The 60,948-nt window shown below is 37.7% G+C and overlaps 1 protein-coding gene across 2 annotated transcripts; it reads right to left on the bottom strand.

Annotated features, from left to right (window-relative positions):
- Positions 1-480: 480 nt before the first annotated feature.
- On the bottom strand, positions 481-40,754 carry klf7a (Kruppel like factor 7a; the record flags this gene model as incomplete). 2 transcript variants are annotated; one of them, XM_084105048.1, is made up of 4 exons in its annotated part: positions 40,420-40,536; positions 15,911-16,523; positions 10,037-10,160; positions 481-6,104 (listed from the first exon to the last, which is right to left on the bottom strand). In XM_084105048.1, the coding sequence occupies exons 1-4, from the start codon at positions 40,519-40,521 to the stop codon at positions 6,053-6,055; spliced, it is 891 nt and encodes a 296-aa protein (XP_083961174.1). In that variant the 5' UTR covers positions 40,522-40,536. The 2 variants fall into 2 exon arrangements, with proteins under 2 accessions (XP_083961174.1, XP_083961173.1); XM_084105047.1 differs by lacking the exon at positions 481-6,104 and having other exon boundaries at positions 10,033-10,160; positions 40,420-40,754.
- Positions 40,755-60,948: the final 20,194 nt, after the last annotated feature.

The raw sequence follows: 60,948 nt of genomic DNA, 5'->3' as shown, positions 1-60,948 counted from the left end.
TTTTGCTAAACAAGTTAATCACCATGTAATTCTCAGTAAACTCAGTAACTTGAGTCAGTGATGCCATTGTATTGTTTAAAAGTGAATATTTATCATTAATTGTGTACATTAATCTCCTCAGAGTCATGTGTGTCTACATGTGGATTTCCATGCAAGCTTCCAAGTTGTAAATCCAACATTACGGCCTTGTAGGTATAGGTATACTTTGGAACCAATCCTAGTTTCTACTGGATAAAGTAAAATTCTGGACCTGAAAATATGCAGCCAGCAGGATTTGATTTGATTCTTAGTGGATTGTTAGTTTTAGTATTTTTGGTTTAAATTAGGATAGAAATTCCATCAGCAATACTTTACATTCCTTTATGAAATAGACTGGGTGTTTTATAGAACCAAGACCTTCTAACTTCAACTTTGGGACATTTAGAAAAGGCAAACAAAAAACAAAAAAAAAAAAAAAGGAAAAAAAAGCAGACTACAATATCAATAAGATTCTACCATTTATTACACATAATGACATTCTTAAATAAAAATGCTTCACTTAACAGTTCTTGCATAGATATATTACAATACCAATTTAAAAAAGAATTATGAAACAAACCAGTAACAAAAATAAACTCTTTTCCTTTTTCCTTAATAAAGAACATTGTCATACTAACATCATATAATACAAATAATATATGCAAACACTTTTTACAGCAAATAAAACAAAAGATAAAAATAAAAAACGGCATAAATAGAAGCAAAGAGGAAAGCATGAAATGCCTGCAAAAAGCAGAGGGATCGGAACGGATTTAATTTACAGCAGGAAGTGTGGAAAAAAAGCCTTTAACCGGAAAACTACACTACGAGTGCAACAAACATTGGGAAATCACTCTATCAGCTTCATACCATCCATTTGGAAGCTTTTAGCACAGCGTTTTGAGCAATAGAAGGGCACAAAAAACAAAAAGACAATGAGCGAATGGAGATCAGCTGCTAACATGAATGTACAGACAATCCAAAAACAATGTACAGACCTCTAAAACAGACTAATCATAGTTTCACGAAATATGAAATGCATTCAAACTCCTAATTTAGTGTTCCCTGCATGTGTAGTAGTGTCTCGTGCCAGAACTTTAGGATGTAAATTTTACATTGTAGCATGTAAAAATGTACCTGTAAGTGTGCATTACAAATAATTGCATTATCCCACAGCAAAAAGGTCAGTAAGTTGTCTGTGCGATTTAAAAGCTGTTTAAGTGGGTAACAAGGTTTACACACACTTGAGAAAAGACGGTGCACATGAAACAAGCCCCAAAAAGCAGACAACAAGCTTCTCTGTGGGGCTTCTCGGGGCCATTAAGACAAACTCATTAGTTAGTTTTTGCCAAGGTAACATCCCTAATTGGTCCTGCTGGAGGGTGTTAAGGAAGGATTTTAAGGGAAAGGTGCACTTAAAGTGAACAAATGGTCAGAAGTCCACAAGGAAAACTACTAGTAAACATCATATGTCAATAACTTGACAAGCTCAATGCGAAGTTTAGCACAAGACTTGTGACAGAACACTGTTTGTATCCATTAGCAGGTATTAAGGTACACTGTGAATCCTCACAAAACCTGAAAAGAAACGCCCAGGTCACATTACACCCTCAAATTAAGATTGTTTAACATTGTGACATTTTCATGATAATTAAACACATTTTATATCCAACTTCCCATGAACAAAATGATACTGTACTGTAACATGACGAATAACGAATATTATTTAGGGAAAATAAATTGGAAAAAAGTTAAGATTAAGAAAGAAGTGTCTTATGCTCACCAAGACTGCATTTATTTGAACAAAAATACTTAAAATAGTAATATTGTGAAATATTACAATTTAAAGTTGTCAAATTATAAAATTTTTCATATTAGAATGATTTCTGAAGGTCACGTGACACTGAGGACTGGAGTAATGATTGCCATTACAGGAATAAATTACATTTAAAATATATTAAAATATGTTATTTTTTTGTTGATTGAGATATCGTTTTTTTAAATAATAATAAAATATATATGATTAAAAATGTATGAATTCATAAAAATTATGAATTATGATAGTTTAAAAAAATCAAAACTTTTGTCCGGTAATGTCACAATGGAGTGATTTCGTATCACAAATATGATTTCTTATTTATTTGGGTTTTTGAGGTGAAATATGATCCAAGCATGTTCTTGACAGGTTTTGCGATATTCACTTTCTCATATGCGTTTATCCTTCTCGCCAAAATCTCCCTTTGAAAATCGAAACAATGCTTTACTTCCTAGTTTGCATAGCCCATACTCATGAATTTTCTGAAATACAAATTTAGAAGATAAATTGTAACATTTCAGATTGTGGTCTTAAACCCTCTATGGAACGCAAGTGTCTTGCACTAGATTTGAGTCAGAACCCGTCGTGTGCGATGGTCTCTTGAGGGCATTGGATGCGAGCGGCTCAGCTCTGGAATCCAGTGACCTTGTGTCTTTGTTATTTTTCATGGAGCTAATGTGGCCAGGGAGGGAGGTAAGCTGACACCCGGCTACATGGTGAAATTGACTGTGTCGGGCGGCTGCGATAAGATCTCCCGGTCAGCACAAGTGTGGCGTGTGACCCCCGGTGCGGTCCTACTCCGTTCCGCCCCATTGAGGGGGCAGCCAGTGCTGGGAGAGCCCAATTCCCCTCTCATTACCCATGCTGCCGTTCTGTCACACGTGCCTCCCTGTTGGTCTGTGTTAGACAAGTGAGTGAGAGGAAGGAACTGACAGGTGACCAGACGGCTTGAACAAGACATGAATATCCTTGTCCATCACCTATTTTGGGGTGAAATGAACCAGATGTTTTTTATTTTATTTTTTATCTATAAATATGGTTAAAACTTGTCTTATGCAATAAAAAAAAAAGACTATGCAAATTTTTATCCGTTTAAAATTCAATTGATTCTGTTTAGGGTTTAGAAATCTTTGAACAAGCCAAAGCATCAATATGAGCATCTTGATGTTTATATACAGTATGCAATAGTTAAAAATAAATCTAGGGTTTGTTGCGCTCATTTTATACATCTTCACATCTGGGCCTCTGAGTTTGATCATACACATGTTGTTTACACCACAATGCGCACAAAACCACTATGACAGGATTGGGGGGAAAAGGGATAGTTCGCACAAAAATTCAAATGAAAAATCATTCACTCAACCTCATGTCGGGTCCAAACCTGTATGACTTTCTTTTAGCAGAATGTTAAATATTAATGTCAATTATGCTGCTCCAAAAAACAACAAAAAAAAGACCAAAGGAAGTCAGTAACGGAGCCCTGCACATTGCATGCGGGAAAAAACGTATGCGGTCATGACAACTCTCGGGAGACTGGTATGGTAATAAAGATTGGCATGGTAATGGATATGGCAATGTTAATGTATTTGGTCTTGGTGGAATAGATCTGCTACGCTGCTTCTGCAGAGCAAGTACCGATACTTGCTACTGCCAATGCATTCACAGACATTGCTGTGAGCATGTAAGACATGCTTCTGCTGCTACACATGTAACATACATGAATTAACCCCCGTAGCAGATCTATACAGGTGGAGCTGGGGAAGGTGGAGGGTTTCTGAAAGCACGCTGCAGACTGATAACAGCAACACTACCAGTACTTGTTTGAATGTTGAGCCGCAGCTCATTGGCCGCTGATGCAACAGCAACCAATCAGCTGTGCTATGTAGATATTGATGTGATCACTACCAAATGAGTCATCTCATTTGCGCCATCTAGAGTTTCATGCCAGAACTAGGTAATAATCTGGCCACGAATTAACTATTCAATCCCACAATTTACTAATGCGTCAGCACGTTTTACTAATTCACTCCCTTGTTTTAAGTAAATTGTGCACACAATATAATAATTTGTTTCCTCATTTTACTAAATCGTGTCCACATTGTAATAATTAGTTCCCTTGTTTTAGTTAAGTCATGAAGATACGTTGCAACAGTTTTGAAGTCAATGACAATGGTAACTGTTTGTATGTGCAAGTTTGAATATCTGGAAGTGAGAATGAGATTCAAGAGCTACTGCAGAAAGCAAGATTGTTGTGAATAACGGGTTAAATTTTGGTCTGTTTTAGACATTGAAGTCTTGAAATATAGTCACGCTGACCATTTTTATGGGGCTTTGTGTTGTTGTTGTTTTAGCTTGACAGCTCCCCATTCCTGTTTTTTATTGTAGGAAAAAAAAAGAAAAAAGAGCGCTATGGACATTCTTCAAAACATCGTTCCCTTGAAGAAAGAAAGCCATACAGGTTTGGAAAGACATGAAGGTGAGTAAATTATAGATTTTTCTCTTTATGCGAGTTATTCCTTCATCAACAAGCCTTTATGCATGAGCCACAGTGGGATCTATCTTCAGCAGATCAGGCCTTTCAGTGGTCTGAATGATTGCATAAGTGCAGGGCCGTCCACAATCAAACAGCTTTACATTCAGGAACACTTTCCATCCCACACTTGATTGTACGTTGTAATTTAAACCTCACTTTAACTATACGTTTTTCACACTGTACAGACATTTTTTTTTTTTTTTTACCAGGAACGAAAGTCAGACAGATATGTAATGTTAGAAAAAAAAAAAAAACACATCACAAAGTTTAAACATGAAGATGTCACCTGCAGGACCAGCGAAACACACAACATGCATGTTTCTTATGATGCTTCCATCTGTCCAAACTAAAATAATTGGTTGGAAATGTCTGTCCAGTTTTTTTGGGACGCACTGTGATGCATTTACAAAAACCTAAACTTTGTGATCGCAAATCTCTGCCTTGAATGATGGAAGTCATTATTATGTTGTGAAGTCCGCAGATAAACCATGGTGCTTTTCTCATTTCATGCTAGTCCTAGAAATCCCAAAGGAACCCAAGTTTATGGGATAATGTTTCATGGGTCATAAATAATGTTGAGGAATGCTCAAAACGTGTGCAACAACAACATTGCTCTTCTTTTTTCACCACTAAAAGTTTGTTTTCTATAGAAATCAAGTCCACCTCAGATTGGGGTCTGTGCCAGTGCAGAATCCACTATTCTTGTGCATATGGCAGGTTTTTTGGTCCATTTTTATTTATTTTTTTTATTTATATTTTGTACACATCCACAGGAGAAAAGCAAAAAAAGAAGTCTTCTGAATTATATAACATAGTCATCATTCAAAAAGATCTCTTTCTTATTTTTTTTTTCTTTTATAAAAAGTCTCAAAGTGTCGCTGCGCAGCTGTTGGTTGGCAGGAAGGGACGTGAAAGAAAGAGATTTGTCTGTCTATGAAGAAGGTAAGAGAGTTTCCTCCACTGCCCCCAGTCAGATTCACATTTGAGTGATGGCTGATTCCACTTGGTCGCCTCTCACCTTTGAAATCCAGATTTCTCCGGATGGACGTTCCACTTTAGATCTTGGCTGTGGCTTGGCGGGATCAAAGCAGAAAGATAATCCTTGCTCAAAAAAAAAAAAAAAAAAAAATCCATCTCTTTGGATTGACGTCCTATCACTATGATATTCTCCAAAGGTTCTCCAGGAGAAGCATTCAGGACACGTCCCGCACGGTGCAGTAAATCAAATCAGGTGCAATGGTAGCTTTCGTCAGTTTGTGACAATATGTGCAAGACATACTTTGAATAACATTGACTAAAACATTAAATGGATCTCGGAGACGAAGAAACGCAATAATAGTAGTAACTAAATCGAGTCATTGATGTTTCGATTATTTCGCAAATACCTACTTAAGCACATTGTCTTTGAGTGACATAAGCTGTCGTACCACCTTCTCAGATCTGTAGACCTCTGACTTTCAGAAGTGAATCGCATCTCGCCGACCAAAACTCAAGAGCTGGTCTAATCGATCGATCGTGGCCCTCTATCGGTCCCTCGCGGGGGTCCCTCTGTCTGGTGGGATGAGCGAACGGCTTGAGTGGTATCTGGCTCCTGCCCATAATCCCTCTCTTTCTCTCCCTCTACCTTCTCTCTGTCTCTTCCTTCACCTCGCCATTTTGCCACCTCCGCCTCTTCCTCCTCCTCCTCAGATGTGCCTCTTCATGTGCAGTGCCAAGTGATCGGATCGAGAGAAACACCTAAAGGAGAAAAAAAAACTATTAGGAAAACTGTGTGACCTGAAATCTGATCTTCTTGGATCTTCTATCAATATTCCATTTGGCCTGAAACACAATGTGGGTTTGATGGTATTGGCGCCGTCTCAATATTATCTGCTGGCAGATATAAAACAGATGGGTGAGAAAAGTAAGAACTTTTTGTGGTTGTTCCAATACTAAATGTATTCAAATCAATATTCTTGTGAAAGTATAACACTGTATGAATAAGTATGCCTATAAGTATGCCTAATGTATAATTAAATGTATAAATAATAATAACTAGACATACATTTTTTCAAAGAAAATGTGAGTTGTGCTTGCTGTGGCAAAACTGATAAAAATGATTCTGTGGTGTAAATACTATAGAAAAAACAAATGTAATTTCTATCTGAATAGGTTAGTTCAGGCAAGAATAATAAAACAACTAAAACAAAGTAAGTTCTATATTAGTACTAAATTTAAGCTTGTAGAAATTAAACATCAACGTAAACATCAACATTATAAAAATTAAGTAAAACCTACTCAACTTTCTGATACTGGTGTTTCCATCATGCACTGGGGCATTAATAATGAACAAGGTTGCATTTTTCATTGTTTTCCAGCTGTATTTCCACTGTTTTATCATTGCTTTTGTTGTTAGGTTTAGTAACTTGCTGTTTTGTGTTAATTTTGTACTCAAAATGACACATTCATACTCAAAAATGATCCATCAGATATTACAGTTATTGTGTACCAATTGTGGTCTCTGTGTTCGGGTAGGCACCATATTATTTCTATTATGTAGAAATGTTGTCTATAATATCTACTATATTATTTCCTTAGATGTTCAAAGCATACACTTTAAAAGCATGGCTTAATTCAATGCTATATTGTTTGCGTAAGTTACGGTTATTTATTTTCTTTGTTAATTTTACTCAACTTAGTTAAGTAGATTTTACTTAAATCCATATGAGAAATGTACTTAATTTTTCTTTTGCAAGATTAAAAAAAAATATATATACTTTTTTTTTCATTGTAGGCAGTTGCCAGGGTGTTTTGGGTTGTTTCTATGATGTTGTTAAGTTGATTTCAGTGTTGTTAGGCAATTGCTATATGCAAAGGCGAATCTAGATAAACTTGACTAGTTGATTGTTGGAGCATCTTGACCCATCCCTAAGACATATGCTTTCATGCTAAGTCTCACCTGTCCTGGAACAAGCAAGGGGAGGAACACGAATTGGGAAATCAATGGGTGTGTTTTTGGCAGGGTCGGACAGATGGCAGATCAAGCCACTGCCAGGAGGCACCAAACCAGCTGGTGTACCTCTACCCTCTCCCTCTCACACCCCCACCCCACTGTCCTGACAGGGGGTCCGGACACAGTCGGGACGGATTAAGAAGAGGCCCGAGGGCCACGGCTACAGGTCTAGCGTCTCACTATACTGTATTTACTGTTCAGACGAGACGGGGAGCTCCTCCACATGCTGCTCTCCTCTGTTCCCGTCAACTCCATCTTTATAATGGTAATCCGGGGCTCCCTTGACAACAGCAGAATGGATTCCCCAAGGTGTACGAGCAGCCAGGATGACAAGAGAGGGCGGAGCTGAGCTCAAAGTGAGATACGCAAGTCTAACAAGCATGAAGAACCTATTTATACATCAAAGCGAAGATGAGTTAAGATTCACTTCAGAGGTGGAAGCTCTTGGTCAATACCAGGAGGCAAATGTCTTGCAGGCACTGCGCCCAAATTGAAAATGTTCTGAAAGAAAGCACAGAACTACATGCTTAGCTTTGTACTTTAATGGAAATGCAAGATGTTTTACAAACTAAATGTCCTTCCATGTAAATTATGTTGGAACATTTATAGTGTACCAGCATGCATTTGCATGGATTGCAGCTTTTGTGTGAAATATCCCGATTTTTGTAGCAAAATATTGAAATATTGCTGTTCATGACTACATTTACGACTTAAGATTTTTTTTAGAATTTATTTATATATATATATATATATATATATATATATATATATATAATAATACTGATAATATAATAATCAATATATCTTTCACATTTATTAATTGCCTCTTTAACTACATTTTATTTGTAGCAACAAATTACTTTTTAGAAGAGTCAAGAGAAAATAGATAGAACGATAGATAGATAGATAGATAGATAGATAGATAGATAGATAGATAGATAGAATGCCACGCTGTGTATAAAATGAATCTGTGACTCGTTGTTTGAACCAGTTTGTTTACTTAACCATTCAAATAAACCGGTTTAAAGGTAGGGTATAGGCAATTTTCGGGAAGGCTAGCATTAGCAAGCTAGCTTTGAAAGCATACGATCCCACCCTCCCTTCTGAGCGTCTCCAAAGCCACGCCTCCTTCAAAACGCATGGAGCAGCAAAGCGTCACGAGAGACGGCGTTAAACTACCTCATGTCTCAAAGCACATAACATTACTATAATAATGAACAGAGCACTGACCTGTACCACCTGACTGCTGCAGATTCATTTCGGTGTTGATAGTGTTGCCATTGAAACGCATAAATTCGAGTCACGAACCGCTCCGAGTATAACGTCACGGGTTTTCATCTCTTCCAAATTACAGTAGTTATGATATGAACACAGCATAAACTGGTTGTTTTGGATCAGGAGGAACTGTTAAAGGCAGCTGCTGTTTCGTTTGCGGTGCTCTGTGACTGACGTCTGTCTAACTCTGCATGAAACGCACTGATGACGCGTGATGTCTGCGCGAGCAGGTGTGCGGAAATTCATATGTTGAAAGGCAGGTAAAATATTGTATCATTGCATTCAGACCGAATGGCTATGATTGGATGAACATTTTATGGCCCTACGCCTTCCACAGACGATATATACACACACACACACACACACACACACACACACACACACACACACACACACGCACACACATACACACACACACACACACGCAAATACATGTAGACCACTTAACTATGGGATTTCTATCAGGATGTGAAGATACTTTCAACCATTATAACAAGAATGTTTCTGGAACAAATCTCCTACCCTGCCTTTAATAGAATGAATTGGACTTCCCAATGCTACATAATAAATAAAGATAGAAAACATTTTAGGAGAGTGTTTAGCTTGTAGCTTGTCAGTTACAGTACAGGTTTTAAAGTAGCTTCTGTGAGTAAATGTAGTTGGGGAACTCTATTTGTCACTCACTATGTTCAATTTGAAAGCTTATTTCTGAGATCTGGTGAACATAGAGAAACCATTGTCTGAATAGCAGATGTTTTTAATCATAAAGCTGCATCTACCAGCACAGGTGACAGGTGGAGCATCTCTAGATAGATATTTGAAAATGAAAATATTTCAGACTATTCATCACATTTGTATACCCAGGACACCTGTGTTAGATTTTGCCATTAAATTTTTAAAAAAAAAAAACATGCCAGGTTATAAAAAAGGCTGACCAAGAATTTCCAAAATTCATACAAGGTGCCAAAACTAAACGAAGCTTAGAAAGAATTAAATGAAGCTAATTCTTTTTATTGTTAAAATGACAAAATAGTATTTTATAATTTATGTATAATTTTTATGTGTGTATTTCATGAAAATTAAAAATATATTTTTTAAATTAATATATAATTCTTAATGTGTTTTTATTAATACAATTACAAAATAGTATTTTTTAAATTGTATTTAATAATTTGCATTAATATATATGGGGAAACTATATTTCAGGTGCTGGTTACCATTAAAGTGTCTTACAGTGTACATTTTAGACAGTATTAATGAAATTGCAGATATGAAAATAATACAAGAATGAAAAAGGTATAAAATAGAAATGATAAAAATAATATGGAGTGTATTACTGCTTGACATGTCAACTAACAATGTGACACGTAGCTAGTATGTGTAGGTGTCACATCCGTCTCACCTGTCGCAGTGATTGCACTTGAAAGGCTTGGCGCCAGTGTGTTTGCGGTAGTGCCTCGTCAACTCGTCGCTTCTCGCGAACCGCCATTCACAGCCTTCCCATGAGCACTTGTACGGCTTCTCCCCTGGTACGGACACACAAACAGATGCACACACACACCTGATTAAAAATGCACTTTCTTCCTCAAGGGGCCTTGAATTCAACGACTCGGTCCAGCCAGCCGTCTAATTCATTTGTTTTAAGTTGATTAGCCTATCGAAAGAGTGTTGACACAATTGGAGTTTATGAAATACATGATCGTCATTAGGGCGCACAGCTGTCGGGGCAAATGAACTCGCACTCGATGAGTTTCCAATGGGATCTTCGCTGCGTTTAACAGATGTGAGAGACTGCGTTCCCATTTTTGATGTTGTATGTTTTTCGTTGTGGATGGCAGCCACCTTGCAGGAGCGCTGCGGTTCGTATGGCGTCTCGAAGCTTGTTCATTAGCGCTGCTGAACGTAACGTATGAAATGGGGGGCAGGCAGAGTTTATTTGGATCTCTGGGAGAGGTGTTAATTGGAGTAGTAATGATGGGTAATGGGGAGGAACCTCATATTTACTGTCAACCAGCTGGCCCTGTCTCCACTGTTTGCCATATCCACAAATCTTCTGAAACAAGAGTGTGGATTCATATCAATGGCTTGACGAGGAAATAAGTCCGATTTCCATGCAAAGAGAGCTCATAAATTTAACTAGTCATTAAATCGGCATTAACTAAAACATTCAATCTAAATTGATTCTGCTTACTATCTTAATAGAAAACTGAAATGAAGTAAAAAAGCAAACATCTTTCAATTAATATTCATTAAAAAAATTCATTCATTTATTTTTAAAAAGCTATTTATTTATTTATTTATTTATTTATTTAAAAGCCTATTTGTTTATTTTAAAAGTTTATTTATTTGGTGTGTGCACATGTGTTTTTATTAGTAAAATTACAAAATAGTATTTTTTAAATTTAGTAATGTTAACTGTATATTTTATTTATTTATATTTATTTTTCAAACCTATTTATTTATTTATTTTAAAAGCCTATTTATATATTTAAAAAGTTTATTATTGTTTTTTTATTATTAAAATTACAAAATATATTTTTAAAATGAAGTAATGAAAGCTGTGTATATATAGATAGATAGATAGATAGATAGATAGATAGATAGATAGATAGATAGATAGAGATAGAGAGAGAGAGAGACATATATATAGATATATTTAAAGCCAATTTATTTATTTATTTTCAAATCTGGTCAGTTGATAATTTTTTTGCAAGCAACTGCCCTTATGAATGCTAGTGAATAACTCTACCTGATTTACCTAATTTGAGAGAGTTGTCTAAAATTCTGGTATTGACTGTCCAATTTTCACATGGATGAGAATATTTTTTCCACCCAACATTATTTCCATTTAACAAACTGTTTTACTCTGAAATAGATCCCACTATGCAAGTAAAACAGGCTCTGAATGCCATTTCGACTTCCTTCCATGACGGTCACACTTTCATTCTGAGCTGTAAAAACAACAAGTTATATTTAGATCGGAATTTGAGCACTAAATTGAAAACCCTTTCACACTCAATCACGAGCTAGCCACATTAAGCAGGACAGGTTTAGACCTGCGCTCGCTACGACCGCAGCACCAGCCAATTAGAAGTCAGGGAGGCATGGATGCTGGAGTTTGTCGCCTAGCAACCGGTCAGGAGCGTAACGTAGGAGGCAGCAGTGGAGCCGGCTCGATCTGGCATCGTCTGTCCCTCTGTGCCACCAGCCAATTACGACTCATACTGGCAGGGGAGGAAGCAGTTGCCTGGCAACCGGAGTGTTACATGATACATGTATGTAGAAGAGGATATAGGTGCGTATGTGCGAGTGAGCGCGTGCACGCATCCTCGTGGGAATGGAAGTGCACGGACGAGGCTAGCGGTGTAAGCTGAAACCAGCGCCGAGACCCGAGAATCGTTCCCAATTATAGAGTCCCGTTCAGAGACACACCAGTTGCCTGGCAACTCCCCACCCCCATCACACAACCTTTCCTCTCTCACACACACTTTTTCTCTCTCTGAGCACCCTTACAGGTGCCGGAGTCTAGCTTAATTACATTTTCCAAGTTAAACTGGAGACAGAAAGACTCATTATGATCTGTGGAGTTCACTTTGGCACCAAGCACAAAGCCATTTTCAATGCTCTCCCAACTTTTTTCCGACTTTGTTATAATGGAACGCAGAGACAAAGTGGAAACGAGTGCTGCCACTTTCCTCTCTTCACCTTTCTGTGTCTCCCTGAAAAGCCGGTCTTATCTAGTTCCCAAACGCCTTTTATAAAACGCTCCAGAGGGCAATGTCATTTCAATTCACGCCGCCTTTGCTTCTCTACAAATCTCAATCACAGAAATTGTCCAAGTAATAACGCCTCCAAAATAGGATTTCGCTAATTGCAAAGGAGTTGACAAATTGTTTTGGCATCAGATTTGAACACAGCCCATACACTTCATTGTATTTTTTGGACAAATGCAATGCAGAAAGTGCTCAAAAAGATTACAGCTAATGAATAATGCAATTTTAGTAAAAGACTAATTCAAATTCAAATTTGCATTGTTGCGATAAGCAATTAACAGGACAGTTTAAACATTGACTTCTCTGTCAAAAAAAGAAAAAAATCAGATTTGGCATCTTTTTTTTTCTTTTTTCTAGACAAATGCAATACAAAAATTGCTTGGAATGAAAACGGTATATATGTATATATGTATATATATATATATATATATATATATATATATATATATATATATATATATATATATATATATCTTTGTCAGTATCTTTGTCCTGTTTTTAAATAAAAGTGTCTACACACCAATATTGTATTATATTATATATTCTTTTTCCATCAGAAGATTTGATAAAATGTCCCTCTCTGCCGTAGCTCTCAAATATTATTTGTGTTCCAGCATATTTATAGTATGTTGCTTTTGGTTATGAGACAAACAAGAGCAAGTGATGTTTTTTGATTATTCACATGAAACCTGCTGTGACACATCAAGTTTGACTATGAACAAATTACTTTTAAAGGGATAGTTCACCCAAAAAATTTAAATTCTGTCATTAATTACTCATCCTCATGTCGTTCCAAACCCGTAAGACTTTCGTTCATCTTCGGAAAACAAATGAAGATATTTTTGATGAAATCCGAGAGCTTTCTGTCCCTCCATTGACAGCTACGCAACTACCACTTTGACGCTTCAAAAAGTTCATAAAGAGATCGTAAAACTAATCCATATGAATTGAGCGGTTTAATCCAAATTAAATCTGTTCATCATATAAAGCGATCGAGTCTCTTCAGAAAATGTGGACTAAACCGCTCAATTCATATGGATTAGTTTTACGATCTCTTGATGATCTTTTGAAGCGTCAAAGTGGTAGTTGCGTAGCTGTCAATGGAGGGACAGAAAGATTTAATCAAAAAGATCTTCATTTGTATTCTGAAGACGAACAAAAGTCTTACGGGTTTGGAACGACATGAGGGTGAGTAATTAATGACAGAATTTTAATTTTTGGCTGAACTATCCCTTTAAGAGCTACAGTGAAGGGCAAGATTTTGCTTAAAGCTACTGTATGACTTCAGAAACTTGGAAAGTTCACACGTCATATGAAATACTTTTATAGTGCTTTTTGGTCCTTGACAAGGCGTCCTGGTATTCTTGTGCATTCTTTACTCTCAATCCTCATGCCATAATGTGTACGTCTAAAATACTTTCTAATACATCAGAAGGGAGCCATTAACATGTGGCATGTTCTGGTTTCAAGACTTAGGGATTTGCCCTGGTGTGTTAACAGGCGCGCAGCAGACGTAGGGAAATATACAGGCGAGTACGTCTCATTCCACCCGGTCCATCCATCATGAGGCAGTTATTCACTCTGCGGACAGCTTTGGGACAGCAGTCTGAGTGCTTTTGGATTGAGATCGAAGAGACAGAGAATTATGGCCGTTTCCTGCACCATTCGAATCTGCTGAGGAAGTACTGTCGCAACCTTGAGAAAATATTTGCAGCCGAGGGGGCTGGACAGGCACGCTGCCATGGCGACGACGAAGCACCATTAATTACATCAGCTTGTCGCTTATTGTGTAAAATAAGATTGATAGCGCAAAATATGAAAATGAATGATAAATGTGGTGGAACTGACTGAATATTTCTAAATATATAGCATGCCACTGCTGTAAGAGCAGGCTAAGTGTTTATTTAAAACTGTAAATAAACTTAACACTTATTTCAATTAACCACTATATGAAACAAATGTATGATGCCAGGGTGTTGCTATGTGGTTGTTATTATGTATCTTGGGTCCCTGCCTTAAGTCTACCTCATTAACATAACTATAATTATAATACAACATTATTCATCATAATTATAATATAAATTACTATTATTATTATTATTTTAAGGACTGTAGTTGAAAATATTAAAGAAATATATTATTGGTAGAATTAATGATTTAATGACTCTTAAATACAGTCACTTGTATTGTCCCTGAATGAATCAGTGTTTCAAAACAAATCAGTTCAAACTATGATGATTCCAATGACTCACTCATAAATACAATGTTTCTGAAAAAATCGGTTTAATGAATGATTCAATGACTCACTCATAAATACAGTGTTTCTGAACAAATCGGTTTAATGAATGATTCAATGACTCACTCATAAATACAGTGTTTCTGAACAAATCGGTTTAATGAATGATTCAATGACTCACTCATAAATACAGTGTTTCTGAACAAATCAGTTGAATGAATGATTCAATGACTCACTCATAAATACAATGTTTCTGAAAAAATCGGTTTAATGAATGATTCAATGACTCACTCATAAATACAGTGTTTCTCATCGGTTGAATGAATGATTCAATGACTCACTCATAAATACAGTGTTTCTGAACAAATCGGTTAAATGAATGATTCAATGACTCACTCATAAATACAGTGTTTCTCATCGGTTGAATGAATGATTCAATGACTCACTCATAAATACAGTGTTTCTGAACAAATCGGTTAAATGAATGATTCAATGACTCACTCATAAATACAGTGTTTCTCATCGGTTGAATAAATGATTCAATGACTCACTCATAAACACAGTGTTTCTGAACAAATCGGTTAAATGAATGATTCAATGACTCACTCATAAATACAGTGTTTCTGAACAAATCGGTTAAATTAATGATTCAATGACTCACTCATAAATACAGTGTTTCTGAACAAATCGGTTGAAAGAATGATTCAATGACTCACTCATAAATACAGTGTTTCTGAACAAATCGGTTGAAAGAATGATTCAATGACTCATTCATATACACAAGTGGTTGGAAACGAGGGAGGTATAATCACAGAAGCGCGCACCTCAGGTCAGGTGAATGGATTGTTGGATTAAAATATCACAGTAATTAAAATCATCAAAATATCACACTTATAGTATTTATAGCACCTAACTTAACAAAACAGGCTGTGACTGAGGAAATATTACCTCAAAATGTACGTCCATATGCAAGTTCGGAAACATTTATATACACACCTTTTTAGCTATTGTCACATGACAGCGATTATCCCTCCGCGTGCTAATGTTGGCACACGTGCCATAGCATGCCGACCCTCGATATATACAGAAACTTGTATCATTCATGAATGAATCAGTGTTTTTGAACGAGTCAGTTGAGTGAATGATTCATTGACTCGTTCAAAGATCAACTTCTGTAGAAAGAGTCACTGAAAAATGGGAAATTATCAACTAGAATAGAATAATCAGTGCAAATAAATCATATATATACACAAATATACACACTTACCTGTATGTGTCCTCTGATGTGCCTTCAGATGTGAACTCTTGGTGTAGACCTTCCGACACCCGTTGAACTGGCAGCGATGGACCCTCTTCTTGTTCTCTGCCATCTCGCCAGCTCCCATGGTGAAGGTGCCGCCCTGTTCCCCGTCGCTCTGTGCGCCACTGCTGCCGTGCTGGGGAGAAAGCGGCACCGGGTGAGCCGTCACCAGCTTGGCGGAGCTCAAGCCCACCTTTCGGGCCACCAGCTTGAGCGTGAGAGTCCCGTCGGGCGAGGCACTAAGTGTGTGGGTGGGTTTGACTAAGTGACGGCCCAGTTCTGGGGACGAGGGAGGTGTTAGGGAGGTTACAGCGTTCAGCTGGGCTGCGTTGACCCCTAAGGTGATGTCTGGAGAGGTCACAGGAGAGGAAGTGGAGGAGATGGTTTCTTTGCGTGGAGTGAGGTGAGGAGGAGGAGGACTAGGCGGGTTGTTAAGGCTGGGAAGGAGGGGGTCTAACAGGTCTTCATCACCGTCTTCCTTCATGAAGGAGGGGGTGAGGAGGCCATCCAGTTCTTCGTCGAAGAGGTCAGACAGCCGTTTGGGTTCTGTCTGCAGATAGCGCTCCAACTCCAAGCATGTCTGTGGAAAGAGATTTAGGCATTTTATCGACCTGAACACTTTAAATGATTTTTCTTTCTTGTACACAGAATCACACCCACACATCATGATAGCGTGAAATCAGCATGTGCTTTAGTTAGGATGTAGATTCCTCCATAACGTACGAGTGGACACTGTTTAGATATAAACTGTTAGAGTTTAATAACTATAACTAAAATAAGAAATTATAAAAATGCACACAATGGGATCAACTGCTCTTGCATACAATGTCACAAAATTCAACCACGTTTTTGTAAAAAACATAAAAAAAGCAACATTTGTTTACATAAATCATTTGTAAAAGCTTTAGATTACATAAGAATGTGTGCCAATTAGGCCTCTTCATCATAGTCATACTTTAGGACACTAGTAATATGTCTTTAATACTGAAAGCATTTTATCTTGATCTTCCTGAGATACATTAAAATGCAATTGCTACATGACACTAGATAGTCCAATTCTTTTTTTACGCTTTGTTTGTACCAATTAATCAACGTAAGCAAGTAAATGAAAGATAAAATCATTCAGGTTAATCTACCTCATTAGCGCTGCATGTACTGTAATGTGATTTTCGTTTTTTCTTTCAGACTCAGACTAACCCCTTTCTGGACCGTTAACTGGGTACTGAGACTGCTACTGCATATCATTTGCTTCAGCAGGTCTTCAGGAATAGATGGTTACACTGTGATTGATTACACAGGCTAGACTGGAGCTGAAGAAACAGACCTGGCCTGAATTGCTTGTTAGAGCGCTTTATGTGGAGCAAAATGGCTCTTCAAACAGAAGGAGAGAGAAAGAGAGAGCGAGAGAAAGAGCCATCAGACTTGGATTCTTTCATTTTGGAAGGGTTTTATACTCCAGGCTAAAGAATTGTGCGCAAAAAAGCAACGTCAACACAATGTGATTCAAAGGCAACTTATAAGCCACTACAACTCCCTTATTCAAGCGGCCATATAACGGACAACAGTTTTTTTTACTATGTTTTGAAATTAAATAACACAAATATGATATGACAATCGGGTAAAGCCCACGTCAGACTGTGCATCATCAACTAACATGCAGTCTTTTATGACCGTATGATATATATTTAGCATTTGATTTACATTTCAGCATTACATTTATGTATGTTTTAAAGGTGTCGTAGCAAAAACAGTTGGAATCTGGAAAATGGTCATACAATACTTAAAAATAAAAAATATAATTTAAATCCGACCAACCAACCAACCAACAAAAATAATAATTTTTTGTGAATATTAGAAATAATAAAGTTGGAAGCAGGAAAATGGTCATGCAATACTAAATTCAAAAATAATTAAACTTACTATAATTCTAAATAAATAAATAAATATATTTTTTGTGAATATTAGAAAAAATAAAGTTGGAGGCTGGGAAATGGTGATGCAATACTAAGTTACAATAATAATAATAATAATAATAATAATAATAATAATTTGTAAATAAATAAATTAATAGTTTTATTTGACAAAAATTCAGAGGTTTGTAAATGGTCATGCAATACTTAATTTAAAAACAAATCTTACTAATGATTTAATTCCAGCAAACAAACAAACATAAATAAATACATATTTTATTGAATATACTGAAATACAGTTTTGAAAAAAACACACAAAAAAAAAACACCTTACTAATAATTCCAAACAAATGAATAAATTAATTGTGAATATTAGAAATAAAGTTGGAGTCTGGGAAATAGTGATGCAATTCTAAGTTACAATAATAATCATAATTTGTAAATAAATAAAACAAATAAAAACATATTTCTTTGAATATTGGAAATAATAAAATGCTGCAAAGAGTATAATATTTCTCCTTTAAACATTTTTTTTTTTTTTTGCACAGCTATTTGAGTAGGAGCAATAGTGTCAAGCTTTTATTTTCTGAAATGTTTCTCATAACATGACCCAAACCTTTTACAAAATGATAAAGAACAGTAACCTATCATCTCAGACAAACTGGCCTCCAGCTATAAATGTCTCGCTTGAATCTCTGGCATCAAACATGACGGTGGCTCAGCGCAGCCTCTGTTGCTAGGTGATATTGTTTGCTTGTCATTTTACGAAAGGAGCGTCTGCCGTTTTTTTCTTCTTCCCCTCAGCGTTAAAAGCATTTTAATGTCTGCGCTGAACTCCAGGGTTTCAGAAGTCAGGTAAACAGAGCATAGCTGAACTGATATTACCCGAGACCGAGACGTCACCCGGAATATCTAAACAGGACTATAGTTAGAAGGCACAGATCTTCACATAACCATCTCAGAGCAATCTGCTAAAAGGAATCATTTCACTCAAAACAAATATTTGCATCTCAAAAAATCTGCTGTTTTCTCTTCGCCAAATACACACAGGGTTTCTCGCTGCGCCCTGAACTGATGGGTAATTAGTCACTTAAATGAAGCAGTGAAGATATCCTCTCCGTTCAGTGAAAGCGCTGATGGGTGCGTGCATCTCTGTGCATGTTTCCAAGATCAACCAATGACATTTAAAAGCCTGAACTCAGCAGGCCGGCAGCGGTCCGCTCTGTGCGGGCCCTTTGGAAGCACGCCGACACGGGAGGGATTGATTTTCTAACGTGCTGTAGGGCCCTGGTGGTCTGGCGTGTCATGCCTGCATGCTGTCGAACCGTCACACGTATGACAGGAACACGGGCACGCTGGGTTCGAGGGGAGTTCGCCTGAGAAAGGGCAGACGTGTGCATGTGTGTGTCGGGGAAAAAGAGCCAGGAACATTTTGAAGGTGAGGCGTTTGGGAGTCGAGGAGAGCACGTTTTTTTCTTATCGCTCTTTGGCTTTTCTCCGTCTCGCCACTCTCCTCCTCGCCCCTCCTCCCGCAGGCCCTGAGGAAGTGACATTCAGGGGATATTGTTACTTAAAATGGCAGCAAATTCAATGCGTCCAGTGCCGCCTGGGTCGCTTTGGGCCGTGTGATTTAGTGGTGCGGCAGACTGGATGCCAACCGACGCCGTAAAAGCAACTCGGCGGATTTGCGAATCTCAGACAATTTGGATGTTTAATCAAAACTGATCGCAACTCGACGCCCCAGTTTTGCCATAAAATAGGCAATAAAAAGGCAGAGCGTCGCTCAGTTGGATAACAGATGGCTTGAATTTCGTGTTCTAGTCCCTGTGTGGGTCACATTTGATCTGTGAGAGACTGTGACATAAAACAAACCTCAAGTCCCATGTCAAGGTCAGTCGTCGACTTCCTGGCGTTTCATTGCAGTCAGAATGCCAAGCTATTTGATATTCATCAAGCTGATATGTGTGAATTAGTATGCACTGATAGAGTGCCAGCCATAGTTTTCATCTGCACAAAACAATTTGATAAAACACCATCACATAAACTTCCTAAAAACAATGTTGTGTCTAAATTGGATGAGATTCATTCAAAGCAGTTGTGACATTTTATACAGTCAACAGTTATTACCTGGATACATTTTTGGTTGATTATTGTTATTATAAGTATTATTAATCACAAATTATTATTATTATTATTATTATTATTATTATTAATAATAATAATAATAATAATAATAATAAACATCAATATAATAACAAAAATATAAATATGAATATTATTAATATAATAATACTAATAATATTAGTAGTAGTAAATTCATATAATAATAATAATAATAATAATTATTGTAAATATTAATATTATGAATAGTATTAATAACACGTTAGTAGTATATTATTCATATAATTAAATCATAATAACAATAACCAGAACAATTATTATTATTAATTAAAAATAAATAAATAACATAATTAATAAAATAACAAAATAACAATAACAACAATTATAAATATTAATATTTTTATGATTATTAACAACAACAACAACAATAATAATAATAATAATAATAATAATAATAATAATAATAAGGGGATGTTTTTATAATAAATTAAAACATTTTGGGAATATTGGAGGGGAAAAATGCAAAAGAAAAGTGTACAAGTTCTCCATTAAAAACATTTGAGAATCAGATTAGATTTAGTTCTGTCACAGGAGTCAATAACTCACAGCCTTGAGTAATTCTATTCTTTCTCACAACTAAATTTTAATTTCTTGGCCCAGATGGTTAGAATTGCTCCACACATTCTTCGGTAAAGAAAAAAACAAAAAAAAACACGAAACAAAACACTAGACAGCCATAAACATGTCTCAGACGCCTGAGTTCTATTTCCACTTGACATGCTGTCTTAAAAATGCTACATTGAAAGCACAAGATGCTTATAAAAATGGCAAGATGTGATGCAATGGTAAAAAAACGTTGTTCTGATGCATATGTACATTGACAGGCAATTTAAAAATAGCGCAGGCAAAACTCTATCGTTCTTCCCTCAGCTGATTGATTTTGAGTATTTAAGCAGTCAAAATGAACATCCCTAGTGACAACCACTACTAATGACAAAAACATCACCACATAAACACACACACACCATCTAAACCCGTGTCCTCCTAACTAGCCATGATGTTTCTTCCTAAGAAGCTCCAAATATCTTTTGATCGCCTGTGATTTGTAAAGCTGTGCAGCAGTTTCAGCGTTTGCTTTTCAACGCAAAACTTGCTGTGCCTAGTTAGGATATTAGTATACAAAAATAGTACACAAAATGTCACTGGGTGCAGAAACCGAGCGAGTGAAGCCCTCCTGCCGGCATCTCGCACCACGTCGTGGAATGAGCGACTGTCAAACATCGAGAGGTTGGAACTGATAAAGTGAGTCATCGGTGACGTGCCCCGCAGCGAGCACAGCTGAGGATGCGAGAGCGAGAAACACGAGGCCCTTCGCTGTCAGTCACGTAGGTGCCTTTTTTTGGAAGCCTGTCCATCGGAGCCGATTTGTGACCCGTTCCTCGCCGCGGGTTTGGCGGCGATCTATCATCTGTAAAATGACGAACCTGGCTCGCGATCGGGTGTTATGGCAGCGATGTTGACACGTCTGTCTCTCATAATCCAACCCGCTGTGCAATTATCTTTTCTGCATCTGTGCACCTGTGACAACATGTCACTTTCTCTTGCATCTCAGCACACCCTCTAACCATCGAAACCACCACAACGCCACCATATATCTGGCATAAGCCGAGCAATATAAGACCGGCTATCGCTTGCACTATATTAAGTTTAATATAGGATAATCTGATTTGAAAAAGGAGTCGGAGATACCCTCATACAATCTTCCCCTCGCACCATGACGCTCAGTGGGGACACCGTCATGCGGCGCGCCAATTAACATCCAAGCACTGCCTCCCTCAAGCAGACAGAGCTAATAAAACAAGCTGGTTATAAAAATGAATGAGGAGCCCGTGGAAGAGAAGCACTACGATATCCAGACCAAATGCAAACAGCTGTTAAGCAAGTTGACAGAGAAATGCTCTATTAATTTTTGGGAGATGATTTAGCATCAGCTGTCCCCAGCTAAAGGCCGGCGGCGGCGGAGAGGCAACCAGCTCTCCGAAAACAGGGGAACTGGGGTTATTTGTCAGGTCAGATTGTTGAATGCTGTCCTATTACATTTATCAAAAGGTCTGAAAGGGGGAAAACGTGCTTGCAGAAAATAATCGTTTCTCAGCGGCTGGATAACTGCATTTTCAATTTCAAGAAAAGAAGGATCGTTTGCTGCTCGGGATATGTGATGTTTCCATATTGACCTCCGTTGGGTGAACTAACACTAAAGAGACAAAGAGCGACATTTCAGACTGCAGAATGTGACATTGTCTCATGAATTGTTTGGCAGTCTGATGAAAAAAAAAAAAGCACTTGATATTGGTCAATTCACTTTTGTATGGGATACAGTATTGAATGCAAAATGCCTATAGAGTGGTACAGGTATGACTTTGCCGCTGGTTCCTTCAAGATTTTCCTATGGGGATTTATAATGGGGTTAATGAGTAAAATAAAGCCTGTGGTAAACATAACTTGACGATACTTTACTTCAAAGTAACATAACTGCTTCATAATTGTCGCTTTTCAATATGGGCGTGTGTAATTTACATTGTAGAACAAATCGTCAAAGTATAGTCAAGTTATGTTTACCACAGGCTTTATTTTACTCATTAATTGAAAAAACCCATTTTAAATCCCCAAAGGAAAATCTTGAAGGAACCAGCGGCGAATTAGACTTCCGGGTTCTGACGTCAAACCTGCACCATTCTATTCACTTGATGGATTTCTAAAGGTTAAACCAGTAGGTGGCGAGACATGACTGTTTAAGAGTAAATCGAGTCATTTACTCAAACTATTAATTCAAAAACATTCAAAAATACAGTGACTGTCTTTTATTTGATCAAAATTGTATTGAATAAGGCTGCATTTATTTGATCAAAAATACAGTAAAAACTGAAACACTGAAATTATTTCATGTATTCTTTGCTGCGTGATATTTTTTATATATATATTTTTTCAGGATTATTTGATTAATAAAGTTGCAGCATTTATTTGAAACGTAACATTATGAATGTCTTTACTCTCACCTTTGAATAATTTAAAGAGCCTAGCTGAATAAACATTAACCTTTTTTTTTTTTTTTACCCCTTAACCCAAACTTTTGAATGGTAGCATGGTTTCCACCATTTTTTTACCAGAATTTAGAATTTAAAAGAATGATTTCTGAAGGATCATGTGACACTAAAGACTGGAGTAAGGATGCTGAAAATTCCGCCTTAGCCATTATATTTTAAAATATATTACTACAGAAAGTTATTTTAAATCGTAATAAATATTTCGCAATATTATTACTGCATTTTTTCATCAAATAAAAATGCAGCCTTGGTGAACAGAAGAGACTTTTTTCAAAAGAATAAAATATTACAAAGGCATACATCATTCCTCACTGTAAATGCTAAAAAATGATTAATGCAAATAGTATTTCTTGCCATTCTGACCATACCAACTGTCTGATGTACTGCTGGCAAAACACATGCAAGCTGATTAGCCATCTGACATAACAAAGAAACCCTTCCAAAAGGCTTTTTAAAGACCAGGCACTGTTAGATATACACCGACTGCAGCTATCCACTTACGCCAATGACACCCCCCTGACGGATGGGCTTAGAAGTGAAACTCATCCAGCCTGTTCTCTGATCAGTCATTGATCTGTAATGTAATGCTTGGGCTAAGGGGAGAGGGGACCACAAATGACCACCTGCCAGTGCTTTGATTCAGGAAGGGACTGGCCAGCTGGCGGCACCCTGAGACACAATCCCCCTTCAGGCCGCGGTCGATCGATAGGACGGGGGGAATGATGGGGCCATGTGTGATCTCATCAACAGTGGCCCTCAAAACTTACCCTGCCTTCCATTTACAGCCTCGCCAGGCAGAGCCTAAAAATAACCTACATCTCATCTGCAGGAAGCTTGCAGACACACACGCGTTCACACAGTCTCGGGCATACACAACCGACGAGATGCAAGAGCCAGACGACTTTGGCTCAAACTGCTAAGAAGACTTTATAGTGGGTTAAAAGCATTTACATGACCATGTTACTAAACATAAACAGATTTAAGCCTGAAACAATCTCAAATTCATTGTTGTGTTATTTTACATAATTTACATGGATGCATTTTAGCAAGTCTTTTTTATCCAAAGCAACTTGCATTGAATTCAAAGTACTCATTTCTATCAGTCCTTGCATTCCCTGAGAATTGAACCCATGACCTTGCCGTTGCTCTGTTTGAGGAAGAATATAATACACATTGATGAGCTAAAACATTATGACCGGTCACAGGTGAAGTGAATATCGTTGATCATCTCCAAACAATGCCACATATTAAAGTCTAAGTAGATTAGACAGTAAGCAAACCACCAGTTCTCATTATCAATGTGTTGGATGCAGGAGAAATAGGCAGGAATAAAGATCTGACCGACTTTGACAAGGGTAAAATTGTTATGGCAAGGTGACTGGGTCAGAGTATCTCTGAAACGGAAAGGCTTGTGGGTTGTTCCCGGTCAGCAGTGGTGAGAATTTACCAACAGTGGTTAGAGGAGGGACAAAGCACAAACCGGCGACATGGTGTTGGGCGCCCAAGGATAATTGATGCACGAGGGCAATGAAGGCTATCCCGTCTGGTCCGAGCCAACAGACGTTGTGCGCCATTTACTTAGGGAAGTAATCGCATCAGAATGCACTGTGGGACAATGACAAGCTAGTGCAGAAAGTGTGATGCTCTGAGCAATGGTCTTTTGGGAAACCTTAAGTCTGGCCATTCATGTGGATGCAAATTTGACACGTGCCACCGACCTAAACACTGTTCCAGAGCAGGTACACCCCTTCATGACAATGGTGTTCCCTAGTGGCCTCTTTCAGCAGAATAATGCACCCTGCCAAACTGCACACATTGTTCAGGAATGGCTTGAGGAACATGATGAAGAGTTCAAGTTTTTGTTCTGGCCTCCGAATTCCCCAGATCTCAATCCAGTTGATCCACGGCGATACTCTCCATTATTTTCTTTTCCATTAAATCAAAGTATTTGGGTTGTTGATTGTAGAAGAGAGGGTAATGTGTGCAGTAACACCATTTACAGCAACTTTGAAACAGAAATTGCTATGGATAGTTACCACCACAAATGCATGCAAGCCGAGACTGGGCACTTTTAGGCCTGGTTTCACAGACAGGGCTTAGATTGAGCCGGGATTAGGCCTTAGTTCAATTAGGACATTTCAGTAGCTTTTATAAATATGCCTTAGTGGTGTGTACACCTTGAGACAAAACAATGGCAGCTGTTTTTTTTAAGATATGCCAGTGCAAGTTGTTTTCAGTTAAAAAAAGATTTTTAGTCTGGGACTAGGTTTAAGCATTGTCTGGTAAACTGGGTGCAGATGTGTTAGCCAAGGCTCTGCATTTGTGTACTTGAGTATGTTTCTTGTCTTGCTTGTCAATGTAAACCTCAAATTAACAAGAAAAAAAAAAAAAATCTTACCCAGAGTAGTTTCTAAGCACCCTAGCTGACATTTTCAAAGAAATGACATTGATCTAAAGTGTGCGACACATTATCGGAGTGCGGCCGTTAGCTGAATGTAGGCTAATGCCTCCTGACACCTTTAAGTAACCATAAAGGCAAAGCTGGCACTCGTGAAATGGATCCTGAAGAGCCCTGTTGACATAAGCATTAATAGGAGCGTGTGCAGTGAGGAACAAAACAATGGCCTCCACTAAAGATGTAATGGTTTGTCATCTCCTTGTTGATATATGGACCTGTCCTTTTCCAAACATAGCAAACGGCGCCATCACATATAACAGGAGCAGGAAGATAATGGCTTAATTATGCAAGTGCTTATCAAGGTACCTTCGCAAACGGAATCTTTCCAGTTCCAAGTTTTAGTAGAGATGCTTGCCGCAGCTCGTTTAAAGGTGCTAAAGGTACAGAGTAGCGTGCATTTTGGGCCTGATAAACCGGTCGCCGGCAATATAGCAGATATGACATAACGCCAATTAAGAAATCACACTCTCACACAAAGCATGCTGGCACATTTTTACAAGCCGGAGGCAAATGAAGCGCTCCGAGTGTTCCTGTCCCTCCTGAGCTGTAGCGCTAATCTTATGCTCGCACTTAAGGGGGAAAGGCAATGTAATTAGCAATAAACCAGCCTTCTGATGTGTGTGGATCAATCAGCACTAGACCATTTAAAGCTAGTTTTACTGTGGGAGGAAGGAAGCACTTGCAAAGAATGTGCCCTGTCCTGTGTATAATGTGACTACTGCAAGCTAAACCAGCGTTTACCACAGCGTGTTGTTTTTCCAACAGCATATATATTTTGAAAATATAAATAATATTAAACACTTGTAAATATAACTTTAATGTAATATAATTTATTATATATTTTATTATATATAATTTCAGATCTAACATAACTTATATACGAATACCACATAAAAATATGAATATAAATGTATAAATGTTCATTTTGATGTTCTGATGTATGCGTTTTGTCCAAGAATCAGACTACACTGGTAGTGCTGTGTTTCTGATTCACTAAAAAGAACCAAGTCATTTGAGACTGTGACTTGGGCTGCGTCCAAAATTTTAAAGATGCTGCCTTCGGAGGATGGACTCCAAGGCAGGAAGGAATCAAGGCACGTCCGAATCCAATGCTTTTTCCCTTCCCGTCTCCTGAGATACCTTCATCTGATGGTTTTTTGAAGGCAGCATAGATGTATCCTTCGCTGTCTTTGATATCCCACAATCCTGTGCTTTCCATTCGGTGACAGTAGAGTTAAAAAATAAAGATGGCGTCTGAAAGTTGTGGTTGGTGGTCTGATTGTGTGTAAATGTACGTATTTGACCAAAGTTTTCCACTTCTGACATAATTTCTAGCGAGAAATTACTATTGTAGTAATTAAATATTTGATTGGTTATCACCAAAGCTCACTCTGTTTTGCTGTAGATCATTAAACCGTTACACTGCCTCAGAAGTCTGCCTCAGAGGCGCCTTTGTGCTCAAACACTGCCAACAAAATCATTGCCCGATAAGGCAGCGAGGCGACAAGTCAAGTTTTTGGATGCAGCCTTTGTGATTTGGGAATCGGTTCATAAGAGTCACTTGTTTGTGAAGTCTCTGTTTAGTCATGGTCCACTTTGTGCAATGAGCTGTTGATAACTCTGACTGCTAGATCAGCTGATTTCTATGATACCAAGTCAGAGTTAGCGACTTTCCATTGTTTCAGGCAGTTCAGCACAATACAGTAATAGTGCCAATAGAGTGGCTTGTTAAAACCCCCAGGTTAGAGGTCAATGCATGGGTACAGAGCCCCAGTCAGACGCTTCATCAGCAAAACTATGTCAGGCGTGCAATAGCGCTTTGTGCGCTCCGCAACCTAGCACCTCGCCACTGTTCTCTCCACATTCGCTCTATGCGTCAAGGCCTTTGTTACTCTAATTGTCAGAGGGAGTTCATTTGAATATGAATTAGTGTTGACATTTTCCCTTGCAACGATTTGAGTGGAAGCTAAAAGGGAGTAGGCGCCTTGATATCAGCACGTCGTATTAATCCACAAAAATTGTGCGAGGGCTAAATCAGGATTTACAAAAGGACAAACATTAGCGGTGGTGCCTCGAAAAGTCAATCCAATATATTTTTCATTGATTTGAATGCTTGAACCATGCAGCGATGCTTCTTAAAGGAAAATAAAGGACGGGGTGCCAGAGATAATCCGAGCGACAATGCCAGAGCGCGGTACGGGATCCACTATCTAGCTTTAACAGGATTTGGTTGTTTATGTGTTTACGGGTTGCTTACGGGCCACAGTCTGGCAATGCCAGCTAATCTTTTCAAGATCCACCAATTTTCATTAAAGCACTCATAGAGCATTAAGTCCCAGCGTGAATCCATTGATAGTGGGGGAGTGAAGGGGGTGTTGCTCATTTTAACTGAGGGTTAACAGCTTGTTACCATACAAGGGGCGGGTGTCTGCCCTGAGGATGGGGCGACCTGTTGTGGCACGAGGCAGCGGGCCTAATCCTCATAATGAGAGCCACAAAGACAAAAGCATTAAAGCATGGAGGAAAATAGGGATAATGGGTAAAAAAAACAACAACAACAAAAAAAACCACATACAACGACATTGCTTAATGAGCTAAAGGGAAATATTTATCAGAATACTTGATGTGTAGATCTACGACCACAAGTCTCAGCTTTAACAATGTAAACAACAACACGTTTCCACCCAATTTTCTTGAACTGCATTCTATGATTGGAGACGGCATGCAGTGCAGTGCGTTTTGCATGTTGCATGTGGTGATCATTAGGGAAGGGAAATATGAAGAATGATTCAAATTTCTCCTAATAATTCTGGTTCCTTAATGGTTCCATCAATGCATCAATGCAATTTCACTACCAAATGAAATAATTTCAATAAATAGATTAAATATAAATAAAAAATTATTCTCGAAAAACATGTACACACTTTTTAACGTCTATGGAGAAGTGGCCAAATAAAATGTAATTATTTTTTATAAAGTATTATGGAAAAAATAGGGGGGAAAAAAAGGTAATAATACTTTTTCATGCTTTTAATACACTGTAAAAAAATAAAAATAAAATATTTTGGGGTTGTCAGTAAAAGAGATTAAATAAGTATGTTTTATAAGAATATATTATTTAAGTCTTTCTACTCAATTAAGTGTTTCTTGCATTTATTTGTGAAATTTCCAAGCAATTTCTGAGTGAAAATAGTTTCAGGGTAAACCCTACACCATTTTTTTTCAGAATACAAAAAAAGTATTTGATTTAACTCAAGTAATTTTCTCTCATTTGACATCAAGTTGCGTTTTCTCAGCATCATACGGCTTCTAGGCCACCTGCTCATTAAATATTAGTATCAGCCATTTAAAACCTATTGGTCAACCATTAGTCATTTTCTGATCGTATCATTTCTAACACTGTCCCATAAAGGCAAAATACCCGTAACAATAAATAAATGATTGTACACCAGAGATATATCTACATATCTTACCTGCGTAAGTCAGTACGCTTCTCAGACCCATTCGTATTAACTGTGTAGTCCAAATTTCAAGTGAGAAATTGACAACTGCACACATCAGCATGAACCATGGTACCATCATGAAGATTCTCCCTGGTGTCCTACTCTCTCCTCCTTTTGATTTGCATTACAAAGGGCAGGATCAAAGGGCTCAGGTTGGGTAAGCTGGCAGTGAACATCCCTCTACAGCGAGCCATTGTGTTGTTATGCAGCGCACATTCGACACAGTGCAACAGGCCTGGTGTGGGGAAATTCCCAGTGCGGCTCGGATGAATCCGATGCAGCTTTTAGTTTTGGCCCGTTTCTGACCAAAAGACACATGATTTTTGGGGTGTAATGTGGTGATTGCGCAAAATTCTTTGGTGGTGTGCTTGCATGCAAGTTATAAATATTGAATAGGTGATTTCACACATCCACATGCCTTTTTTTATTTATTAAATTAATAGTATTTAACGTGTGAACATGGCAAATGTTTCATATTGATATGTAAACAGTATCAAGAATCACAGTATCACCATTTTATGTAATATTGCACTTTGTGTCTGACATTCCCAACCATTTTCTTACGCTAGACTCTACAACTGGCCTTGTGGGATTTGAACATGTTCTTAATACCACGGTATCTGCAAGCTTAAGATTTAAATGAAATACATTCACTCCTGGTTTCACAGACAAGTCTTAAGCTAGTCCCAGACTAAAATGCATGTTTGAGCTGCACTGACATATCTTAAAATATCATTGTTTTGTCTCAAGATGCACACCAGTAAAGTTTTACTCTAAGGCACATTTATAAAAGCTACTTAAATATCCTAATTGAACTAAGGCATAATCCTACGTGCAGTGATCCAGATGTTTAATTTCTAGTGGAACTCGCCATATTTAGGGCAATCTGAGATCAGCTGATTAACAGAAATCTATCAAATGTCTACTGACATCCTTGACATTAAAACGTTTTCTGTTTTCAATGCTTCAGTGAGAGCATCTTCATTCTTATATACCTTACCACAACTGCAAATTAATTCCTTTCTCCTCAGTATAACATTATTTTGATCTATCACATACTGCCTACAGGGTGGAAGTGTTGTCGTAGTTAAACTCATCCCCTCCTACCGTTGACACACACACGCACATGCAATGGCATAAAAAAAACAAACCCGCTGAGCCAACTGCAAGCGGACGCACACCTCAAGGAAGCGCAGAGCTGCCGTTTTCATATTCCCTCCATCTCAGGGAAGTGCGACAGCCCCCGCCTTCCTTTCCATAGTGAGTTCATTGAGTTCAGTCCATTAAGGCAGAGCCGCCATAGCCTACTTACTGTGGCCATTTTGAGTTATCGCAAATAATTTACAGCCAAGTTTTGCATTGTCTTCAGAGTGGACTGAGGATGCAAGATGGATTCCAGACATTTCTAAACTCCCACTCTTGGACCCGTTTACTCATGCTGACCGTTCTCTGTTCCTGTATGCGATTTACATGCCAGTTAATAGAGGACAGTGAGTCATACTTTCGGATGGCAACTCTAGCCTATTGTTCTCGAGGCACGTGGGTAATGTTTCAACCTCCACGGAATGAATATGAGAGTCCGAGCCAAGAGTGAAAGCGAAACCTCGGGATTTGAGTCGGGGAGGACGATCTTTTCACACCTGCTTGAGTTTGCGGACACACATCTGCTGTGATTCAAATGACTCATAATTGGATTAATTAGAAGTAGATGATTAAATACCAAAAAGCCCTGAGCACAAAAAGCTTTTAAAGAGAGCAGGAGAAATAGACACTGTATGTTTTGACTTAAAACGCTTTTAAAGATATCTGCATGTTCAAACAAAGAAATAAATGAAAAAATAACAACAACAAAGTTGTTTGATTTCGAATGAACATGGCATAGGCTCTAAACATATGTAAATGACTACACAAACCAACCTAAAGATGGTCTCATTTCAACTATTACTCACTCCCACAGGTATTTCTAGCAATGCATCCCAAAATAACTTCCGACCCAAATAGCTCTCCCATGCTAAAACAAAGACAAACCTCCTTATGCCACGAGAACTGGTAAGTGTGTACAGGCTCTACTAAAGAAGAATTAGGGGATTTGATGCTCTCTGCTTCTTCTATAAAAAATAATTAAAAAGAGTGTATAAAACACAATTTGTGAAGAATGCCAATGCTGGATAAACACTAGATTAGTTTTTGATTGATTAATTGAATGTAACTTATTGTAACCTGTGTTTTGGAAAGGTGCTGTATGAAAATATATTAGTGCACAGATGTTAAGTTCAATTCTTTTTTTCATTTATAAAGTGCATTAAAAATAAGTGAAATTGTTTCAAAACAGTTGTGTAGAGAATATCCTCCTTTTAGAAAAAAGTCAAACCTTTTAGAAAGCAAATATAAAAATGAAACTAATATCAATAAAAAAATGAATTAAAAAAACGGCAATTTTTAGAGTTTCCAAAATAAACATTATATTAAAACATCAATTACTTAACACATTTATATTTATATATATATATATATATTCATTAAATATTTGTCAGTTTCCATTCTGCTTTATAATGACTTGAGATAATCAGGATTATTTTATTCTATTGACAGGCATTGTTATTTTTTTACACTAAAAAGTGATCAAACTAAGGATTTTCAGCTAGCAGACAACAAAACAGGCTACAAAAATAATTGATTTGCTTGGCTTGAAATATTAATAACCATTGCCTCTTGAAGGTTTCTTTTGAAGGTGTATAAAAAAGATACAAAACACACTGCTATGTTGTGCAATCTTGACACAAACCAATTCAGCTTAACTGATGTACATCCAAATTTGGACAGTGCTTTGCCAGCCCTCCTTTCACTTCCTCCAGTGAGCAGCAACTGCAAAGCAGTCAGAAAGAAAGAATGTGTTTGCCTGCTTCAGCAGAAGGGATGGGGCGGTGAGAACTGGGTATTGCTGTATCCAGGTGTTACAACGCAGGCCAGTACTGGAGCCAAGCCAGGTCATGTGGACCTCAGACAACGGTAACTTGGAGCATATGGAAATACAGCTGGCTTTGCATATATGCCACCGCTGAGTAAGTCACATATGCACACACACAGACACTGAGGCAATAGAAGTGCTGAGCTCAGCAATGTTTCATGGAGAAATCCCACATCTGACACTCACTTGCATGCACAAATTCACACGTGCATGGTGCATGCATACAGCATGATGGGGCTTTCAAACATGCTTTTCCAAAAAAGCATCACAAAACTGCACGTTATAATGTGCAAATGTCTCATTATTCTAATGATTTTTTTTTGTTGCATAAATGATTCAATGAATCAATCCATTAAATTCAAAAAGCTGAATCTCTCTCCTCTGCAGAATTGCGCTCAACTCCACGCAGCAATAGACGGGGTGATTGATTGAAGCTTGCATAAACCTTGATAAACAACGCCTCTTGTCGCTTTAAGTTTCATGACCCATTTTGAGGCTGAAATGTTGCTGGCGGTGATTGATGGCTTCTGATGAAAAAAGAGAAGAAAAGCGATGGGATGTTTACAGAGAGAACATTGTCCTTCATTGTATCTCTCAAGGTCTGTTGGAAGACTTTCTCTGGAGGTATCGCAGGAGACGCTGGCTGTGAGATTCCATGCATACAATGACCGATGAGGAGGACGACGCCAAAACAAACAAGTGCAATAGCTGTAACAAATCGTGGTTCCTTAGCAACACGTTCTTTAATAATCCTGCTGTCAATGGCAAACATAACATAATTAAAAATGAGTGACTGTTTTAGCTGGGAGCCTGGGACAGAGCAAGAGGTCATGATATCACTCTGAACTCATCTGAGTTCTTTTCAGAATGTAGTTAAGTAAAATGTGTTATTTAAAGTGACAGTTCACCAAAAAAAAAAAAAAAAGAAAAAAAGAAGTAAATTCTGGTAGTCATTTGCTCACCCTTATGTCATTCAAAACCTGAATGATTTTTTTTTGGGAAACACACATTTTTTTTCAAAATATGATATTTTAAAGAACGCTGGGGAAAAAACAACAACAATATCTTGAGTTCTGTAGAAAAAAAATTACATCAGAGTGAGCTATCCCTTTAATAACACCGACACATTTTGACTTATTTAAAATTTCTTTAAGGTCAACAAAAATTGTTCACAACCCATTTTAATTCTGCAATGAATGAAATTCCAACCAAGTTCTATACCATTCAAAAGTTTGGGACTGGTAAGATTTTTATATTTTTAAAAGAAATGTGTGTGTGTATATATATATAATTTTTTTTTTTTTTTTTTTTTTTTTTTTTGCATAAAAGCTCACCAAGGCTGCATTTATTTGAACAAAAATACAGTAAAACAGTAATATTGTGAAATATAACTTTTTAATCTTAATATTAGTATTCCTGTGATGCAAAGCTGAATTTCCAGCATCATTACTCCAGTCTTCAGTGTCACATGATCCTTCAGAAATCATTCTAATATGCTGATTTGATGCTCGAGAAACATTTTTCTTGTTATCAATGTTAAAAACCGTGATACATTATTTTGTCACGATTCTTTGATAGAACAGCATTTAATGGAAAATAAAATGTAAAAGTCTTTACTGTAACTTTTGATAAATTGTATGCATCCTTGCTGAATAAAAGTATTACACTTTCTTAAACTTGTGTGACCCCACACTGAATCCTGTAGTAATGACCCCAAACATTTGAACCATAGTGTATAGTAAATAGGTAATTTTGATGCCATTTGATGCCATGAAAAGACCAATCTTCCTGAAACTTTCCACATGAAAGTGAGACTATTTGCATTTCTTATGCACGTTATTATTGCCGGTTCATTCCCTGCCCTGCACCGCCTTGTAAAAGTTTTACATTCTATCTTAAATGAAGGGAAAATCGCTGTCAAGCTGTGCGCAAGAGTGAAAAAAGAGCTCAGTTCTACTCGGCCTGTTAATCAAAGCCTTGAGTGCCATCGCTGTGTCTCACGTCTGCGCTAGATTCGGGACTCATACATAAAGATGCTCCACTTCACTCCTTTTCCCTCGCTCCGCAGCTCTGGGTGCTGACACTTACTCCAGAGGCCTTCGACAAATGAGTGCACCATCTCCCGTCTCCTCTTTCATCAGACGCTAACCTTTTCATCACCCTTCAATGTGGCAGCCATCATGGGCAATCATCTGGCCCCAGTCAGATTAATGATCTCAGTGCCTAGAGTGGGTTGCCTACTCACTGCTGTAGTGCAGGAGTCTAATTGGATTGCTAGGGGTCAGCTTGAGTATTGTTACAGTGTGACCCTGACAGTTGCACTTGAGCTCGGCAGTGGGAAGACCGTTGTCATTGTTAAGAGTTAAGAGTCATATGCGACAACATAAACAAGCGAATGTGGGTTTGTGACGCAAATGAAGGGGGAAAGTATTAGATGCTCTGACACAAACGTCACTGGTGATGGTGGAGCCGTGGCCTACGGGTTACAGGACAACACTCGAGTCGTGATGCAATGAGAGTCTGAATCCAGCCCAATTCAACTGCCCCATCAAACTATCACCCTACAGTGCATAAAGGGGAGCATGAAGACTGGAGTAATGACTGCTGAAAAATTCAGCTTTGCATCACAAGAATAAATTACATTTTAAAATCTAATCTTATTTTAAACTGCAATAATATTTCACAATATTGCTGATTTTACTGTATTTTGGATAAATAAATTCAAACTTCTGAATGGTAGTTGGCCATAGGCTCATAAAAAGTATTTTAAAAAAGATCAATTAATAATAATATATTTTTTTTTTACATGTTAGTACTAAAAATAAAAATATTTATAATTAAATATTTATAATTAATTGTTAATGTTTATGTACACAGGATTAATTAACTGTTTACGTACAAGTGAAGTGAAAGTGTTGAAACATTTAAACATGGGTATAATCAAAATTCAATTATTTAATTTCTGAAAATAAGTTTAAAAACAGCATGCACTCACTTTGATGAAAACCACTGAACCCAATTCGGGTCATGTTGACACCCTTGCATTCCTGTAGTTTTTTTTGGGGGGAGTCATGCATTCTAGGGTTAAAACAATATTGACGTCACAAGCTTGCAAAACCGCCTACAGAGTACTATTTATGACAAGCAAAATCAGTGAATTATTAGAAACTGGCGAGCGTGTCATGCAAGAGCCGAATGCAACCACATTCTTAAGTAATCTTGAGAAAGCGCCATATGTCTGCTTTGTGGGAGCCAAGACTACTGATGAAACAAGGCTCTGTTTTTTACACCTGAAATCCACCCGCAGAAGTGAACCTGTCAGACGTACAGCGAGGGATCTCGGCAGAGCCACTAATGATATCTCTGCATATTTAAAGATGCTTCACCTATCACAAGGCCCGTTTCACGCTCGAGTCGAGTGTCTCAGAGCAGTAGCCATGCGCTATGCATGACAACTATATTGCAATAACTCCCAGAATTGACTCATGCGATGGAGAGCACTATCGCTTTGTCATTTTCAATTACTGATGCTTGTCAGTAGCAATGGGATCAGTGCACTGATGTTATCTCAAGCAACCAGATCATTTCAGCTCCATTACACGGCGTGTTATCCAAAAATCTGTCGCTGGTTTCGATGATAAATGAGGACTGTGATGTAGTTAATATGAGCCAGCACATCTGATAATGTAGAGGACTCAATCTCAGGGCATTGCAATCAAGCGAAAAGTGTGAATGGAATCACTAAAGGGAGGGTGCGAATGGACTCATTTACTGATGCATATTGGTTTGAAATAAGCGGTTATGATGGCTAATGGTGTCTCAATAACATTCGGTGGTTGTGCATGCACTCTAAAAAGTAACATTTTAGTATCGAAAACAAGTCAGCCAGGACAACCCGTCTCATTTTCTTATAATTCTCACTTGAGGCGAGCACTAAACAACGAGTCCATGAATTATTCTTAAGAGGAAAAACTCTGTGTATTTTACTAAATGATCCATATGGTCTGTCTCCCAGCATGAAGACGTGGCCCGCGGAGCCGTGTGATCCGGAAACCTCTTTAAGATTTCACAGTGATGTGGCTGGGTTTGGCTCTCTCCGGCGGCCCGACTTGCACGCTGTAAGAAGGCAGCTGTGGCGCTGAGAGAATTACATAACACACATTTCAGCAGTCATCGCCTACGGTAATGGGAATCCGCTCGGATCCATGGGCCTAAACAAGGCGGTGGATAAGCGAGAGCTCGAGGTCTCTGCCTGGACTGACCCAAGCTTTGGTTGAAGATGCTTCTATGGAATGCAAAACTTCAAAGTTTCAAAGCACCCAAGAATGGAAGAGTAGATTTGGGTATCTTTTTCTTTCGGCTTCTGAGCAGCCGGGGTTTCGGAGTGGCAGAGACTGCAGCACGGAATATGCACGCTTGGCACTTTTGCTCAATGCCTCCTGTCAATCCTCATAAGCATGCGACTACAGGAGCCGTTCTGCAGCTCGGGACATGGGGCTGTGACATAGGATAGATTTCAAAGGGGGAACGTGAAATGTGCCATGGTTTTTTTTTTTTTTGGTTGTTTATCTTTGTGGCTTTGCATCGAGGTTTGGCGAGATGGGAGGTATGGGTTAAAAAGGGTTGGTTTATTCTTAGACTTTTCCTTGGGGCATTTAGTCAAGAAAGCAACGTAATGACTTTAGAGGAGCGTTCCTGTAAGTAGTTGACACTGTGAAACACACAATGTGCTGCCTTAGCACAGTGCATTAGGCTCTTTGGAGAGTCATTACAGTATCAGTTACAGAGTTTGCCCTGGCCTGAGGCTGCAAGAGAAAAAACGTCTGGTGGATCCGAGCGCGCAAAGATGCAAAAGTACAAAAACATTTCCTTAACCACATCCTGATTAAGAATCTCTTATAAAGAAGGGCTCAAACATCCTCGCTGTGATTACAGTATTAGCATGCAAATTAAATGTAGTAAAGACGTTTCAAAGATCTACAAGTGCAGTTTTCTTTTTGTGCTTGTCAGTCATAATTCTAATGCTTATGAGTAGTTCCATGCTTGCCATATGACAAATCATGTAAGAACAGCAGGGAAGCACTATTAACTAGCACCATTAAATGACTGAAACCTCATGCTGTGGGAAAAGTGCTATTTTTGACATCTACATCAATTAAGATTTTTTTTCTTAATCTCATAAAGCAAATGCTACTTATTAGATCTGAGTAAAGTGCCATAATTTTACTTTACTGTTTATAACATTACATGATTAATAAAATACAAAGTGGGACAAAAATGGAGCAATTAATACTCACTGTTTTGAGTGAGTTGTTTTTAACTTTTTGCACTGATGCCAAAAATTATTCATAACAAAAGCATAATCTTTTGGTTTGCATTCATCGGTTTCCAAGTAAAAAGAGAACAATAAAATTAAATGTACCGTTCATTTGTAAAGTGTTTAATTCAATAGTTCAACAGTAAAATTGAGATAAAATAAATAAAAAGAAGAATAAAAAGTAATTGCATTAGCCGTCATATTCATTTTTGTATTAATGGTGGGATTTTTCAGTGACTCTTTCTGTAGGTTGCGTCAATTCGCCAGTTGATGACATGACGACAAGTGACTCTAAGAGTGAGTCAAGGAAACTTTCATTCAACCAATCTGTAAAAAAACGTAGTTTCATTCAGGAGCGAACCAAGTCTTTAAATCATACTTCTGATTTGTTTAAAAACTGTGATTCATTCAGGAGCAAAACAAGTGATCGTCTTTATGAATGAGTCACTAAACAGATCAAAAACAGTGAATCATTCAGTAATGCCACTACTGTGTCTTGCAACGTTTCTGCAGTGACTTTTCATTGGCAGAGCAAAAAAAAAAGGACAAAGTTACTGGCAATATTGTGTCTAAAATTACTCATGATTAAATTCAAATTTATTGAACTGTTGTATAAAAGCAATATTGCACTTGCAAAATGCTGTTTTTGTGGAAACAACCACACTCATGCTCATGTGATCACCAGTACAAAAAGTTAAAAGTAAAAGACTCAAAACAGTGAAACTAATATTTTAAAACTAGTATAGTAGTATAAATGATGTAAAATCACTGATATTGTAATACAAGACTCTGGTCATATCATCCATCTCTAATGCTTATTATTGTGGTTAAATAGAGGGAAACATCTCATGAAGGCATTCTTTTCCTTGCTCTTCACCACAACATGTTATTGCAGCTGCAAGCAAAGATTTCAAAACCAAGCCTAAAAATATCAGACAGTTGAAATGAAAGCAATGAGAACAAAAGACATTTCAAGTTCCTCTAAGTCCCAAAATAGATACCATGAGACAAAAGCACTCCAGAATAGTCTGATGTGCCAATGTATCCCATGAGTTCCAGAATGGTCATTCAGTTTCGATGGGGACAGACGCCATGCCATTCTCTGTTCCAATTTTGCAGATACCCTTCTCCACAGGAGTAGGTGAGTCACACTGAGAGTCTCTTCAAGGTGAGGTATTTTGGATATCCTCTGTCATGGCTATAGGGCATGTGATGGTTGATGGAGGAGCTTCAGGCAAGGATCTTTTGTTCTATATTGAATTTTGCAACTACACAATCCCTCCTTATCACTTTTCAATAGGTCCTCCCCTGACATAGCAGGATACTTGAGACGCGTATTAAAAATTGAATTGTATTTTTCTTGTAATATCATATTTATGACCTGAAATGGCCTCTGAGGTCTTTGAGTGCAACGTGTCAATATGCTGACTGACATTTTGCTCAACTAAAGTCAGGTTGTCTTTCTAAAGACAACGCACATCATCGCCATCCACATTTAATCAATTTTAAGCACAACCAGAAGAATAACCTGAGGTGAAAAGCTGCAACGTCTTGAGAATAAGTAGTCTTGTAGGCCTATCAAAGCTTGGAAGAAGGTCTCTACTGTTCTGGCCTATTTCTTTCCACTTACTAGGGATTACACGGTTTGTGAGCAATATTCGCTGCTTTGGAGGAAGTCTGGCCTTTAGGATCACTTAGCACCACAAAGCACCAATGGCACAGGAGCTTTATTGAGGTCAAATGTCAGTCTTTGAGCATTTCTTATTCATATAAACCATTGAAAGTCAATAGCAAAGACAAACACTGGCTCCCCAACTCCTACATGCACACTTACTAGTCCTACTACCACTCCACACTGCAGTTGAAATATCTATGAACTTTTCTTCTTCAACCTCAACATTTTAGGTTAAAATTTACATGAATGTATAAGTGCATATATTGTGGTTTCTGTAACTGGTTACCATTCTACAATTTTATCCCCATAAGCTTCTCTGTAGTTCACTTATATTCAAAAGTACAAACATTTCAATTCATATAGCTCATAACTACATGCATTTGCATGTGAATTGTCACTACATGAAATTGTATGCAAACCTGCGTATAAGCAAGTAGTGTGATCCATTTTCAAAATGACCAATACTGCATGACCATCTATCAAAACTCAAGGTTAGAGGCATAATGGCCAAATAAACCAACAAATAAACAATGGTGCCAAAGCAGCCAGCATTAGATGCATCATATTGAGAAAAATGCAATCACAACCCAAAACGTTAATAAAAATGGCCGAGCAATCTAAAAATCAATGCACGTTGAGAAAGCAATGCACCGGCATCAATGGATGGACCATGCTTTGCCCCTTCAGCACTGCGGAGAGCTCAACTCTGCGCAAAGCATGCCTCCATCCATGCGCTCGCGACGCGCCACAGTCATTACTCACATGTGCACGGTGCAAACCAATTCTGTTCCCTAAATGGATTTCATAAATCTCAAATCGTTGTGAATGCACGAGTGAATAAACCAACGTCCATGTGGATGCCAGTGTGCTTTGTCCACGCGCCGCATGGCTCCATCCTCGTGAATGGGAAAAAGTGGCATTTGCATGAAAATGAGTAGATTATACATAAGATTCTACACAGTTTCATAGATATGCGCACTATATACGTCTGTCATGCACGTTTAACAAGCCAGACACATTATGAGTCAATCACGCGCATGCATTTATATATAATGCAGTAGAGTCGAGAGTCTGTGCAGTGCCAAGGGAACTGAAAAAACACTGATAGGACAGATGTAGATCTATTATTCAAAGAGTCTCTGTTTGTATTATTCAGATCTTAATTTCCCAGCATGTTTTGCTACATTGCACTAGGTCGCAAGAAGTAAGCTGCATGGCATGAAAGCATCAAATTATTTCAACCACGTGGTATTTTAAAATGCATATGCAATACTAAAGACACCTTACGCAGAGTTGCAATTATGCAAAATGCAATAAATACTGTTTGTCGCGTATGTATAAGTTGCGCGTGCACGCAAGAGCGCACTGACAAGCGAAAAAAGTTGGATAAATTGCAAAGACAGAGATAAAAGCAATTCACCTGCTGCCAGTTTTCCTCCAGAGACGGCATCGCGGAGAAGTAGCCAGTGTCATGAACAAGTTGAAGTTCTTGAAAAATACTGTAATTGGCCAGAACATCCATGTTTGTGCAGCTAAACGGTGCGTTTGAGAGACTTTGATTCTCTGCGCGAGGAATCCGCGTTCGCTTCAGCGCGAGCGACTGAAACATTCAGATCAGTCACGAAATCCGAAACGTTTCAGTTCACTATGGACACTAAAATATATTTAATAGTAAAGGATCCATCCATCCAGGTTTGTTTGCTTTCCTCACAATGTTTCTGGAATGTGAGCTGCAGGAGCACAGTAGCTCACAGGTTACTGTGTCAGTCAGTGTGGGGAGCCACCGTACCGTCTGCGGATGGCCGCGAATCAGGGGGGCGTGCTTTTATCTGTCAATCAACTTCGTGCGTAACCATATAAGGAAAAAAGGGACGAAAACTTTGGTGGCGATTCAGAAAGGCGGAGCTAAACTCGGACAGTGGGAGGAGTTCGATGCTGTTCTGGACCTCTGATTCGTTCTCCGAATTGCCACTCACAACATACATGCCTTTGAAAGACGAGCTATATTTAGAACACTATATAACATACGAATCAGCGTTCAAGCCTCATTCGAAGCAAGAGCTTCCAGAGAGCAGCAACGTAGTGGTTCAGGTCTGTTCAACACACTGAAGTGGTGAAAAAATACACATTTAAAAACACTTTACGCTCCAGACATTAAAACAAAGATTATGCTAACATAAACAGTGAGAGGAATCGCACAGTTAAAAACGGTCGTCACTGTTGCTGTACAGTAAAATAGGTTGTTTTGAGATCCGTGATATTTAATTTGATTTACTTGAATCAAAATGAAATGAAGCACACGATTGGACACAAGTACACCTACAATAAGGTAGGCTACAATAAGAGTTAAAGCGGCTGCAGACTCAGAGTTCTGCCAGATAGATAAATAGCTCAATGTGAACTCATTTGCTTTCAAAATCTCTCCAGGTAAAACCTTTACATGACACTTTGTATTCCTACCTATTTATATTTACATGTTGCTCGTAGGTACTTCTAAGAATAGCTATTATACTTTTTTGTTAGTGTTGTCTGTCTTTTATATACTATCTATCTATCTATCTATCTATCTATCTATCTATCTATCTATCTATCTATCTATCTAATGCACTCTGTAACCCCTGACTTTTGATTTGCTATGTGCAGCTTAAGTCGTGTGTTATTTACATGGAAATCAGATGGCATATAAGCTTGAGTACCTCTTTGAACTATAAGTACTTCGCAGCCATCTCACAACATCCCTGACCTTGTGTCATGCATGTAATTAGATAAGTGGAACCTATAAACTATGAGAGGCTCTGAAAGGAAAATCTTGACCAAATCTGTTCGCTCTTTCACTTCAGCTGGAAAGAAAAGCGGGGGGAAAATCATGCAATAGGCTTTAGTTGTTATGGCTCATTTGATTTGAATTATTCATATTCTTCACCAGATGATGCTTTGGCTCTTGGTGAGCATGTGTTATTTCTTTCATCTGGTACCTGCTCTGTGGAATGAGGTATGAATGAATTCATGACTTCACCGGTGAATCTTAAGAGTGACCTTAAAAAACACTCTGGAGACAGAGGAGGTATAAAGAACGAATCTGTTTCTCTCCTCTATAGCAGTTTTCATCCAAGATGGTCTGAGACGCTGGGATTTTCCTCTGTGTTATTAGAACAGAAGGCTGGAGGATAGGGGGATTGTTCCATCAAAAGTGAAGTCTTGAGGTTTTAGCAGTCATGAACGTCCTTCTCACTTATGGATGTGACTGACCTACATGGAGGTGAATTGGCGAATGGTTCTTTGGAGATTATAAAAGATGTTTCTTGATAGGTTGTTCAGATCAGTGTTTTGGTGCTTCACAGAGTTGATTTTCTAAAGAATTAAATAATTAAAAAAAATCTTAAGAATATAAGACTGCAAGGGATGCTGACAAATAAGAATGGGGAAAAAAATGCATGTAACAATTTTTTGTTTAAATGTTTTGTACAATTTTCAACAAAAGTTGTATTAAGAATAAATGGCTATAACAGTGTCAAGTAACCATTAAGTAATTATTTTAATTTGTTTCCTGAACATACATTTTTTACAAATATTATGCATTTTTTGAAGTTGTCTCCTTTGACATTTGGCAACCTGAACCGTAAATGTCATAAAAGGGTCAATTAATCTGATACTTTTAAGAGACTTTGACACAGCATATTTTTTTCAACATAAAGAAATTGCTTCCTGCATGTTTCAAACTTAAAAAAAACAAAAAAACTTTTAATTAAATTTGCTTTTTTCTTCAGTCTTTTAATCATACTCTTTTATGTTGTCAAGCAAGTTACACCAGCTACTGTAGACATACACAAATGAATTAAAATTAATTCAGTAACTAGTCATCATTTGAAGAGATGTTTTCATCATTTTTGAATAAATTGTGTTTTTAATGTATTTTTGTTAGCAAATGAGAGAATGAGTGTGATGACATATTGACCCCTTTCATTAGTACATGGAGTTCTTATTTTTAAGAGTGTGTGTTAACTAATAAGTACAGTCTGTCCCTGCTAAATCAGCTGTGCATGTTAACTGCATGTTATGCAAATAGGTGGAAATTAGTGTTTTGGAGACAGTTTGTTTAATTTGAGTGAGAGACTGCAGAGATAAGACTTGAAGAGTGAAAGACAGCTGGAAAGTGAGAAAGTGAGGTAATTGTAATCTGCCTCAGTGTAAAGCCTACTTTTTCTTCCAGCGTGTGTGAAATGTAGCTGATTTGCTCTCTTTGTGTAAGCCAGGTTTATGTGTGCCTCCCCAGCCCACCCCTGTGCGTCCACAGTGGCAGCGAGTGCTGTAATCTCATTATTCTGCTCTGGGAGACTGGCTGTCGGCCCTGGAACTACGATTTACACATGGCATTTCAACAGGGAGGGGAGGGCCATGCTGTCGATGAAGCGCCCACTGACATTTATCCATTTGACACGTTAGCCTCTCTCTCTCTCTCTCTTTCTCTCTTTCTATCTCTAACTTATACACACAAACAAACACCAAATGTGTTTTCCATTCCACCTATAACACAGCTATATATTTATTGGCTTTAGGGATTTCAACAAACTAACCCTAAGAGTTAAATGCAGTGTTTCCCAACCAACAGTGCACATTTTAGATGTCTCCCTTAAACTAGGCAAACACTGCACGGTTTTAAAAGTTGTCGGATCACTGTTCTTCTCTCACAACATGACTTCTCTCACAAACCCCTGTCTGGGGTTCCATTTAGTTGCTGTTGTGTCACATTACACGACAGTGAGTCACACATTACATTTCAATAGGAAGAATCGTCAACAACTCTGTATGGTCTGCAAATGACGTTTCACAACCAACACACGAGAATTGATGCAGGAAATAACGTAAGATGAGACAGGATTTCTTCTTGTTAAAATGAGAAGAAGCTTGTGATCAAAGTTGTCTGTGTGCCGATTTGCGGCGGAAAAAAAAAAGAAAAAAAAATGAGGTAGAGAATGGCTGCTTGCAGAGTTCTGTTGCAGGTCTATGACTATGTATCTTGCTCTCTCATTGGCTGTTGTCATCGCCGATGTAATTTCCAGTCAAAACATTTCACACTGCATGACTCTGAGTTACAGACAGGTCCAGATATTTAGCATGCTAAACGTTTCCGTGGCATCGGCGACACATCAGCGCTTCTCACAGATCGCTTCTTTGATCATACACACTACGGGATTGTCACTCACGAGAAAGAGCGCCGATTTGTGTGCAGTTTCTACAAAACTGTCGGCGAGTGAAAATTGTGACTAAAATCGTGCAGTGTGTACCCGGCATTATCTGATCCATATATTTCTGATCTTGGAGTCTCTATTAATGAGCTGATGAGTTCAATCAGGTGTATTTGATTAGAAAGAGTTTGAAAATGTGTTGTGTTGCTGTCCGAAATCATGTAATGAGTAGGTACTACATTTGAATTTTCTTTATGACCGTTCTGTATGAAATTCTGAAGTACTACATCCGCCATGTTGTTACTGTCATGTGACCTGCAGTGTCAGTTGCTCCGCTTCACTGGTAAAGTGTCTATTGTAGTGTACTTCAGAATCACGACGGAAGTAGAAGGTCATCCACGTAATTTTCGCCTACTGTCACACTATGCAGGTTCCGTTTTTCTCAAACAGCGACCCCTAGAGTCGCTGTGGAGTACTTGTATTTAACGTTACTGTCGTAAATACCACTCACGCAGAGCCGTCTCTGCACTCTTCCGACCGCGCTTTCTTCGTTTTCTTCGCCGACTCTGCCATGATTCACGTGTGAAATGCGTGCTAGTGTCTTCCATAGAGGCTGTTTCATATTTTGTTGATGTATGTGATGTCGCGCCATAAAGCGAGTCGTGATTCTTGCAAGATTTGTCGGGACGCCACCTCTCAAACTTGCATTGCTGGTTTTGCCAGCGGCGCCCCCCTTTGCTATCGGGATGAATCGCCCTACTATGAGTTCGTTTAACATCGAAATGATTTCCAAGCTGTTAGGCTATATTAAGGTACAAATCTTGCATAGCGTGCCAAATACTATGTATTCTGACATTCTAATCTGTTGACATTCTGTTTTTACGCATATACTGTATATAGTAAGGAAGTATTTGATTTCGAAGCTTTGGTGTGCCTCTAGCAACAGGGTTGGGGAACACTGGTTAAATGTATAGTTCATCAAAAAAATTAAAAAGTATGTCATAATTTATTCATGTCGATCCAAACATATGACTGCAGAACACAAGAGAAGATATTTTAAAATATCTTCTTTTTTATCCGGGGTCCAACATTGTTTTGACCCCATTTCTCTAAATATCTTCTTTTGTGTGCCACAGAAGAAAGTATAAGTCATACAGGTTTGGAACGACATGAGAATGAGTAAATGATGACAGAATTATCATTTTTGGGTGAACAATGCCTTTAAAGTTGCCCCTTTGCACCTGATTTTCTTTCTTATTGCACTTTCTGGTCATGTTATTCAAAAAAAAAAAAAAAAAAAAAAAAACCCTTGTGGCTCTTGACATCCATTACACACTAGCATTAAGTTAGTGACTTTTTCACAGGCAAGTAGCACTCATATTTTCTTCAGAAAATGTAAAATTTTAGTTTTTAAATCGCAATCTGACTTGATTTGTGTCTTACGCCAAAGTAATGAGAAATGAACTTGTATTGCCCTCACACAAATTCTGCTTTTACCCTTCTATGCACCGCACATCTCTGAAAGTGTTCTCTTTTCTTTTCCAAAACACGCTGTTGATTTTGCATTAATATTAAAGCAGTTGCACTGACTTTAAAGGATATCTGAACCGAAGAGCCAATTACCGTCACCGTATTGCTTCAGAAAACCTGTCATCTGACTTATCTCTACAATAAGTCCAGTCACATTGCCCTGATTTTATGGCAAATGCCGTAATATGTCCGTAACCACACAGAGGCACTGACGAATACATTAATCTCCACTCTCCTCCATTTCGTTTCACTGCTGACATAGCTATTTACTGACAGTTAGTGGTATTACGGCATTAATAATGGAAAAGATGCCATCCACCACACCATCATGAAAAGGCTAATGGCAGCAAACTGCATATTTGGAGTTTTTCATGTTTCATGTAATGCCACAGCACAAGACACAAGAATCAAAAAGAATTTATGTGCATGAAATTAAATTTATCAACTGCTAATGATGACTAAAGATAAAAAGAATCATTTTTATTCAAAACATAATTTGGTGCATGCTTTGCTGCAGAATAGCTCTTAATTTTTGGTAAAAATCCTATGTTTACGTTGCAAAAATAAATAAATAGGCTTTTACATTTCATACTGGACTTTTTGAGCCTCGAACAAATACATTTTGAATTTACATAACATATTAGATCAACAATGTTCCACCAAAAGTTGTGCCCGATTCGTCTGAGCAAACTGCTTCATATTGAACAATGTTGCTGATTGATGCCATGAATGGTTTATAGGATTATTGTTTTTCCTCTTGACTTTTTGTTTTGTCTTTATGTTGTTGCTGATTGTGCTTGTCAGTTTTTAGCATTTTGTTGCATCACGAGTGCATAATAATAATGTTTGTAGTTCGTCACTATTGAGGTTTGTGTGTCTATACGACTGTGACATGTAGTATCTTTATGTTAAATAAAACTATATAAAAAGGACTTTTTTGAAGTAAGAAATTATATTAGGGACAAATACCAAACATTTTCTATTGGCTTGTCATAATACTTTGTGGCTTGGTTGAGTTTGTCGTTTTCATTCTTTTCAGTGACTCAGACATTAATTGTTGCTAGCCTTCTCAAGGGAATTTAGCTTGTTTTAAGGACTGTTATTGGAGTATTTTAGCCGTGTATTGAATGTTGAATAGACACAGATATAATTTTCACTTCGGCCTTTATTTTTGCATAAGCCTTTGAGGCTTGATTCTGATCGTTATATTCAATCTGTTACTCATCTTGAAGAACAAGTAATGGAAATATCGTTACTGTCGACTCGGCTCCGGTTGCTCAAGAGGAGAGAATAGAAAGCTACAAAACGCCCTCTCAGCTCGCTCTCGCAGTTAATGCTGCGCTGGTGCTTCTCATGCCAAGCGAGAGGAATAAACAGCAGAAAGCAGACAAGAGAAAATGCAGACAGGACCACAAAGGGCAGAGCCTCTCAAGCCAATTAAATGAGAGAGAATGGCACACAGACAGGAAATTTCTTCTGACCTCCCTGCCTTCCTCTGAAAGGTTACAGGGATGCAAATGTGGCCTCTGTGGAGAATATTGATAATCACGCTTGCCTTTTGTTGGTCTGTAATGGGCTCAGGAGAGACTGGACTTTTTAGATGTCATTTCATGAATGCAGTTCAGGTAATTAGAGTGATTTTTGCAGAAGCGTAACTGAAGGTTTACATGATTATTGATTATTATAGAAAAGGAATATCACAAATTAGATCGCCTTAATATCTTAATTGTTTCTCCTAGGAGGCAGATGAAGACTTTTAAGTGTCCTGCTTCTCAGGTTTTTCCCTCTTAAGAAAAATACCCCAGTAATCTCACATTAACAATGTCCCAAACTGCGCTCAGGTATGCCAAGATACCTAAGCCTCCAGACTAAAGTCCAAATTAACGTTAAATTAAAGTTTAATCAAAGCAAACTTTTTAAATGAAGTTTAATCAAATTCTTCCTAAGTCAGATAATCTTAGCAATCCACATTTGATTTATTGCTCTATACTAAACCTCAGCAGTGAAACTTTGCTTTGGGAACAAACAAATATGCAAACAGACACCCAGTTGTTGCGATCAATTCGCTCACCAGTTCTGTGATAATGTATGCAAGTCAATATATTTAAATAAGTCATCTGCATAAAGTCAAAAGCCATTTGAAAGAGCATAATTTTCATTGATCAAGCTCCCTTTAGATCTGTATGTTGTCAGTTTTTGCTAAATAGCTTTAACAAGCATCTAAAAGGAGTCTTTAGAGAAATCAAAAACTGCTTAGTGGGAGTCTACATAAAGACAAATCTGCATTGATCAGAACCCACTGCATTTCTTTTTGAGCTGGATATGTGAAATGAAAGAAGGCAATTATAACTCCGCTTTGTGTAATGTTGACATAATGCAGAGATTAATTCAGACGAGCAATGAACAGTTTGTGTGTGTGTGTGTGTGGACTGAGTTTGATTGTTGGTGTTTGCATAGTGACTGAGCACAAAAGAGAAGTCAGAGGTCACAGATTTGAGCCATTCACCAGGAAACCATGGCAACGGTCACAGTGTAGCAGCTGTCAGGTAATGACATTCACTGACTGGTGTGTATCTTTGTGTAGAGGGGGAGGGTGGTGTCTTTACACAAATCATTCATCAACTGAGAGTGACATATGCCTCTTTAAGTACCAAACCATTACTGTAAACAAAGCGCCATATGCATCACATTAAATTTTCACTAAAATACCATATCTACTACAGTTATTGTTACTGTAATACAATTCGTTGTTTGGTTTTTGCAACCGCTGTCACTACAATAAATAAAAACTACAGATTATGAAAGCCATTTGCATTGTTTGAATTCTATTTAATTTATTATGATTTCAAAGTAGCAAAACTAATAGTATAGGGGCGTGTTTATTGAAATGATTACCATAGTAAAAGGGGATGAAAATGAAAGTAGTATTTTTTTAAATCAAGTCAATATTATTTTAAGTGCATATTCATATACATTATCTTTTGTATTTCAATTTAATTTAAGAATCAAACATGCATTATCGAATATGTGTGGTTTGAAGAGAGCCTTGAGACATTAGTCAGCATGGATGCTATTTAATTGGATGCATATGAAAATGAGGCTGTGAGGGGTGTTCATACTGTCAGTTCAGTAGGCTGTACTGCAGATTGTTGAGCTGTTGAAACACTGATTTAGTGAATAAATTTAGTGAATAAAAACGTATCTTGAAAATTAGACTTGGCCTAGAACCTTCAATACTGTTTATGCTGACTAAAGTGTACAGAAAGTTCCTCAAGGAAATCTATTGAGGCAAGAGGACATCAAGGTCCGTCCAAATCCAGTGTTTTTAAAGGCTGCTTCGCTGCCTGTGATATCCCATAAAAAAAAAAAAAACATTGCATCTGATAGAGCTGATGAGAAAACATAAAATTGGTTGCATTGCTATTTAGAAGATATTTGCTTTATTGTATGTCTAATGTATTTTTTTTTTCTAGATCAGAATTATCGTACACTATTAGAAGAAACCTTTAGGGCTTCCAATCATGGGATCATCTTATAGTTCTAGTTTTAATTAATTAAAAAAAAAAATCATACAATGTGATTTTCTGGATTTTTGTTTTAGATTCCGTCACTCACAGTTGAAGAGTACCTATAATAAAAATTACAGACTTCTACATGCTTTGTAAGTGGGAAAACCTGAACAATTGGCAGTGTATCAAATACGTGTTCTCCCCACTGTATATAGAACCCAACTGAACCGGTTTTTCTAAGAGTGCAGCTTGTAAGTCAGTCTGAAGGCAGTTTCCTGATGAGGTACCGTCAAACAAAAATGTTGTGTGTTAAGTCACTGATTGACTGAGCAGTAAGGTTTCAGACACAGTCTACACTCCAGCCAAGAGGAAAAAGATTGTCTGTTCATCCTTTTATCCAGCAGCTCAGGCCATGCACACACATCTGCTCTGACTCTAGACAGTCTTTATCGTGAGCGTTCAGCTCCCTCAGTTCATGCGAGGCTACTGATAACAGGTTTCTCCGATCAATACACAACATGCCCCTGCAGACCATCTCAGGCACTGTTTTCATCAGCGCTATGATTCTGTGAAATAACTTCTTTTTTAATTATGTCTTTACCCCCAGGCTCCGGTGGAAATCATAACTTGTCCACTCAGAGGTCAACAAAGCCAGAGAATCCAAAAGCTACACTTGTCCACAAGTGGATGAGGCCATTAAATTTGTGTCAAGGTCTACAGGTACCTGGTATCAAGACACAGGCATTTAACAATAGGTAGGCCTATTGCAACTTTTTATAATGATCTAAAAAAAATAAATAATATAATACAATACAACATAATATAACATAACATAATAGTAAAACATATTATTTATTCACACATTATTTATTTATACCATAAACAGTGCATATGTACAGTATATGTATATATATATGTATATGTATATGTATATATATATATATATATATATATATATATATATATATATATATATATATATATATATATAATTTTAGCTATTCATCTAAATAATAAAATGAAGTAAAAGATGGGTAAGAACAGTCTTGCTGTCAGTTGGTTGTTGACTGGAGTAACGTCGAGATCACATGTTCCGTGTCTGATCCCGGTCTCCTGACCTCCATGTGGCTCCAGCCAAAAACATTCCAAGAATCATGCAGAAGATGACTGTAACAGCACAATGTGAGGTCTTTTCGGCTAAACGTTTAATAACATCTGCTGTCCCCCAACCATGCATCTGTTAGTTTCATGTCATGTGATATGCGACATTACACACACTCATTCATGCAGATCAGCTGCAAATGTAACTATTTTTATGTTATTTATATATGCTCTCAAACATTATAATTGTTTTATAGGTACATCATTTTTGTCATAGCATGCCCGCTCTTGCAGCTCTTAGCAAAACTATTCTTTTACCTTTTTATTTTACTTTCTGCAGTCTGGACTTTTAATTTAAGCTTTCATTATTTTTCTTTAAAGCATTTCATTGCATATGCATAGTGATAAACAAATTCATAATTTACCTACTTTCAATTAATATTATGGAAATAACCAAAGTTCCATGCCATTTCTAATTATTACATCAAGTAATTATCTGTCAATATTTTATGTTTTTATTTTATTTTAATTTGCTTTATATTTTTACTCTAAATGCCTGTAATGTTCGACTATGCTTCTGGTTTTGCTTTTCGGATCTTTCTGTGTTTTTGGCTAAATCTCTCAAGTATACCCTCCAGTTAGCCAGATAACCTCTGTTCCTTCAGTGTCTCAGCCATGGAATTCTATTAAGATTTCAGATTAGGGAGAATTGTGATGGTGAATATGGATGAAATTCTTTTGGGACAGTGAAGAGCCTCAGAATCCATGACCTCCAGAAATGAGAGAGAAGGATGGCTTTGTCATAGACGATTCAGGACTCTTTGGTCTTGTGGATTGAAACTGCGGTACACATGTGAATATACAGTCTAAGACTAGATTTAACCAGGCAGGCAATCATAGCAGTTGTAGTAGATGACAGTGCAAGTATGTGGAGGAAATGTCTGTAATTCCGCCCCTCATATAAACTTTCTGCTTGCGCTGGTCAAAAAAAAAGGCTACCTATATTGATTCCTTTAAAAGCTTAATATTAGTCTGGGAATATTTTTATAGGGTATGTGTGGTTTAAAGGTTCTGCTGATGGCAAGGTTTTGTTTGAACGAGTCATCAAGGTATAGAGTACTTTCTTTTAGTGCATCCATATGGATTTGCAAGTAGTTATTAAGCCCACCTCGATAAACATTATTTCTTTTTTATCCACAACCACAAGTTACCAAAAATGTAACTCAAAGCAAAGAGTTTTGGGGCTTTTCAGATTGAAATTGTTTACCCAGGGCCACTGTTAACTCTGCTTATTCTATGTTTTTCTGTATTTTATACTTTACCCTCGGTTATTATGGTGCTATTTGAATTATTGTAAATACGAGTTTCCTAGTCAGAAATAATTTTGATACCCGAATTTCTGAGTTGGGCTGGCCATAAACATGGCGTAGGGGAAAACGATTGCTGCTGCGACTGCTATTCTTTATTATTTTTTCCAGAACAGCTACACCACCTTGTCTTGTTATTAAAGTAGTACATATTTACATATTTGAATATCCATTTGAAGCATATTGTATGTTACATCGAAAATAGCCTGTATTTGACTGAAATTACAGAATCGTTAGCATTTTATTAGTTACATTTTATTCAAAATTAACTATCTTCAATACATTTTGGCTTTAATAAGATTGGTCCCACTTTATATTAGGGATCTTTGACTACTATGTACTAACATTTAAATTAATAATTTGATACAATGCACTTATTGTGTACAGACATGCTTTTAGATTGTACTTATATTAAAAAAGATTCCTGCATTTGATTACAGCTTATTAATTAATTTCTGTTATTGGACTGGTAACATTCCATTGAACATTCTATCTGTCGATTAACAAAAGTTTGCTGTGCAATTGCAGATGTGACCTACTGAGATAACCGACAGTAAGTGCCCTACCGAAGGGCAAAACGGTGATTGGGCAGGAAATGGTTCATAGCGGCCCCTCGGTGTTCTTCTAGCCTGCAGTGTTTGTGTCAGATCCCGAACCGCGAGACCACTATCATTCCAGAGCATCAAGTCAAGTCACCTTCATTTATATAGCGCTTTTTACAATACAGATTGTTCCAAAGCAGATTTACAGTGATAATAGGAAATTAATGCAACAAGGATTGTTTTGGCTGTACAGCAGCTCTAGAATAAAGTCATTGTTCTAGCTTAAGTAAGTTTTTAATTGGTTGTGGCCTATTTTGCTCATTTTAATGCAGACAAGGAAGAAATTAGTAAAATCATATCTCAGCCACTCCGCTCACCAGGAATCACTCTAGGAAGTCGTCGCTGTTCTCATTTGCAGTAATTAGACCCATCCTGAGATAGTTCATCAGGGATCGTCTCTCACCGAATCATCTAGACGTCGACATACTCCTCCACCTGTCTGGACTGCAGGAGGCTCTCCGGGTAGCTGTCAAATGCAGTGTTTCATACTCTATACGAGTTGCACTATGCCCTCGTTTGGTATCATACCTTCTTCAACGACGGGGGCGGTAGTTCTCTCCGCCTCAGGGCCCATATCATCTCTGTCACGGGGCCCGTACCTTCCCCCACGGTGGAGCTCATGCAGTATTGATGGAGCAGTAGTGCTTTACGGGGACACTGTAATTACGTCCCTTCATAAGGCCAATTTTGGCTGGGTGGGCTCATAACCTTTCTTGGCTGTATGTGCATCAGGGGGCCCATGAGACAGAGTTCATTAGGGCCTGACACCGCACTAGACGGGGAGTAATGGGCCGAGGCGAAGCGTGCTGTTTATCTTAGGCCATAGAGGCTAATGACGGGGCGTACTGTGTGTGTGCGTGCTATTGAGCTGGCCTTGGGGGTGGAGAGATTCCATTAATAGGCAAAAGGCGTGGGACACCACTTTCTTTATTAGAGCTTTTGAAGCTGGCTGATTGCTCACAGCTCTCCATACAGCTGGGGGCTTATTTATTTATTTATGCCCCATCCTGACAGAGGCGACGGCGCTGCTCTTTCAAAAATGTGCTTTGAGGGCAGTGATAAACAAATATCATATATGACATGAATGTGACATAAATGCTTTATATGGCCCAACTGTCTTTCCCTAGATATACTATAATTAATTTGATCGCCAACAATAATGAAAGTAAACGCACTTGTGACAAATACACGACTAGGCTTGCATTTCTGAAGAAGGAAATTCCAGTGCATTAATGACAGAAAAGAAGTAGCGTTAGGTTTAGGGATTATGTATGGGTTCTGTGTAAATTAATTGCCATTGTTAACATGTTGGTAATGGGGTATTCTGGGTAGTTTCTAGGGTGTTCTGGATGGCTGCTTATGGTGTCAAGTCAATATTATCTGGAAACGTTAGCCCCCTTTTCAATAAAATGAAAAGTGTATAAAAATGAAATTTATACACAAGTTTTCAAAAGTTTTGGGTCTGTAAGGTTTTTTAATGTAGTCTCTTAAGCTCACCGAGACTGCATTTATTTCATCTAAATACAGTAATAGAAACAGTAATATTGTGAAATATTAAAATAAATGTTTATAGATGTAATTTTTTCCTGTGATGCAATGAGTTGAATTTTCAGCATCATTACTCCAGTCTTCAGTGTCACATGATCCTTCAGAAATCATTCTCATATGCTGTGCTCAATAAACATTTCTTATAAATATAAATTTTGAAAGCTCTGCTTAATATTTTTGTGGAAACTGTGATAAAATTTGGTCAGGATTCTTTAATAAATACAAAGAAGTTCAAAAGAACAGCATTTATTTGAAATAGATTTTTTTTAAAGTAGAAAGTATTTAAGTATTTATTTATTTATGTATGTATGACCCCCAAACTTTTGAACAATATTCATATATAAAATATATTGGACTTATGATTTTGGCAGGTAGGGGAAAATATATATATATAGTATAATAGTATAATACTTTTATAAGTATTATACTTTATATATAAAAGTATATATATCAAAAATCATATTGTATTCAGAAATCCTAAAATCCTAAAATATTGCGAAAAAACTGCAATAAATCACATCCCCCCAAAAAACATTTTCATCCATCTTCATCATCAAAAAGACTTTTGAAAGACAAAATGCAATTAAAACTCATTAAAGAGAACTAAATGACAATAATATATTCATAAATGGAAAGAAAAGCCCTAGCAGAGCAAACAATTGGCCTCAATCAGTCAAGTGAAGCCACATCATCAAAGTGTCAATGGCGTTGAATAACAAATGCACTGCAGCTGTTGCTTAGGACAGAGCATAATGGTTTCGATAGACCAACGGGGCACGAAGACCCACGCAAATGTGTTGATCTGATGCATGGAGGCAAACGCGGCAAATGGAAGAGGGCTTGGACAATTAATAAACACGGGTCTCAAATGGACTTCTGTTGATCGCCGAGGGACCAGCTGAGACCGAGTAGTGCAAGTAGCTCGTTTAGTCGATGCAAATGTTTCATGCATTACTCTCTGTTGCACTCCATGGGTGTGCACTAACATGCCGAGGAGGCTGTCAAAAACCTCGCTTTGATCACGCAGCAATGGGCCCCAACGGTAACATCACAGCCGAGCAGCAAAGCAGGCAGTTAGGGAAGAGGGTAATATTGCACTTTGCCAAGGACTGCTGTGCGTGTGTGTGTGTGTTCACTTGCTGGCCAGAGCCAGATTGCTTTACTGATATAGGAAGATCTTAAAGTAGGTTAGATCCAACATACACATGTTCTCCTGGAAAATCCCTTTACAAAATGCACCATCAAAGACCGATAATCTCAGTCAGGACCTCTGACCCTGTTCAAACACCCACAACCACTGTGGCAACACTGTCCCCTTTGTCCATTTAAACCCTATACTCAAAACAGCTGTAGTGTATAGATACAGCTTGAGGTCATATGGTTTACTACTTTGATATTTTGTTCTGTTTCTAGACATCTAGAATGAGGGTACAACATATACTCAAGCCCCATGCTGCACAAAACCAAAATACATTAACTACACCAAGTAAAACAACAAAGAAAACAATGTGATATGAAAGTGTCACAAAATATCAATGCTGTTCTGCTCTGTGTGCCGCACCCAATGTGACACTTTAACTCTGTGTCCCATGAAGGCAATTTCAAGGTTTCCCCGGAATCTTCCACAGTAATATATAAGCTTTGTTCCAAAATACAGTGTGCTGCCTCACTGTATACTGCCTACATGGTCAACTCATCCAAGGCAGCATCCTGGAAACTCAAGTGTCTGAATTAAAATGCTCTATATAGGCAGGAACTCCTCTGCACATCAATGCTATTAGTACAGAGTGCATGGGAAACTCAATTTCTATTCTATTCTATTCTATTCTATTCTATTCTATTCTATTCTATTCTATTCATTTTGATTCTCAAAATGTGAGAGGAATACTAGTATCACTGTAAAAAAAAAAAAAAAAAAATAGGGCACAATGTACTGAAATATAAAGGAATTTTCAGTTTTTTTTTTTTTTTTTTCAGGTTTCTTACCTGTATTGTGAATTATGCATTGCATTGTATTGTTTTGGGGTTAAAGAAATTACTGGATAATGGCAGAAAATGGCCAGAACATGTTCCGTTTTTATTTTTTTACATAGCGATACTCTAATAAGCATACATTAATAGTAAGCAAACATTCACATATTTTTGAGGATTTGGTTGGCAAAATATTAAATGAAGCAACATTTTGAATATTGTGATGTTCAATATTGTATATGTTGATAAATATCACAATATTATTTTTTATTATTATTATGTATTATTTATTTTTACTGTCATGAAATTGATTAAATATATCTTATTGTGTTCTTTTAGTGATAAACCTTATAGAAAATGTGCCTTGTTAATGTTTTTAACTTTATATAACTTTGACTTGATAAACCTGATAACTTGATATTATATTTTTTACAGTGTTTTATTAAGTGCACTTAATATTTTAAGTATGATTGGCTATGAGGGCTGGTTGAAATGAATGAAAAATCCCCCTTTAATATCATGATATATACTGAATATTCTCAAACAGCTGAAAACTATACTTTGTTTTATCTTTTTTTATCCTTTTAGAGCCCCTGGTCTCTGCATGCTGTCTATGTGTGGAAGAAAGCAGTGTGAACATCCTATTCCATGGAAGAAAGTCATAAAGGTTTGAATGAAGCAACATGAGGGAGAACAAATCATTTTGTGTCAACTTTTATATTAATACAGCCATCTACAGTAATATTGTGCTCTAACAGATGTTTGAGTAACAAGTGAGTGCATCAAAATTTAGAAATAGGTTAATTACCATTATGCAACCACCTTGTCTTTGATGTCATTGCAACAACATTGTTCATTTGAGTCATATTGCATATCAAATGTCAACTCAGATCAAAACTATATGACAACATGAGATTAAGTCAGCAAGAGTTTTTACAAATGTCAAAACACAACCCACAATGCAGTTTACTTTTTAATGATCTAGAAGGGGTGTCATTGCTTTTTGTCAGGATGCAATTCAATTTGTAGTTGCTGCAGTTGAATATCAATCAGGTTTGACAAAATTAGAGAAAAAAAATTTAAGTTACTCCCAGTCCTATCTGAGCTATCGTTGTTGTTGAACACTTTAAATTGGAAACCTCAAATGTACCAACAGCTGTCATGTGTGGCTATTCCCTCTAGCATGGCTGGACTGGGATCTTATGATTGTCTTATGATTGCATCGGATCCTGATGGCTACGGGGAAAGTAGGGTGATTATTTCTGCTTGGACCAATGGGGAGCAGGTGAAGAGCTAGAGTAATTAATATCTGTCTTTTCAAGCCTGTATTTTGGCGCTCAGTGCCTGTGCTTGGAGAAATCAAAAGTATGAGGGTATTGTCTTTGCCTGTGGGAACGTGCTACACTAATGCGTGGAAAGACAACACACACATGCGAGTGTGTCTACTCTGCTTTGTCGATTTCAATTTTGGGCCAAGAATGTGCACCTTGCTAATTCCTTTAGCTTCTTTTTACTCAGCATTCACTTTGAGTGGACTGTGCGTTTTCTGCGACACACAACTTGCCTCGTTTAGCATATGAGAACCAAACACCAGAGTACTAAGATGCTAATGTCCCATCTAAACCGCAAGCTAATGATGTTGCATGGCATGACAAACATCATCAAAGTTGTCTACACATGTCATGTTTATCATTAGCAATTCAATTTTGTTGCATCGGTCACAGTGTAGATTCCATAAATGCTCCACGCAACATTATGCAATGCTACAAAACTTGAATAAATATACAAAGCTTCATTCCAGTTTGAAAACTACATGCACTGAAAAAAAAATTGGTGTAGGATTCATTTTGAAACGATTTTACTCAGAAAAATAAATTTCACAAATAATTACAAAGAAAACCGTGTTGAGCTCACATTTCTGGTTGTTGTACAGCTAAAAAAAAGTTGGAAGAGAACTGTCACAAACTTCTGTAGCGCAATGATTTATAGGCAATATTAGCCCAAAATCATGCATGGATGCACTCTCTTCAAATCCATTGGAAATTGTATACCATCGAGGCACCTTTGGCATACTCTTTTCATCATACTATGATTTGAGACACACTAATCCTAATCTCACATACTATTTAGGATGAATAATATGCAAATTGGGATGTTGCCACGGCTAGAGGTGCCGCATACCGACAAACTTTCTATCACTCAGCTCTTCTCAGCCAGCCCAATCACGGCGTGTGTGTACTTAATTGGAAGGCACTGAAGGATGAAAAGACACTTCTGGTGGTGAACCAGGCAGAGCATGTCAGAGACACATACAAGCTGCAATATGACACTGAAGGAAAGCCGATGCTGAATAAACCTTCCCTGACCAGAAACAAGATTTTATAAGGGGCTAGTCAGTCTGCAGAATTATATTAAACATCAGAGGGCAGCGCTGGCTGGTGTCAAAGGTTTGTGTTAAAGGAAGATTTCACCCAAAAATGAAAATATTGTCATTATTTACTTATTCTAAACCTGTATGACTTTCCTTCTTCCGCAGAGCTTTCAAGCTTCAAAAAGGTTGCAAAAGCATCATAAAGTATCATAAAAATGTTGGAATATTGAATATTCCAAGTCTTCTGTAGCCATTCAATGACTTTGTGTGAGAAACGAACTGAAATTGAAGGCATTATTTTTTGAACATCTTGATATCTGATCATTAGAGAAGAAGCAATGCCCAATTTGTGAATGAATCATTCTTTAGAGGAGGGTGGGGTTTTTAAAAGTGATTTTCAGTTGATTTGATTCACAAAATTATTTGTTCACAAATTGGACGGATTCAACATTCAGGTTCAGCTGACTGAATATTTTGAGTTGATCTTTCCAATGAATCCATTGATTTGATTCCCACAATAATTTGTTGGATTCAATGCTTAGGTTCAACTGACTGAATCTTTTGAGTTGGATCTGTTGATTTGATTCACAAAATGATTTGTTCACAAATTAGATGGATTCATGTCACTGTGATTCTTTTGAGTTTGATCTTAACAATGAATCAGTTGATTTGTTTCCCACTATGATTTGTTAACGAATTAGACTGATCCTGACTCACTAATTCAATGATCTTTTCACAACTGAAGGGGAAGATTATCCGTGAGTAATGGCTTGTCTTAGCCTGTTTCTCACACAAACCTATAATCCAACACCAGACTTGAAATATAGCACCTGGACCACGTATGATGCTTTTATTGTGCTTTTCTTCTTCTTCTTTATTAAGCTTGAAATCTTCAGTTCTTCAGTGCAATTCGAAATGTATGGCAAAGGGTGATTTGAACAGTTTGGATTTCACAGAAGAAAGAAAGTCATACAGGTTTGGAATGACATGAGGGTTAATAAATGATGACACAATTTATTTTTGGGTTAACTATACCTTTAAATGCTTTTTAAAAAAGTCTCAACATCATGCTTATTTTTGGTCTTTTTTTTAATATCCTCCCTCTTTTTAATCAAACACACCTTTGAAAGTATAGACTCATCACTTGTCACTATTAAAATGTTGATTTGGCTTTAGCTCATCGTGATGCCGAGATGACTGTGTGATGATGTTTTTCCAGCAAAACAATAACAGCAATATGACTAGCCAGGCTAACCGCGCTGATCTAATCAGTCTCACAATCTGTTTTCTTCCGGTACTGTCGTTCAGCAGCGGACTCTGTTTACTCAAATAAGCTCCAAAACACCTCAGCTCAGATATTAATCCCTCCACATGATCAAACAGAAGGAGGGAGGAAGATAGAAAATAAGAGAGATAAAGGGAAACCGAGGAGGAACAGAGGAAGAAGGAAAATGAGTGAATGATCAGATGAGCCAGTGGGAGATAGAGAGGTGATTGTAGGCTAGTTGTTTAATAATTCTGAAACACAAAAGCGTGATAATAATAGTAATATTAAAACAAACCCTTTACACTTGAGGTTTGTGATAAATGTAATGATTCTGGCAGTATTTTACCATCTATTATTCTTCCATAAACTGCATATATTAATTATATATATCAAAAAATCATTATACCACGCATTTCTATGGTGTTTGTCACAATTATGTTCAGCTTGCTTTAGTTTGTGGACTTTTAGTTTGCATTTAATCAGTTCCTGTTTTCCTTTGTTCATTTTCCCGCTCCTCCTTTGTTACCATGGTCACCCTTATTATGAGTTATTATGAGGGATTAATTACCTGTTTGTATTGTTTGCATCCTTTATATCATAATGTTCATTGATGGTTGTTGTTCGTGTTTACACGCTGTTTTGCATGTTGGCTTGACATTCTGAGTTTTTAATAAATCTTATGTTATGTTCTAATCATCTTCGTCTTCCGTGGAGTTTAGCGCTACAGAACAACCGACCTCTAAATGGATTATGCAGCACGATTTGCTCTTGTGGCTCAAAAGATTTTTTGATATATACGGAGGAGTTCTGCTGTCTCGCCATCACCTGCCTCTTCGACGGCGAGAACCCTGAAGTCATTGTTCTGGATCGGGTCAAACTATCACCATCGCTTTGACCTCCCAGACACCACTGATCTGAACTGGAGAGATGCCATCATTAGGTTTCTGGAGAGTGTCTTGCCCCGGTCCAGAGCACAGCCAGACTCAGAGCCGTGGAGAACTTGTGTGAACCGCAACGTGTCAGCCAGAGCCAGAGGAGAAGAGGACAGAGCTGACCCTCAACCCAGAAGTGGACCTCCATCGTGAGTTTGACCTGTTACATCAGCGGACAAGGGAGTAGTGAGTACGGAAAATGAGGACTGGCTGATAGACTTCAATGAGGAAGTATTGACTCCCACCCTATCCCGCCCGGTACCTTCATCATCGCTGCTTTTGGACAGCACTAATGACTGTATGAACAATGATTACTTCATTTCATCGATCTACATGGACTGTGTTATTCTTACCGTTGTTTTGTCAAGTTTTGTAGCTATTTGCTATTTTTTTTTCATGAGAATAGTTCAAAACCTTTTTCATAATGTTTTTAAAGGGGTGGTTGAATATGATTTCACTTTTCTAACTTTAGTTAGTGTGTAATGTTGCTGTTTGAGCATAAACAACATCTGCAAAGTTACGACGCTCAAAATTCAAAGCAAAGGGAGATATTTGCTTTTAAAGA

Source organism: Abramis brama (assembly GCF_963993115.1).
Source record: "Abramis brama genome assembly, chromosome: 2".
Taxonomy (NCBI): Eukaryota; Metazoa; Chordata; class Actinopteri; order Cypriniformes; family Leuciscidae; genus Abramis; species Abramis brama.
This window is presented reverse-complemented; position numbering and strand designations above follow the sequence as displayed.